Raw genomic sequence first — 68,251 nt, 5'->3', positions numbered from 1 at the left:
AGGAGGAGCTCGTCGTTGGCATGTATGTGGATGACTTGATTATCACCGACGCACATGCGGAGGACATCGACAGCTTCAAGTGCGAGATGGTGGCTTTTTTTTGAAAGAGAGATCTCAGCATGCTCTCCTACTACCTTGGCATCGAGGTGAGACAGGGAAGGAGGTGCTCATGCTCGGTCAGAGCGCGTATGCCTCAAAGCTGTTGGAGCGTAGCGGCATGGCTGAGTGCAAGCTATGCGTGACTCCGATGGAGGAGCGGCTAAAGTTAACGAAGGCTAGTACCACGGTGAAGGTAGATGCAACACTACCAAAGCATTGTCGATGGTCGGTGCTACCTGGTCCACACGAGGCCAGACATTGCATTCGCCGTGGGCTATGTCAGCTGCTTCATGGAGGATCCTCGAGAAGATCACTGGGCCGCAGTGAAGCAGCTGCTGCGCTACATCAAGGGAATGGTGGATCAGGGGATCGTCTTCCCCAAGACTGGCGGAAGTGGGCTACAACTCACTATGTTCAGCGATGTAGACATGACGAGGACATCGATGGACGATGGAGCACCTCTGGCGTGCTCGTCTTACTCGGGTCAGCTCCAATCTCATGGCAGTCACTGAAACAAAAGATGGTGGCGCTATCCACGTGCGAGGCAGAGTATGTGGTGATGGCTATAGCGGTGTGCCAAGCTGTGTGGCTAGGCCAGCTACTAGGCGAGCTGACCAGTGTGGAAGCTCACCCACCAGCACTAATGGTAGACAACCAGCCCGCCATCGCCCTCACGAAGAATCCAGTTCTCCACGACCAGAGCAAGCACATCGACATCAAGTTCTACTTCCTCAGGGACTGTGTTGATAGAGGGCAAATTGTCACCGAGTTCGTCGAAACTAGTCAGCAACTCACGGATGTTCTAACCAAGCCTCTCGGCCGTCTTCGGTTCACGGAGCCAAAGAAGATGATCGGTATGGTGGAGATTCTAGGATAACAGTAGGATTATGGGAAGAATTATAAAGTAATCTGCTGCTTTCCTGTATGCGTGGCAGGGGCAGACGTTGAAAGGGCTCTCCTACTGCTGCACTATAGCCATGGTAGGGGCAGGCACCGAAAGGCTCCCCTGCCACACTATAGCCAATGGAGGGGCAGACATCAAAGTCAGCCCTACTATCATATCTAGTCACTGTAGCAGCATGGCAGCCTGGTATGTCTGTGTTCTGAGATTAGATGGGTAGAGTTGTATATATAGCTTCCCACTGCGACTTAGTAAAGTTGAGCGAGTTTAGTTTTGTCATCTCCTCTGTAGAGCTTCGACCAATGCTGGTGCTTGTGCTATGTGTGCGCGCTCTGTTCTCCTTCCCTTCTTCTACCTCTATCCACAGTGAGCGAGAACACCGGTGATCGATCAGCTCACCCGGTGACCGGTCGACTCAACCGTGCGGAAGATGTTGGGACCAACAGGAGCATCTGCCACGAGCTCCAAGGCCAGGACCTTCTTTCTTTGATTCTACGCACCCATCCATTGGATTGTTAACTTCCTAACACCTGCGAAAGTGTAGCGCATGCACTCTCGCCGGTGGCCTGCCTCGGGCTCTCTCTACACCCCTTGCAAGATGGCGGCGAGGTCCACGATGATGGGGGCAGTGGACTTCCAATCCCAGGCCGATGTGCTCTTCAGGAAAAACCTCATGATCCATGTATATATCCTATCATCTTGCTCCATTCCATATATCCATCCTTCAATTATCTTCTTCCATTCTTTCTGATCGATGATGGATCCATTATCTTTTCCACCTCCTCCTTTTTTGACAAAATTCGTTCTTCCTCGGCATCATTCTGGATTACTCCAACAATTACCATTGCCTGTCAACAATAACCGCCTGCCGCATGCAGAGGCGTGCTTACTAGGCCAACTGGCCCAATTTTTTTACTATTTGGCTCTTTTTTGAAGAAAATTTACATTTGGCCCTCTGGAGACTTAAAAACATCTTTGGACCCTGGGGTTGGTGCTATAAGTCCTGGCGTCGAGGTAACACGTCTCGGCGCCACAGATCTTGACGCCGAGGTGCCTAGACGTGCACTGTAGAAAATCCTAGGTGGCATTGACATGACCGATACCTCGACGTCAAAACACATGGCGCCAAGGTCGGCGCCACAGATCTTGACACCGACCTCGGATGTACAGCGACCGATGCATTATCAAATCGAAGCCGGGGAAGCCAAGGCCGAGCCCTGCCCGGACTGCCTGCCCCTGTTGGTTGTTGCTTGACTGCGCACTTTGTGTTGGGAAAGAAATAAAGAAAGGAGGGAATCGACTAGGATGACGGAAGAAAATCCAGCAGTTATAATTTGAATTATAACTGCTGGATTTTTTCATTCATTTTACTATTCGGTTAGGACATTATACTAAATAACATAAATATCATTTTCCATTCATTTTTTCACTATTCGAATGACTAGCAGTTATAATTTGAATTATACAAGAAAATTCAATTAAATAAAATAAATTAAAGAAATATAGAAAAAGTCTAAGAAATGTGCCACATTGGAACATGGAGTACCAGGTATTGTCTGAGGACTGCAGAAAAAGTTTGGAGGTCAAAAGTAAAAAAAATGGTTTGTCGAGTGTTAAAAATAGCACTCGGCAAAGGGGCCTCTTTGCTGAGTGTCAGGACAAGACACTCGGCAAAGGAGCCTCTTTGCTGAGTGTCAGGACCTATGACACTCGGCAAAGATTTAAAAAAATAAAAAAACCCCCTCTTTGTCGAGTGCCTAGCCAGGTGGAACTCGGCAAAGAATTAAAAAAATAAAATTTTTTGCCAAGTGCCAGATCGGGGGCGCTCGACAAAGAAGGCATTTAACCTCCTGGCCTAGCCGGCCCACACACTGCACGCACACACACACGCAAGCCCGTGCCAGCGCCGCGCCGCCGCCGCCCTGGCCCGCTCCCGCGCCGTCGTGCCAGCCCCGCCGCCGCCCCCACCCGCGCCGCCACGCTAGCCCCGGCCTGTGCCGGCGTCGCCGTCGCCGCCTATGCCAGCGCCGCTGCCGCCCTAGCTCGTGCCAGCCCCACCGCCTCTACCGTCCCCGCCCATGCCCCTAGAGGAGGAGGAGGAGAGGAGGAAGGAGGAAGAGAAGGAGGAGGAGGAGGAGGAGGAGGAGGAAGGAGAAAGAGGAAGAAGAAGGAGGCGCCAGCCCCCTCGCCGCCGCCGCCCGCGCCCGCGCCATCCCCGGTGCTTCCCGAGCCATCGCCTTGTCCACCGGCGCCCTGGCCCCTTCACCACCGCCGCCCTATGATGCCCACTAGGTATGCCCTACCATCGTCGTCATCGTAGTATTACTAGTAGTTACGGTAGTAGTAGTGGTAGAGTAGCAGCGTTTGTGACATTATTATATATATGTGATTGGATATAATCTTGTGCATGTCGGCCATCGTGCCATTCATATATATGTGCATGTCGGCCATCGTGCCATTAGTTTTCTTGCAGGTTTTGGAAACCTCACCGTGTAGGGGAGGTGCTGCCAAAAATTTGTATTAACAGTTTTATGTTTCTTTTTTTGTAGAGAAGAGCCCGTCGGTGCGGAGCCGGAGTACCTCGGCGACCCTGATCGCCTTCCTCGCCGCTGTGGGTCTGCCTGCACTACGTCGCCTCGCCACTGCATTGACCCACCATAGCCCCGCTAGCCTAACTCCACTGCCATCCTAGGTATAACCCCTCTTTCCGTATCATGGTCGTAGATCACGTAACCTAGTTAGGCGTCTCCCATTCAAAAGAGATACGGTTGGAAATATGCAGATATTTCCATATCTAAAACCATATCTATTTCGAATTGTCCATGTTTTTTAGACAGCCCGTGGATGCGTAGGTGGGGTTAGTTTCCATGGTCTGCTCCGATCCAAGATAGAGTTTCAGCATCATCTCCCTGTTGTTCTTCGAATACACACTCTCCCTGGTAGGACATGTATTTGGAGAACAGCAGGGAGGTGCTACCGAAATTCTGTCTCGAATAGGTGTAGAGCATGGAAACTAACCCCACCTATGCATCCTCACGTGGGATTAGGACCTATCCTCGCCTATTAGATAGTAGGAACGTCGTGTAGATGCAATTGATGTTTGTATTACTTGTCACTATATATGTTAGAGGATGGAGGACCGTGAGTGGATGTACACGGGCCATGCAAGTCAGGGTTAGGTCACCAATGGATGGATAGACAAGACCGATGCTTTCTTGGAATGGGCATTTAGCGTGGCTGCTAAAGGAGCGAGTAAAATTTGTTGTCCCTATAGCAAATGTGCAAATAGGAAAAGACAAACAAAGAAGGTCATGGGGGAACATCTTTGGAAGAATGGATTTATGGCAGACTATACCCGGTGGGTCTACCATGGTGAAGCCGATCGTATGAGAGAGGAGGTGGTGAGACCATGTGTCGAGGATTATGATGCTGATGTCGAGGTAGCAGACATGTTAAATGACTATCACGAGGCACAGTTTGCTGAAGGACGTATGGAGGAGGAGCCAGAGGCAACCGCAAAGGCATTCTACGACATGTTTGCCACGGCACAGAAACCCCTTCACGGCTAGACAAAGGTTTCTCAACTGGATGCCATTGGACACATAATGGTGTTAAAGTTCTAGTATAGCCTGAGTCGAGACGCCTTCGATGGTATATTGACAGTTATTGGCAGCCTGCTTCCGGAGGGTCACCTTCTGCCAAAGAGCATGCATGAGTCATAGAAACTCCTTTGTGCACTTAAGATGCCGTATGAGCAGATACATGCTTGCCCGAAGGGGTGCATCCTATTTAGGAAAGAATACGTGGAAGCAAAGTACTATCCAAAGTGTAAATCCTCTAGGTTCCTGGAGGTAGATTCTGGTGATGGCCAGAAGAGGCAGCTTGACATTCCTGTGACAATCCTACGACACCTTTTGTTCATATCGAGGATCCAATGGCTATACATGACCAAGGAATCCATGAAACAGATGACATGGCACAAAAATGTCAAACGATACAATCCTGACAGGATGGTGCATGCATCCGATGGTGAAGCATGGACCCACTTTGATGGCATTCATCATGAGAAAGCTAAAGAGGCTTGTAATGTACATGTTGCACTGGCAACAGATGGGTTCAATCCTTATAGAATGATGGCTGCCCCATACACATGTTGGCCCGTGTTCATTATCCCCCTCAATCTCCCCCCGGCGTATGCTTTCAACGACAGAACGTATTCTTATCGTTGATAATTCCTAGACACCCAGGGAATAATATGGGTGTGTCCATGGAGCATATGATTAATGAATTGGTCCGTACTTGGGAGGAAGGGGTATGGACATACGACTGAGCTACAAAGAAAAACTTTAAAATGCATGTTTGGTACCATTACTCCCTGCATGACTTCCTGGCGTATGGGATATTCTGTGCCTGGTGTGTTCACAGGAAGTTTCCATGTCTAGTATGCAAGGAAGGTTTGAGGTTCATTTGGTTGCAGAAGGGTGGTAAGTATTCATCGTTCAACAAACATTGGCAATTCCTCCCTCTTGACCATGCATTCAGACGAGACATTAAGAACTTTACGAAAGGTGTCGTAGTGACAGACCCTGCACCACCGATAATGACTAGTGTCACGGTTCATGAACAGATAGATGGTCTCATGGTCAATCCAGAAGGTGGTTTTGTGGGATATGGAGAGCAACATATGTGGACTCATAAGTCGGGCTTGACTCGACTCCCCTATTTTGATGACCTTCTCCTTCCACACAACATTGATGTAATGCACACTAAAAAGAATGTCGACGAGGCACTTTGGGCAACAATGATGGACATTCCTGACAAGTCAAAGGACAACGTTAAGGCTAGAGTGGATCTAGCAACATTATGTGATAGACCAAACCAACATATGAAGAATCCTAGTCGTGGCAAGACATGGAGAAGGCCTAAGGCCAATTTTGTCTTGAGCAAGCCCCAAAGGAGGGAAGTACTAGAATGGATGCAAACGTTAATGTTCCCTGATGGGTATGTAGCTAATCTGAGGAGGGGAGTGAACTTATCTACTATGTGAGTCTTAGGGATGAAGAGTCATGATTACCACATATGGATTGAGCGGCTTCTTCCGACGATGGTTCGAGGCTATGTCCCTAAGCATGTCTGGCTAGTGCTGGTAGAGTTGATCTATTTCTTTCGCTAGCTTTGTGCCAAGGAGTTATCTCAGACTGTGATTGCTGACTTAGAAAGAATGGCACCTGTGTTGCTCTGTAAGTTGGAGAAGATCTTTCCACCCATCTTCTTCAATCCGATGTAGCATTTGATTTTGCACCTCCCGTATGAGGCACGAATGGGGGGGGCATGCAGGGCTGTTGGTGCTATCCAATCGAGAGATGTCTAAAGGTTCTTCAAAAGAAATGTAGAAATAAATACAAAATCGAGGTTTCCATTGCAGAGGCATATATTCTGGAGGAGGTGGCGAACTTCACAACAACATACTATGGTGACAACCTCCCTAGCGTGCATAATCCACCCCCTCGTTACAATACTGGCAAAAATGAATCGAACCTCAGCCTTTTCTGAGGGCAACTCGGAAGCGCAAGTGCATCGACCCCCAAGACCTTGAATCATGAAGAGTGGCACCATATCATGCTATACGTGTTGACCAACCTTGATGAAGTGGCGCCGTACATGCAGTAAGTTCTCAACGAACTTGTTAAATACGCCATCACTATTCTACATCCAACCCCCTTGTTTCTCATTGGTACAGGGAATTTCTTCATGAATTTTGGCATCAATCAAGGGATCCTACCCCGCAGCAGGTAGATACCCTTCTTAGATAGGGTGCAGGAAATGTAATGTCCAATTTCATTTCTTGGTTCAAACGGAAGGTACCGTCCAATTTAGCTCATACTTAGTTTGACATTCCAAGTTAATCGTACGTGTGAATAATATAACGATGTATCCTACTTGAGCTTGCAGGGCTAGAGGGATGTGTCTATGCATGCCGAGTTGAGATAGGTTGTCGATGGCTTTGCCTATAGGGTCAGGTCATTTTCTGGTTATGACGTGAATGGATATCGCTTTCGCACAACAAGCTACGAGCAGAGTCGGCCCAATCGAAGAACCACAAGTTCCAGAGTTTTTACACCCAACGTTGATGAGGTCGTGTATTATGGAAGAATTGAAGAAATATATGAACTCAAGTTTCATGGTTCCAAACCTTTTAATCCTATCATATTCAAATGCCATTGGTTTGATCCTGAAGTAACGAGATGGACATATTCTAATCTTGGGCTAGTCGAAATTCGACATGATTCTGTCTTACCAGGAGACGACGTCTATATTGTGGCCCAATAGGCCACGCAAGTTTATTATCTCCCATATACGTGTCAAACCATAAGTCATCTTAAGGGTTGGGATATTGTGTACAGGGTATCGCCACATGGTAAAGTGTCTGTTCCAAACGATGAAGATTACAACTTAGACCCAAACACATATGATGGAGAGTTCTTTCAAGAAGAGGGACTAGAAGGGAGGTTTGAGATAGACTTAATCGAAACGATCAGAATGGAAGTAGACAATGAAATGGTTATTGAAGAGGACGTTGGAGATGAGGTTCAAAATGTGAAGGACTTACAAATGCTTGAGCGATTACATTTAGACAATGACAATGACAACATTGCTCATTCGGGTAGTGTAGATTATTCCGACATGATTGATAGTGATGATGAGACTTATGATTCAGCTAATCCCGATCATGAAGATTATTTCTAATACATGTAATACTATGTTATTTTGTAATTATGTTTTGTTTATTTTGCATTTATTTCTAAGTACTTCTTGTTTATCTGTGCTTATTGGTTTACTCTTTTTAATTGTAGGTGATTGAACAAAGATGGTGGGCGGTGGGATGAGGAAGCTAACGTCCTTGTACCAAAGGACAAGGACTGCTGCACTGGGGGACAGTAGGAGGAGGAGCAGTCGTAGGAGGGAGTCGTCGCCTGCCGCCTCGTCACGTGAGGAGGAGGAGGAGGAGGAGGAGCAGGTGCCCTAGGAGGACACCAAGGAGGCACAGGAGGACGATGAGGAGGTGTAGGAGGACACACAGGAGGACGACAAGGATGAGGCGATAGCGGGAGGTTCCGCTTCCTCTAGTTCGTCGAGCGTCTACTTGCGAGGTCCCACGAGCCTCCCTCAGCGACCGATACCTCATGAGAGACGCCCGCTGATTCGACCTGAGGGGGAAAAGTAAGTAACTTTAGATGTTATCACTACTTTATATGATATGTTGAAAATCAAAATAGAAATTAATATTTTTTCTTAATCACTTGGGCATGAACTGGATGATTGTGGCGAGTGGAGGTGGTCACACATGCCAAGTCAATGGCATCCTTAATCTTCTGTGCAAGGAGCACTTCCCTGGCCTGGTTGAGTACGCCGGAGTAACGGGGCCAGCCTACTCATTTGACCACTACGCCGCCGCCTCTGATGCTGTAGATCGGGCCCATAGGGTATTCAACAACAAGGCAGAGCGGGTGAAGCAAGAGCTGTGGGTAAGTCTTCCTCGCACTACATTGCTCAATACATTCTTGAAATAACGAATGGATACATCGTGTTTGTATGTAGGATTTCTTTAGATGCTAGGGCAGACATGAGGCCAGGACGGATGCGGTGGCTACCAAATGCTGCAAAAAAAAACTCATCGTGGACATGCATTACAAGGCGCATATCCAGGCCATCGTAACTTACCATGGGACCGTCCTTAGAATGAAGGTCACCAAAAGGGACGCAAGATCCATGACACTGACCTGGGACCAGTACCTGTAGGTAAATATAGAACATTAACACTGATTCCTTTTGAGATTAAGTAGGCTTAATTTCATCTTCTGATATGTCATGTACTTGATGGCCTATAGATGATTCCTTATTGGTGCGCCGTACATCCCCAGTGCTGGGAACAGATGGTGGATAGGTGGTGCTCATGCGAGTGGGAGGAGACACACAACTTATGCCGGGAGCGGCATTTGATGATGCTAGGTGTAGCACACCATCAAGGCAGCCGTAGCCTTAGCGGATACGCAGAAACATGGGTACGCAAATTCATTTATTTATTCTAACGCTCAATTCTGCATGATTTCTAATCATCTTGCATTTTTTCTCATAGTCGGCGTTACATGGTGGCCAGCCTTGCTCCATCTTCAAGGTATTTTCTATGGCCCACAAGGGCAAGGTGACGTCCGACGTCAACTACAACCCAGAGGATGGGCCCGAGGCATACAGCAATGCGACCGTCCACAACCGCCTCAGTGAGTACACATCGATGGCAAGGGAGGTCCACGGGTTAGAGTACGATCCAAGCACCGAGGACCATTATGGAGAAGTCGTCATGAGGGTGGGCTGAGGCAAGAAGCATGGGCGGTACTGGATTGGCGATGGCGCAATCGACTCGGCCGCTACTCCCAGTCTCTCCCAGATTTGAGCAAGCAGCACGAGCAGGAGCCCGGCCATACGACCTCAGCAGGACACTTCACACCACCGGGCGGAGGCACTTGAGGTTATTCCTGGTTTATTCGTCGTTCATTGGTTTTTTTCATACCTTTCCTTTGCATTATTGTAACATTAGGGTGAATATATTGTAGGCCCAGCTGGAACAAGAGAGGAGGATACGGGAGCAGATGTAGGCGAAGATTGAGAGGGTGGAGGCCGAGCAGCGGAGGATGGCAGATATTCTTCAGTACATGCAAAGTCTTGGTGCCACTATGGGTGTAGCTCCACCACCTTCGCTATTCGCTCCACCACCATCTCCACCTCCCCACTATTCTACTCCTGTGAGTATAAATGTTTTAGTTTGTATGTTCATGCTTATGGTCAATCCTAGTGGAGTATGAAAGTTTTATTCATGTATGGTATATATTTATCTTGTTTCACACATGCAATCTCTTCTTCTTTGTGCAGAATCAATCGACGACATCGAACGATCCTCATGCTTCAGCGAATCCTTCACCAAATCAGTGATGATACTTGTGGTTGTTAATGATACTTCTATTTGCAATTGTGGTTGAAGATGATGGAGCACTTGGATTGCTTGTGAAATTATTTGTGATATATTGTGAGACATGTAACGTTTGTGATATATATGTGGTGTTGGTGATATATATGTGATGTTGATGATATATATGTGATGTTGGTGATGTTTGTTATATATATCTTCTGTTTGTTTGGATGGGATGTAAAAAACAAATAAAAAAGACTGTTTTAAGTCACTTTGCCGAGTGCAATGGCCATGACACTCGGCAAAGTGACCATCTGGGAACTACCTGGAAACATTCTTTGCCGAGTGCAATGGCCATTGCACTCGACAAACATCACATGTTTGCCGAGTGCCACTGGCCAGGCACTCAGCATAGGTTGCCACTTTGTCGAGTGTCTTGTCAGCGACACTCGGCAAAGTGGCCACCTTTGCCGAGTGTCTTGTCGGCGACACTCGGCAAAGTGGCCACCTTTGCCGAGTGTCTAAGTCAACGGCGCTCGGCAAATCGGGTACCTTTGCCGAGTGCTTGACCTTGACACTCGGCAAAGCCGCCGTCACGGTGGCACTCGCCATCATGGCTAGTTTTCTTTGCCGAGTGTCGGATTGGCACTCGGCAAAGCCTTTGCCGAGTGCCCGATAAAATGCACTCGTCAAAGAGGTCTTTGCCGATAAACTGTTTACCGAGCGCCCTTTGCTGAGTGTAACACTCGGCAAAGGCTTTGCCGAGTGTATATCGGCCTTTGCCGAGTGCCTCAGGCACTCGGCAAAGAAGTTGAATCTGGTAGTGTGTACTCAAGCATTGTTTGAATGGCGAGAGAATTCAGTAGTCATGAACAATAAATTGTATTAAAGCTTCAGGAAAAGCAAGACCACGGAAAGGATAGAGAACAATAATGACATTCTTTCAGGTTTTACCATCCCACTATCTATTCCTTTTCTGCTTGTAATTGATATCTCTAGACTCTAATTAATTGGTACATAACATATATTCTTTTGTTTACAGCATATGATCTCACAAGCTCAGACCTCAAGCACTACAACATGATTGTCTAATACAATCCTGAAAAATCAAACATGCTTCGGGTTGCGTGCTTAATAAATCTGGTAATGTTCATTTCTTAAATTGAAAGAGAATACCGGGTTATACATCTCTTACTACAAAATAATACTACCGTTTCCCCAACCCTTTAGTAGGTCATTTGTACATGCCTTCAGAAATAATCCAAAGTCCAAACATCAGTTAGTGCATTGCCTTTTTTGTTTATCATTCTGTTGTCTTACAGAGTTTCTAGCTATTGTACAGGCCTCAAATGCGTACCTTCAGTTGAGGGGTAATGATACTAAGATGCGATTTGGGTTTGTTGAAGACATGCCTAGAGATGGTTATCCTATTAAGGCTCCAGATATGTCTTTTATAGTTGGGAAGCTGTTTTTTATACAGATTATAATGCTCCTTTTCCCGGTATGATCTTTTTTTATTATAAACTAATGAAAGTTGAAACCCTTTTCTTTTGTAACATATAAAGTAACTATAATTACTTGGAGAAATATGCTACTATCCCAAAATAATCCATTCCAAATTGTAAGTTATTTTAGCTTTGCCCAACATCAAATTTCTCTAACTTTAACCAAATTTATAGAGAAATGCACATACATCTACAACATTAAACAAGATTCATTAGAACACCATGAAATGTATTTTGATAGTGTATTTATTTGAAATTGTATATGTGAATATAAACTTAGTCAAAGTTACAAAAAGTTTGACTTATGAAAAAACTAAAATGACTTACAAATTGAAATGGACAAAGACACGAAGTATGTGAAATAAGGCCATTGTAGCCCCCTCTATCAGCAGGCCAACACAACAAAACTATGACTCAATTTACTCTCCCTCAATAGTCCATGTCCACACCGCCATAAATAATCCTACAACTGGTTTCTAAACCCTATTCTACTGACATGGTCTGATTTTTGACTAGATCAGACTTGTATCACCTGCCAAGTCACCGGCGCGACCCCCTTCGGGCAGTGCCTGGCACGGCCCGGCTCGTTGCCCATATATACGTGTAAAGCAAGCCAAGCCAACCTATGCCCCACATCCTACAGGCCAAGCCCAGCTATTTCCATCTCCACTTCTCACATCTCCCCTCCCACACTAGTGTAATTGGCGCCGTTCTTCTTGTTGCATGTGCTACCTCTGCTATCGTAGCCTAGGCAATTGGCGCTCCCATGCCCCTTCCAACTAGATACAGATCTAATCTAATGTAGAGCATAACTGGTAAAAAGAGATCGATGCCAGCTAGGCACAACTTGGTGAACACCCAATAGTTGCGTAATGGGTATTCAGGAGGATAAGGATTGGCAGCGGTGGAGTAGACAAGTCAGCTTGGATGAGCATTGCGCACCAATGATGTGCTCAGAGAACGAAGATGTGGTGGGCTAGTGGCGGATCGCATGAAGTGCATGTGGTGGAAAGAGGATTGACTAAAGGAGATGAACTCTAGTTCGTTTTACTCTAATTTTTTGTTGTAAAATAGCACTTGAGTATTCATGAGAACTCCACTCGGAATACATATAAAGATATAAGTAAGTATACGTTGAATATGAACAAAGTCCCTTACACAATGGGGGAATACAAAAAGAGGAACACTAACAAACCAATATATTTCTTTAAAAATGACATACTAACATTGCAGGTCATCCTGAGCAGTTTAGTTTATGAGAAACAACAGAAGCTAAGGGCTATGATGAAAATGGACGGTTTAGGTGATATGGCATATTGGACTATATCCTATTGCTACTTCCTTCTTATATCATTACTTTATATCTTCTTACTGGTTACATTTGGTGCCATTGTTGGTAAGATGATACAACTCACAGTTTTATGAGAAAGGCTCCTTATAGCACAATAAATAAAATTAGCATGACTTTTAAGGTGTTGTGGTTGCACAAAATTGAAAAACAGATTACACTGACTTAATTTTCCTTTTATTTCTCTCGTTAATAATGACTACTTTATTATTTCTACAAATTTTAATTAGTGTACCTTCCAAAGCCCACATCAGGAACCTTATGTGCACTTTTAATCATGTAAATCATTTTTCTTGCAGGTATAAAGTTATTTGCAATGAATAGCTACATGCTACAATTCCTAATCTTTTTATCTACATGAATTTGCAAATTTCATTTGCTTTCCTTATGACAACATACTTTTCTACTACCACAACTGCTAATGGTATGTTTCTACTTGAGTATTCATATTTTTTGTTCAGAAGATGGTTGCAGGAGCATTGTATCTACTCTTGTTAGTTATTACATGGATATGTTTTGTGCAGTAACAGGACATATTTATGTTATTGGGTCTGGCTTTATAGGAGAATATTTGTTCAGGCCTTTTGTCGAAGACACCTCTGTCTCAAGTCTGTGCCCAACTTTCGTCTTGTATATATTCTTATTATTGCTAAGTTTCAGAAACTTCTATTTCTTCTTATGCTTCAGGATGCTTGATTACGTCCATGGAGTTGTTCCCACCTATTTCTTTGTACCGCATAATCTATGAGCTCTCTCCACCTCCATCAGAGGGATTTTTTTCAGGCTTCTCCGGTGTACACTTGGGAGACTTGAGTAATCCAAAAAAATGGAATTTTAGTCCTCCTAATCGTAATGGTACTTGAGTGGCCTATATTTCTTTTCTTGACATTATATTTGGATGAATTTTGTTGCCTCCGAAATGGAATTAGAAAGTTGTTGACAGCTTCTCGCCCCGACGGGAGCTATCAGACCCTTTAGAAGCCATCCACACAACCTCAATAATTTGAAGCTTCAATTGAAATTGACAGGACAGATATTTTGAGAGAGGTGCAACCCAAATATTTCTAGCTATATGTGTTATGTTTTGTTGACCATAGGGCTTAAAAGAGGGACTGCATATACTGTTAAGTGTTAACCACGTCCATAACAGATGCAGCTGTGTGCCCGTAAGTCATCTAGGTATTAGATTTTGGAAGTTTTTGCCTCTTTCGTCATATGGTATTTTTTAGGGTATAATTAATCCATTTCATTATTTGCATTGGTGTCAAGTAATTCCTTATATATAAAGAAATACAATCTATCAATAAAACACTAGCAAGAGCATGAATGGTTATTTTAATCCCTCTAGTAGTCATAGACACATAAAAATATGAATTTTGTGTTATGCTTAACTTGATCTTTTAACATTGACTCCCCCTCCCCAACATATACACACAACCAAACTTGGATGCTGTACATAGTGTGATATTATTTAAACTAAATTTAGGTACCGATGGTATTGTCTGAAATTAATTCTGCATGAATGTCTTTTCTTCACTAAATTTGTTACATTATGATGCAGCTTTCCCACTTTCTTTTCAGAGAGAGATAGTTGATAGATTCTTGCAACAACCAGATACCAGTTATTCAGTCATAATCGATAACATTAGGAAAGTGTACCCTCCAAAAGATGGAAATGCAGAGGTAGTTGCTGTCAAAGGCTTCTCACTTTCTATCCAACGCGGACAAGGTTTTGGACTTGGTTCAAATGGTACTGGAAAAACCTCCCTCATTAGCATGGTATGTATTTCTTTTGCCTTTTATTGACCTTGGGAAGTAGCTTGTTAAATAGAAGTGATTTTTTATTGCTACTTCACACATTACCAACTTTTGTTAACCTAACAACAGCTGACTGGATTTACTAAACCTACATCTGGCACGACTTATATTGATGGAATGGACATACGAACGGACATGAGCGAGATTTATACAAGAATAGGTGTTTGTCCACAATTCAAGTAATTGCAGCTCTTCACACACTATTCTCCTATTTTTCCCCAAAATGTTAGAAAATCCCTTACAAGATTCAAAACTATATATTGCCTTACGGTAATATGGTCTAGTGTGGAATGTTTTTGACTTGTGATCACTGATCACTACTTCTTTTATATTCTCCATGTAGCTTACTATGGGAAACACCGACTGGCCGTGAGCATTTGATGTTCTATGGCAGACTAAAGAGATTGAACGGTGCTGCATTAATTGAGGTACTACCTGTATACAGGGTACCCTCTACTATTTTATTTTGGTATTGTTTCCATGAGTCAAATATACTTCCATTTCCAAGAGTCAGATATACTCTATTTCCAAGCTGAAGCACCATGCAAATAGTTTACATGCATTATCAACTTTATTTGAATATGTATGCTATTTTTATATTTTTTAGAACGTGCTATGCACGTGTTTCATTAAGAGGAGGAGATATGACCCATAGAAGTACAATACAAAATAGATATGATACAGACCAGCATCCTAAGTGCCTAGGAAGACAAAACAAAGAGAAAGAGAAAGAGAGAGAGAGAGAGAAAGAAAAACAGACCCAAACCACACAAGGGCTCAAGCTACACTTGAAACTACCTCTCCTAAAACTGCTATACAACAGACAAACAGATTAACGTGGCTTGCAACCAGCAACCTGCATCCTGACCTCTTTAATATCTTTGTCCAATTGCACTGACTAAAGCAATTGTCCTCTAAACACCTGAGCATTGCGTTTCTTCCCGATCCTCCAAGAGATTAGGATTACTAAGGAATCATTGAGAGTTTAGAAACCATCACTGATAACTTTATCATAGAGGGTTTTGAAAACATCGATGTAATCATCTTAAAAATTAATAAATTTCTTCCTTTATCAAAAAAGGGTTACCATAGAGACAAATTATAGTTTCTTCAAAAGCCGCCGGTAATGCAGCCTAAGAATATCTTGTGTGATGACCCTATTAATGAGTCAGTGATCTGTTTTGAGCTGACCCACAATTTGAAAACTCCAAATTCAAAATGCAAGGTGTTGCTGTCATACATCTGCATATTTGTAACTTCATCATATATCCATAGTTTATAAATGGAAGTTCAAATTGCTCTCTCTTTATCTGAATGAAAAGAGATAGAAGAAGTTCTCATATTCTGGATGGAAACCAAACTAATTGTCCTGGCGTGTATGTAAGTAGGTACTCCCTCCATTATATTCTAGATTATAGAATGCCTTAGCTTTTCTACATACACGGCTGTTGCTATGTACGTAGGTATACATTGTGCCTAGATACACAATAAAAACAATGTATCTAGAAAACCAAAATGTTTTATAATTTGAAACGCAGGGAGTAACAACTAGGAAGTAGTCAATGGCTCAAAGCTTTCTATTTCTTTCTCCAGGCTGCAGAACAATCTCTAAAAGCACTACAGATATTTGATGGTGGTGCTGCTGATATTCTGGTTTCACAATACAGCGGTGGCATGAAACGTCGTCTCAGCGTTGCTATATCCCTAATCGGCGACCCTAAGGTTAAACTTGTTCTGTGCAGCAGTTATCCATGATCAGTGAAATAGACAGTATTTCTTTAGGAGACAGAACAGTATGTATTTTACTCATTTGGTTAAAGGTTATTATAGGTATATTATTTGGAGCATGCATTTTGTAGGTGGTTTACTTGGACGAACCAAGTACAGGATTGGATCCAGCATCAAGGAGTGCCTTATGGAACGCTCTGAAGTTTGCCAAAAAGGACAAAGCCATAATCCTCTCAAGTAAGATTAATTTTCCACACTTGTATTTTCAGACACTAACACACTTCCATATCTGCTACTAATCACAACAGTTTAACTGAGCTTGAAATCATGCATGGAATGTCTTCTTCAACCTTTCAGCGCATTCGTGGAAGAGGCCGAGGCTCTATGCGACCGGATAGGAATAGCCGCGTATGGACGTCTCCGGTGCACCGGAACCTCCAAAGAGGTACACATCACTTGCGCCTCCCAGCTGACTCTGTTTTCGCTTTTCAGAACCAACATTGTAATTGCATATTTGCATGTATGTTCGTTTCTCGCAATTGAAGGCGAAGTACGGAGGCACGTTCGTGTTCACGGTGACGGCGGCGGCGGGCGAAGACGAGGCGGTGGAGCGGCTGGTCCGGTCCATCTCCCCCGCCGCCAAGCGGACGTACCACATCGCCGGGACGCAGAAGTTCGAGCTGCCCAAGCAGGGGGTGAGGATCGCCGAGGTCTTCCGCGCCGTGGAGCAGGCCAAGCGCTCGCTCAACATCGCCGCCTGGGGCCTGGTCGACAGCACGCTGGAGGACGTCTTCATCAAGGTCGATTGCTGAGGAGATCGAGTGCATGAGAAGTGCATGCGCTGCGCGGAGCCGGCCGGGATCGCTCTGAGATCCATTCAGGATTTGGGTTGGACTTGGTCGGCGCCGTGGTGATGCAACGCTTGCGCCGGCCACCCAACTGTGCTTGGGCACATTCGGTTGCTCGATCTGTTCGTTGGTGCAGAGAGAGGAGGCAACGACGCAAGCGGCGTAGGGTACAGCGACAGCGTTCCTGCCATGGGATCGCCACCAGAAGCGTGCAGCGGCTTGCGGATACGCTTCTGCAACCCAACTGAAGACTGCTTTTCCTTTTTTTTAACGCAAAATTGTTTTTCCTTCCATCTGTATGATATATATATATACTAACAACTTTAGAATTGATAATAATAATGTATCCCTGATATATTAGGTCAGTTTGATCTCCTGTGATTAAGGATTTCTTAGTTTTTTGGGCTTCCGGCAATTAAGGATGGACAAGTTTTTGTTTTCTCTATCTACGCCACTGAAGCTGGGATGCATGTATATTGTTTTTTTTAATTAGGAACGCAAGTATACTTGTGTGTGTGTGTGTCTGTGTTAGTTTTTAAGTTCGGTTTAACTCATTTTTGCTAGAACAATTAGTTAGAGTTGAACTTAATTTTAGTCAATCTATTACTATTACTAGGAGTGTAGGACTAAAGTTTAGATGACTAGCGATTAGTCCAGTGCATCAAATATAGGTTACGAGAACAACCCACCTAAAAGGTGCACATTTTACAAAATGGCAAGGGGCCATGTCCATCGCAAACTCAATTGTTAATACCCATTTCAGTAAATACCATATCTTTTTTTTGGATAGGATTTCCAAACATTGATGTTGAGTAGAGCACCCTACTATTAATTCTGACCATGCACAATAGCAAAATCCACCCACCCCTATAGAATTAATGCCACCGCATCCTTGCTGGGCAGTGTGATATCCTGCTGCGGTTTCCCGAAATTGACCTTTCTTCGGAGCAAAGGAAGGAGGCTCTGATCCGCTATCGCTAGGGGCAAAACCATCTTTTGCACGTGGAAGGCCACACAGCTTTTGCAGTCCTGCACTGCTGGTGCCTTGGCACGCCTGCTCCAGTCCAATTGGAAGTGCTACTGCTACACTTGCAAGCGTAGCAGCAGAGTCTTCTCTTCACTTCTCGAGCTCTGCTCTTCACCTCTCCGAGGGGAGGAGCCGAGCGGCGAGGCGATGGGTGCCAACTGCCTCGCGCAGACCAATGCACTCTTCAGGAAGAATCTCGTGATCCAGGTGATGCGTCCTCATCTCCTGATCAGTCAAATCTCTCTTCGTATTACTGGAATCTCGACTCTTTTTCGTAGGAAAAATTTTCTTTGCGGTTTGCCTCTGAAAAGGTTCATAGTTTCATACTAGTGCATGCTCGATCCTGTGGATTCCAAGGAACTGAAGAATGCAGCTCCTGTGTTCTAGTCCCAAGATTCGATCTTCTTCTTGCCGGAGCGCATACGAAAACCCCCAAATTAATTCTCTTCTCGCCGGGGTGCAATCAATCCTATTGCTTTTCGCTGATGAACTCTGACATGTTCTACCTACACTGTGAATCTGCAGAGGCGCAACCACAGGTCGAATTGCTGCCTCATCTGCTTCCCGCTGCTCATCTGCTTGCTACTCGGAGGGGTGCACATGATCGTGGCGATAGCTTATTACGCCAGTTCAGCGGCGCACAGGCCACGGATCGACTGCGGCTACTGCACCGCTAGCACCAACAGCTCCAGCACGGACACGGTAGGAGGCCTCGTTTGCCCAACCGAATGCCCCCTGCCGATCGCGCCGAAATGGCCGCCGGTGCTGCAGCTGCCGCCGGCACCGGACGACATGGACAGCGGTTCCTCGGCGTCGACCAATCTCAGGGGCGCTTCGATCAGAAGGTCGAACCCCCCCCGCGGCGACGTTCCTTGTCACTGGTACCAACCAGTCATTTGCAGAAAGTATGCACATCTTTAGTTTTGCGGTAAATGTTGGAGTTTCCTACTTGCAAAATGCTGTTATAGGTTTGGAATTCATGATTTCTGGTTCTTGCAGGTGTCATGAGTAACATGTTACCCAAGCATGGGGAGTTGAATTCTGCAGCCGACATCTCCAATATTGCTGATTTCGCACTGGTTGGTTCCCTAAATTGAGCTTTGTGTGATGCTCTGCTGCTCGCTTGTTGAATTGAGCCATTGATCTAACTCCCTGCGAAACATTTTCAGGGTACAGATGCAATGCGCTTTATCTCTAATGGCGCTGAGGAACTCGGTTCTGATTTTGACCACCGCAACCACCTCTTTTTCCTTCAGAGAAGCTGCACTCGGAACGCGACACTTTCTTTTCTAGTCCAAGAAGGTAGCAGCAATTTTACCAAAGGTGAGATTCTTAACGGCTGCCCAGGAGCTATGTAGAGAAATCAAACGATAATTTAATTTTTACAGAGTTGGCTTAACACAAATCTAGTGGGTACAATATGCAATTCTTTTATGATTTTTTAAGGAAAATAAAACTAATTCGCAAAAAGGAAAGGAAAAGGAAAAGGAAAACAGGTGGCTAATAGTAACATTTAGTGCATTATTACTACTATTTTTAGAATGGAATTTACCAGATATTTTTTTTCTACAAATATTCGACGAATTGGTTGAGACATTGATCAGATAGAGTACCTTTTCTGAAATATGACTAGACTAAGTCATTGTGAAATAAGATGAACCCTAACAGCTATTCTTATCTGAAAAACTGGCCTGGATCAGATGCGGACTGTATTGAAGGATTATTTCTCTGGCGAGAGGACTCATCAGTCATTAACAGTGAATCATATAGAGTTTATTACAAAGAGGATACGCAAGCCAATCAAATTGCTTCAGGTTTTACCATTCTTCTCCTTGATCATATCTTTTTCCCCCTAGCCCTAATTGACAACTCTAATCAACTTATATTATTCTGTTTACAGCATATGACCTCACAAGCTCAAACCTCAACAAGTTTAACTTGATTGTCTCATACAACTCAACATACAAGGGTGATACTCAATTGTCAATGTCGTTACCTTCACTTTCATTTTCACCAATATTGCTTCGAGTTCCACGGTTATTGAATCTGGTAATTGTTTCTTTTGACTGAAAAAAATATAATTTTCCAGGTGAAACATACTTGCCACAACATACTATTTTCCCCCAACACTCAGCTCACCATTATATAAATGTCATAAGGAACTAAGATGTAATGGTTTAAACTTCCTTGCTTTCTATATGATAGCTTCTGCTATCTGTCACCACACTCCTTTTTTTAAAAAAAAGTATTACACTTTTGAATGTTCTTTGAAAGTCAAAATCTTGTGTTACTAAATGCTTTCGTGTAGAAAAAATTATTCAAATGTTTATGCATTGTTTTACTTATTTTATGGTGCTCCTATGCAGGTCTCAAATGCATACCTTCAATTGAGGGGCAGTGATACTAAGATACAGTTTGAGTTTATTAAAGACATGCCTAGAGTTGCTCAACAAGAATTGCCTATTGATATATCTTTCTTAGTGGGGAAATTGGTTTTCGTATGGATGATAATGCTTCTTTTCCCTGTATGGTCTCCTTTACCGTAGACTGAACAGCATGTAGTAGATGGGAACTTCTTTTCTTTCCTGATATAGACATTAGTTAACTTGCATAATCAGATGTAAACTTGCTGCTATTGCAGGTCATCCTGAGCAATTTAGTCTATGACAAGGAACAGAAGCTAAGAACTATAATGAAGATGCATGGCCTAGGAGATATGGCATACGGGATTATATCATACTGTTATTTTCTTCTTCTATCGCTACTGTATATGCTCTTCTTGGTGTTTTTTGGCTCTCTTTTGGTAAGACGATTCATTTCACAATTTGACAAGATGCGCTGCGTTAATATTCCAAATAAAAGGGTACATTTTAGAAGTGTTAAGGTTGTACAAATGGTTAATAGTACACTAGTTTTAGTTTTTTTTTTTGTTTTCTTCTGATAATAGCTGCTTTCGATATGGTGAAAAATTATTTATAATATGTTGAAAGCATACATTAGGGACCACTTGTGCATTTCAAATCATGTGAATTACTTTGCTTTGGAAATAATACTTGTCTTTCTGTTGCCAGGCATAAAGTTATTTATATTGAGTGACTACAGGGTACAATTTGTGGTTTACTTCGCCTACATAAACTTGCAAATTTCGTTTGCTTTTCTTATAGCAACATACTTTTCAAAAGTCAGAACTGCTAGTGGTATGCTTCTACTCGAGTGTTTGCATTTCTGTTTGTTCAGATTCAGATGGTTCTAGCAAATTATTGACTATCATTATATGTAATTGTTTCATGCAGTGACTGGATATCTCTTCACAATTGGGTCTGCCTATTTAGGAGAATATTTATTCAGGCCTATTTTTGAAGATATGTCCATGTCAAGTCTGTGCCCAAACTACTTCCTACATTATGGCTAAGTCTGTTGTGATATATCTTATACCCCCCTACTATTACTTCTAAGAAAAAATATCATATTTTTCTGTGCTTCAGGAAGCTGGACAACACTTATGGAGTTCTTCCCACCATTTTCTTTGTACCGCATAATCTACGAGTTCTCTCCACCTCCATCACCTTTGTATCGTACAGACTTTTCTGGAATACACTGGGAAGACTTGAGTGATCACAAGAATGGAATGATAGACATTCTCATCATAATGGCAATCGAGTGGGCCACATTCCTTTTGTTAACATTCTTTTTGGATGAATTTGGCACCCTCCAAAACGGAATTAGAAAAATAGTATCAGCTTGTCACTCAAGCACAGATTGGAGCTCTCACACTTGTCAGATGCAGACTATTCAGCTTCAAGAATTCCTATCCTCAGTTGAAACAGACATGACTGATGTATTGAGAGAGGTGCACTTCCATATTATCTATCACCATTACCCTTGTGCATATACAATTCTATTTTTGTACGCTTTTATGTTCTGCTTGATTAAATCTGAATAATAGAATAAAGTAGACCGTGTGCTAACTTGATATTCTGAACACTATATCGACCAAACCACAAACCATCCCACCAAACTTGGATATTGCAGATAGTGTGACAAAGCAAGTTGAGATAAAATATTATTTGGAATTACTCTAGTACTCCTGCATGAATGTTGTTTTACCAAATTCTTGGCACAATAATATTGCTTTCCCCTTTTTCTGTTTTCAGAGAGAAATAGTTGAACAACTCTTACAAGAATCGGATAGCAGTTATTCAGTAATATGCGACAATCTTAAGAAAGTGTACCATGGAAAAGATGGAAATGCAGAGAAAATTGCTGTCACAGGGTTATCACTTTCTATGCAACGTGGGCAGTGTTTTGGAATTCTTGGTCCAAATGGTGCTGGAAAAACCTCTCTCATTAGCATGGTAAATACAAACAGTCTTAGATGCATAAATCAGTAATGTATACAGGATGTTTCACACTGCAGTTTCTCTTTCCCGGGAAATGTCACCAATTTAGGAGAGTTGCTATACCCATTTGTTTAAATCAGGAAACATCATGTTTAGAAGTTCCTGATTTCCTCTTTGTTCCAGAAGACTAGCTATTGTTCAATAGTTCATCGATTAGCTTATATAATTTATTTCTCATTGCTACATTACACTATCGACTTTGATTAACTCTTAACCTGACAACAGCTGACAGGATTTACTAAACTTACATCTGGCACGGCTTATATTGATGGAATGGACATACGATTGGACATGAACAAAATCTATACAAGAATTGGTGTTTGTCCACAATTTGAGTAATGTTAACTTCCTGTCTCTCACTAAGCTTGTGTTACAAAAAAGCAACTCGTATAATTCTGAACTAATTTTCTCTCAAAATTTAAGGCGGGAGATTTGTTAATTTGTGATCGCTACCCCTTTACGTTGATCATCTCCATGCAGCTTGCTATGGGAAACACTGACGGGTCGAGAGCATTTGATGTTTTATGGCAGACTTAAGAATTTGAGGGGTGGAGCATTAGATGTGGTAATGTCTGGCCACAGGTTAATCTGTACCTGTTTATTTTTGGGATTTATTCCATGAAATTGATTAGTTCCATTTGCCACCTTAAACTGAGACACCATCTAATTATTTCCATGCACTATCTGGTTCAAAGTCGTGTACTTGTATGTGACCCACATGTGGATATATCTTAATTCTGATTTTATTTCTCATTAATTTAGAAAAGGGAAAAATTGCGGCTTTAGCAACCACCTACAACAATTCTTAGTCACCGAGTTTTCAGCTCAATTGCTGACTATCAAATGAAGGGAAAGAGGACACATTAAATGGGAAACTATAAACAAAGTCTATTATTGCTTTTTTCATCCATTGCTCATGAAGATAAACAGAGCGACAACCTCCAAAGGTTTGGATGCCTTCATGTCATCTCCCTAGTGTCCTCATGTTGCATCGACGTCCAAAAACATTGCTAACATATTCCCTTGAAAGTAGTCTAAAAAAGGAAGTATATGTTTAAAAAAAACAAAATTATTCCGTGAACACCAAATTATTCAAATAAGAGCCACGACCCCTACAAAAATAGAGTTCTCTCCTCCTTCCCTATGCCCATTAGCAAATTCCCTAGCATATGATATGGGTTTTGGTGGGGATAACCTAGTTAGATATATGAACCATAGTCATAGAAAATGGGGGGTCAAAGGCATCAACCCTGAACGTCGACCCCAACCCGAATATGCAGGGTCATTTTCAATCCCTGCCATGTAAAAACCTCTCACAAGTAGCATACCATGTTCGTCGACCCTGTTCTCTGATCCTGTTGACCCAGAAGTTTTGTGACTATGATATGAACAATGTTTCAAATTGTTTTATCATGCCGACAATAAAAATATAGGTGTTTAATTGTTTATGCAATTACAGAAACACCACTTGTGACTACCAGTCTAGTTTCTTTTGGCTAAGTTATCCTTTGTTAAAATTTCATCTCATTGAAAGTACTAAAAGAATATCTTATCTTAAGAGGGATTCCAATTTTCAAATGAATTTGTTGGTAAAAGGGGTGTTTGTTCTGACTTTTCAGAAATTGGTACATTGACGTACTAAAAATTGACCATGATTATGTAGGTGGTTCCAGTTAAAAACATCCCTCTTGTCAGGAAGTTCTATTGGCTACTGATTATGCCAGGCAATCAATTTGTCACAAATTAAAGCTCTTTAAAAGAGATATTAACATGCATTTGATTCAAGACATTCTCAACACTAGCAAGTGGGTAATAAACAATATTATATAGCCTAGAAAAATTCTCATTCAGGGGTGTTTAGCCTATCTAAGTATCTTCCTAGAACCTAGTTTGTAAGCTACCCCCTCCATTACAAATTGTAAGTCATTCTGGCTTTTGTAGGTACATAGCTTTTGTTACGCATCTAGATATACATTATGTCTAGATATACAGTCAAAAATATGTATATAGAAAAGCGAGAATTCATGTTGTAAGTATCTCATATTTTAAAACTCCCACATCGCAGAAATTCATCCTGGATATTTTAAAAGACCTTTTTTTTTTCCAAAACTGAGTCACCTATCCTATTTTCTATTCATGTTGCAATAACATCGATCACACATTTACAATTATGTGTTGTGTATCAATCAAATCAAAGTACTGTTTCTTTCCTCCAGGCTGTGGAACATTCTCTGAAAAGTGTAAGGCTATTTGATGACGGTGTTGCTGATAAGCGTGTGGCAAAATACAGTGGTGGCATGAAGCGTCGTCTCAGTGTTGCTATATCTCTGATTGGTGATCCTAAGGTACATGTATTTACATACCTGACCATAATTCAGGAAACAGAGTGCATTTCTTGTACAGTTAGAAAGAGTGGTATTTGCGGCAAAGCAATGTGGAATGCTGTATTTCTTGTACAGTTTGCCCATGTAAAAGGTTGTGTGTTTGGAGCATTTTGTAGGTTGTTTACATGGACGAACCAAGCTCCGGACTGGACCCAGCGTCAAGGAGAGCACTGTGGAATGCTGTGATGTCTGCCAAAGAGAACAGGGCCATAATTCTCACAAGTACAGTATTCCATCTATATATGTTTTCAGACACCGCTCCATTCTCTCAGTTTCCCTAACGACAGTACTTTTCTGTCAGCTGCCATCTTGAACTTGACAACATAATTGTGCCTTCCAACTTTCAGCGCATTCGATGGAAGAGGCTGAAGCTCTATGCGACAGGATAGGAATCATGGTAAACGGGAGTCTTCAGTGCATTGGAAACTCCAAAGAGGTAGGCTTATCCATGTGATAAGTCTGTAGTTCTGTACTGATCTACACATACTTGCTAAAAGATGTCCGACGTTTTTCCAGCTGAAAGCCAAGTATGGAGGCACATATGTGCTCACCATAACAACTGCTGCGGGCGAAGAGGAGGTGGTAGAGCAGCTCGTCCGGTCCCTCTGCCCTGCAGCGAACAGAGTGTACCGCATCTCGGGGACGCAGAAGTTTGAGATGCCGAAGCAGGGGCTGAGAATTAGTGAGGTGTTTCAGGCCATGGAGCATGCCAAGAGCTGGCTGAACATCGCTGCCTGGGGCCTATCTGATGCAACGCTGGAAGATACCTTCATAAAAGTTGCCAGCGAGAGTGACGTATCCTCCGTGTAGGCTGTAGATAGAGGTGGTATTTGGACTTCTTTAGATTGGCAACATTCGATCGACTATGTATCCTGTGATAATAATTAACCGTATCTTGTACTGTTCCTTCTATTCTAAATTGTAAGTTATTTTAGCTTTTCTAGATCGATATGGCTAGCATCCGTACATCTAGACGGACGCGTGCGTTTGGATGCCCGCGTAGCCTGCCCCGTCCGCTAATTCGCCCCCCCTCGGTTGTTGCGCCCACGCGTCTAGACGACTTGCCTCGCATGCGCAGTCCTGCCTGTCTCGATTTGACCCACCCCGTCCGCCTGGCCGTTAGCCCCGCCCCGCACGCGCACCTTGCCCCGTCGCGCCCCGACCGCCGGCCCCAAGCGCGCCGCGCGCCACGTCGGCCGGGCTTGGCTCACCGCGTCCCATTCCCCGGCGCTCTTGCCATGCCACCATCACTCGCTGCACCACCTGACTGAAACATATTAAATATTTGGAACATACTGTTGCAACATATCTGTGAAACATATGCAACATCCAGATCAAAACGCTTATAACCTACGTCTTGAACAGATAAAACATTTTTGAACAAATGCTTGCAACATGCCTTAGAACACTTGCAACATCCCTGATCTACCTTTTCAATATCCATATGAAACAATTGCAACATACCTCTCAAACTTCTGAAACATTTGAAACATACATTTGCAACATAGGGGAGGAGAGGCTTGGGGCGATCCGTCAGGGCGGGAGGCGGCGGTGAGCGACGGCTCGTGAGCGCCACTAGCATCCCGTTACGCTCGTTGGTACCCTTGGCTCGGCTGGGATGACCCGAGGTGCCTCGGGACGTGTGCCCAGCGGGCATCAGCAGGGGTGGCTACGCGCGAGGCATCCCAATGGCGTTGGGTTAGGAAAGAGGCTAGGGAGGCGCTCTGCTGTCAGCGGACGCGAGATAGAGAGCGAGAGATGGGGGAGAGCAGAGACAATGCATGTAGGATGAGGGCACGGCGAGGGATGGCCGCGGCGGTCGGGCCGCGCGATTCGTGAGTCGAATCTACACGGGTCGGGTGCGTGACAAGCAGGGCGAGCGATGGGAGGGAGCAAGTGTCGCAGGCGAGGCACGCGTCGCAAGCGGGAGCGAGCAGCGTGGGTGGAAGCGGCGAGGCGGAGTGTGGCGCGCGGCGTCTGGATGGATGGACGCCAACGTGAAAGCATTATCGTTTCTTTTTTTTGAGCCTAAGGCATTATCGTTTCTAGATACATAGTAAAACCGTGTATCTAGAAAAGTCATAATGACTTACAAGTTACAATTTGGAACAAAGGGACTAACATATATGCGATGTTGTTCAAATTTACCTAATATTTAGCTGATTTTTTATCAGAATTTGATGAATAGACACAAGAAGAACGGAATGAATTATATTTTTTTATACAAGGATTAACTTATGGGTTTATTTGAAGTCTAGACTTGACTAGCCTAAAAATTTGAATTGGGCCGAAATTTTTGATCGTTATGATGTTGTTTCAGGTCTTACTGAAACAGATGAATTTCACCAAAATTCATTTATTTTAGACCAAATCCCAAAACGCTACTTCACACAACATGTCATAAGGGAAGTCTCATTGAAAGTACAATTCGCAAGACAATCCGAGGGCTAATGAGATCTCAACCCCAACGTGTCCAAATTCCAAAAGGACCACATTAGTGCTGTAAAATTGCTTACGATCCATCTCACGTAGACATAGGATGACATACACATAGCATCTCTCATTCTCTCTTACCCTTTTCTTGTTTTCTCGTGTAAAATGGTTAACTTAAAAGTACTATGTTGAAATGACATGGATTATAACTTGGCATGAAACTATTTAAACAACCCAAATGAGGTTAATTCTACAAAAACACGACACATGGGCCACGACGGGTTGAAACCAGAACACTAACGGATCAGGATATTACATTGTCTTTTGCTTTAGGGCTAACACCCTCTTTCAAAGTTGGCGCCCTTGTTGGTGAGAATATTGGTTCTAAATATTGACTCCACGGGGTGCCGAGGTATTACACGTGCAATAGCAATTGACTGCCCTAGGTTAATTTGCTGGCGCCCCTAGGACCTTGTGGTTGGCCTACTCGTGCCATGGCCTGATTGTCCGAGTCCGTGTGCGTCACAACATATGGCTCGTCTTTCACCTTTTTTTAACCTTATAACATATGCACATAACAGTTACATATTTAAGGTGAGCTATTGTCCAGCTAATTGTTCATACACGATTAATCCTTATTAGCACCTTGCACTCATTAGACTCGCTCCGATCTAGTTTATAAGGTGCGTATGCATATCATGATTCAAGCTTTACGATCTTTGACCAATAATTAGGATAACATTTTTAACTATTATAATACAAATTTGATATTTTTTAGATTTATAATCAAATTCATTATTCAATAACTATAAGTTGATAATTATAAATAATATAATACAACAGGAATAAATAATTAAAGTGAAATTTGAGAGAACTACGTCTTATAAACTGGATCCAAGGTACATATGTAGTTTTTAGATAATGACACAACAAGTTATATATTTGCTAGTTTTAAACTATTGTTCCACTCTTGCCTCCGCCTAGGCTCTAGGGCTTCTCTCCTTCTTCTGCTCCGGTGATTTGCTGGTGGTAAGGAGGGAGACCCATCTCTCTTTTTTTGTAGTTTTCATATCTAGTTTGCTTAGGGCTTAGTACAAATTAATTTATCGACGAAATCAGATGATTTTCGATCGGGATCTTGTTATCGCGATGACTTCGGTGGTTGTCATGACGAGATTACCATTGCAGGCGTTGATTTCATCAGCAGGCGGCCAATTTGTGGCCATTATAAGCAAGGAGAGGGGTGTTCCTGGGCACTCTCAACGTTGACAATTACTCCGGGCCATTGATCTCATCATCGATGGTCGCGGGGAGGAAATCAAAGTTTGAAGGTAATGAATCTGCATCCTATGTTGTACCTAACAATGCAACTGCCAATGTTCTTTCATCGATTCAGATACGTTTTGAACTGGTCCCAAAACGTTGGATCATGTGGCATGTCAATGTTTTGGGGTTGATCATTGGATTCGTCTTCACTCTGGCTTCGGTGTTCAACAAGGCTGTGCTCATCAAAAAACAACTATGGAAGAAGACTATGGACGAATCTGGATAGAACCTATTGTACCCTTTTAATTTCAGATTTTTCCGTATGTAATATGTGGATGTAATGTGCCAAGTTTTAATATAATTGCCCCTTCACTTCAGAAAAAAATAATGTTCCACCAGTAGCCTACTCTCCCCGTGGGGAGGATAAATATAAAATCAAGAAGAAGAATAAATAATAAAGAAAGAGAAAAAAAAGTAAGAAATAAGAAAAAAAGAGAGGAAATTGTAACAGAAATGAGCGACGAACGGCCCAGAAGGCCCGTGCGGGAGCGCTCCCTTGGGCCGAACAAGTCCGAACTGGGCTACAGCCGCCCGCCGCATCCTTTCACTTCACGACGCGTGCGCGCTCTCTCCCTTCTCTCTCGCCGCCACCCGCCGCCGCCGCCGCCCTACGCCAGTTGCCGAGGTCCTTCGTAGGTCTCTTTGCCGGCGTCGAGCACCAGGTATTCCCACTCCTTCTCTTCCTTTCCGCGAAACTCTCCCAAACCCTAAGGTGTTCCCACTCCTTCTCTTCCTTTCCGCGAAACTCTCCCAAACCCTAACTTAATTTGTGGTTCCGCCCCTGGTACGTTTGATTAGTACCATACGGGCGAATTAATTAGAAATAGATGAGTTTATTAAGCGAAATCCGCCCCGCTCCATTGCCTCCACGGGCAGATACACGGCTGTCAGCTGCGAAAGATGCCTCAGTGCACAAAAAAAAAAGAGGCCACCGAGCCCAGCCGTTGACCCTTGCACCACAACGAAAATATGTGTGTGCTTGGGCACGGACGAACAATATGCAGTGAAAAGATCTTCTCCGAGAGTGAGATGCACAGCCGTAAAAAAAATAAAAATAGATAAAAAAAGCGCGCTTTTGTACTTTGTGTTTAATGCCAGACAAAATTCAATATGATATTTAAAATCCAAGAGTCAGTTGCACCTAGAACTGCCTCTATTACCCACAGACCACATAAAAGGTTGTTGCCACATGATCTGAATTTTTGCCATAATGTTTCCCGTTCCCCAATAAATTTATTCTTACGGATTTGTAGTTCTGTACATTTAGCTTTCTGTATGTTCATAGGTCTTTTTCAAAATCAATTACAGTTGATAACAATGAAAAATACCACTTCAGTCAGCTGCACCCATATCATTGCATTGCATTGCTGATTGTCTTGTCTGCAAAAGGTTCCAGCCAGCTTTGGCAGTGCAGGGGCTGCCAAACTAGTCACTAAAGTCGTTGCAGTACTGGACATATTATAGTAGCTGTCCGCTATCCTTCCCTTTTCATTAAGGAAAAACAAGATCGTTGATTCATTTGTGTTCTCTGTTTTTTTCCGGAAGAGCTGGTAATGTGGCTTCCAGGGAAAACAGAATTTTAGTGAAGGGTAAATGTGGAAGAACAAAAAAAAACATCTATCTTTCACTTTATTTACCTCGTATGAATCATACTTTCATGTCCAGATCCATCTTTTTGATGAGAATATGAGATAGATTATGGAACAATCAGTTTACCACAACATTTGAATTAGTTTGAGTATTATTGTGTTTTACTAACTAATTTGCATGCGGTATGTGCTGCAAGGGACTTTTATGTTTTATTAAAGATGACTATTGCAGATATGCCTTTCCAACAATACTAGAAACACAGACACACCGGCATATCATGTCGGAATGGTATATGGGTAGGGAGCTATCTAGTCATGGGTGTGCAGGAGGCTGACATCCTTTCCCATTGGTGTTGTGCAGTCCCCTAGACTCGAGATATATACTGATGCCCTAGTATGTAGCCTGTTTATGGACGACTATATGTACATATGCATGTGAGCGCAGATCATCTCAGCAGAAGTAAATCATCTCATAGGACCACCCACTGAAGATTGGCTGAAGGAATGGTAGAGATGCATCTTTAGCTATTAAGCTATATAAAGAAGAGCACTGGTAGCTCCAAGCTGCTGGTGATGGGTTGAACTGTGTCTACTGCATTGCCGTGGCTAGAGTCAGTTGTAGTGCTCATCTGAGGAGCTATGATCCTTTATTTGCTTTCTGGGAGAGATAAATATGAACTTTTGTTGGGTGAAGAACATGTAGTGACTATAATGCTGAACTGTAAACTGCTTTAAACCCCTCAGACTCTGGGGATGTTTATTCCATAGAACACTAAGGAAAAAAGATAATTCATGGGATAATATCTTGGTCTGTTGATTGTGCAGGAGCTCTCAGTTTTAGTTTACTGTAGAGCTGCTGATCAACCAACCTGCATATTAGTATGTATGACCAATATATATAGCAGAAGTTAGTTCGTGTAGACAGTTGTTTCCGTCCAATAGCGTGAATTGCAGATTAAGTTAATATCAATCTTTTGTGGTATACATAACATAATGGTCTATAAATAAAGAAAATGTATTGCAATAATGGGGACATGTACATCCTTGTCTTGCGTAAGTTGTACTGTTGGACTTTGATGTTAATAACATTTTGCAGATCCCGCAAGTCAGGTAGCACCATGCCCTGTTCTCAGCGGCTGCAATGATTTTCTCTGTGACCAAATAGAATTTAGATTGTAAGAGCGGACAAGGCTATTCTATTTATAACCTCATGGGCAAAAAAATACATGTTCTGAACAAGATATCTAAATCATTTATATACCTCACTGCTTATTTCTCTATAGTCTGAAGTGGATCATTGTTCTCTCTCTCAAGCTCAGGGAGAAGGGGAGCAGCAAGGAGGTATTGTAAATTTGAGCTCCTAAACATGGATAGATTCTGGAATAAATTATCAAACACCCTTGACGTTCAAGACTTGCCAATGCAAATCATGTTATAGCCTTATAGGTGGTGTAAATTATGAGCCTTTATAAACCTGCTGTAGATAAATGCATATATAGAATGCTGTAACAAATGTTTGTGGGACTGGACTTTTTTTAGCTTAAAAATTCCGTCAAGCTATTACTGAATTGGGCAACGAAATTAGTGAATTAATCTTGCATTGTGCGAGAACTTTCTGAGTATTCTATTAACGTAAACGTTACCTTTTTTTAAAACTGCTTGGCGTATAATGTTCCACTGTAGGGATGCAGAAGAAGCAAAAGCTAGAGCGTGCTTGGAGGGAGTCCATTTGGCAAATAGATGGCCTGATATCCCGATGATCCTTGAGTCTGATTGTCAATCGGTGGTAACCCAGCTCCAAGCCAAAATCCATGATTGCTCTGTGTTGTGGTAAGTCGTAGAGGAGGCGCGTGATGTCGGTGGACAGTTGAGAAGGATGGACATGGTCAAGATAAGTAGAGATCAAAATAAACTGGCGCATGAGCTGGTGCAGTTTGCCATTAGGTTTAGGAAGTGTCAGTCCTTTTTTTTTGCTTGCTTTCCAGAGTGGGTTAAGTCACTCTCTTGTAAGTATGCTACTTAAGTGTTAATTTTTTTCCACAAAAAGAAAAAAATAGAAGAGAGTTTACACACCCCTTAAAGGGAAGGAAGCTGAGAGAAGATATTTTGGATGGTTTAGAATTCGCCCTCCAGCGAACCAAGCTCCTCCTCCCTCTCTGCTTGAGCTCCAACCCGCCATGGCTCCTCCTCCCTCTTTGCTCGAGCTGCGCCCAACTCTGACCCTCCATGGCTCCTCCTCCCTCTTTGCTTGAGCTGTGCCCAGCTACAACCTGCCATGGTTGCCATTGTGGGGCCCAGCTCTTCCCTGCCATGGACACCACCAAGGGGACCAGATCCGCACCTCCATGGCAGCCGTAGGGCTCCTCCCCGCCATGGCTGCCCCAAGGGAACTGCAGATCGACGGCGTAGCTGTTCGCCTGCACCTTGCCTCCCGAGGCAGTAGTGAGGGTCCCAACTCCGCGTCGAGGAAACCGCACTCACGGCAGAGGTACGCCGAGGTTCCGGGATCCCCACCGGCGGCGGTCTGCATGCCTCAGCTACATACATCACTACACTTCCACTTGACACCTATTTAAATGGTTTGTCTCGCCGCTACCTTATCCTATTTCCATACTTCTGTCGCTCCATCCCCGTACGGGTGGAGAACCCGTTGCTGTCTCGGCTGTGCTACCGGAGGCTCTAGGGAAGTCGGAGGAGAGAGCACTCATCTTGGAGTGGGCTTACTACTTATATGCTTTCAGCAGTTATCCTCTCCATACTTGGCTACCCAGCGTTTACCGTAGGCACGATAACTGGTACACCAGAGGAGCGTCCTTCCCAGCCCTCTCGTACTAGGGAATCCTCTTCTTCCTCAAGTCCAGCCACATCCTCGTCTCCTTCCTCAACTCCGGTGACCTCGTCAACGTCGCTCCTAGACAAGAAGTCGCCAGCTCACCACCGTCATGTCGTCAGGGTGGGGGAAGAAGACGAGTCAATTCAATTTGTCGAGATCTACATCCAAACATTTATTTTGTATTTGCCATGTCCCTAGATTCCAAATAGCAATTCTTCTGCATCCAAACATCTGATTTGGTATTATATCCCATTTCCTATACTCGTTTGATTTGGCATTGGTACCCGATTCAATGCCAGCCATCCAATATCTACATCCAAACAAACCCTAAGGGATATTGTTGAGGCTTCTCAATGCCTAAAGACTGGCATTTCTTTTCTTCTAAATTTCCTAAGAGATGAGGAGAGTGAGATTTGATCGATTTTTTATGCGTAAACATTACCTTTTAGATGAAGTAGAAAATGAGGCTTAAATTTACATGCACATCATGGTATTATTATCAAAATTCAGACCAGATCACACAGTTGCACCTAGTTCTACAAAGATCAATAGAAAGTATGGCTAAAATGTGCATGCATAGGGCATGCATAGGTTCTACAAAGACCAGGTCTCTCTCTGAATTCTCGCATAGAACCAGTCCACAAGCTTGACCACCGATCTGGCGAGTGCTAAATAGTCAGCACCAGCGTACCATATCTCCCACAACTAAAAAGACTAAAGACGTTTTGGTGCGACAAAAACTTCGCCTCACCTTCCTGCCGCCCGTGCGAAAAAAATTCACGTTGCCGCTCTGCCTTTGTCGTGCGATCCCGCGACTCCGCGATGCCGATTGTTTCATCGCCGACAGGTGGGCCTCCCTTCCCGCGCGCCATGAGCACCTGTGATACCGCGACACCAAGTGGGCCTCCCTCCCTGCGATCACGTTGATCGCGCACCACGTTCCCTTCCTCATGCGATCCCGGTCATAGAAAGCACGACGACGTCGACCAAAGAGTCCCTGCTCAAGTACGTGCTCAATGCCCAGATGGACCATCCAGTGTTGTGGATTAGAGTGGTGTACTTAACTGAGACATACAAATTTGCATTAAATAAGTTTACATGAAGTTGGGTTCCATGATATGATTTTTCATTATAAATTTGTTTCAATATTATATACACTATTATTGTCCAAAAGCAGCAGATGGAGCGATGATCCTAGAGATTGTATGGTCAAATTGAGTCGTGCTTCAACTAATCCTTTTTTTTGATCGCGTGCTTCAACTAATCCTGATATCAGACAAATGGTATGCCTTGATCTATGCCACATTGGTTGTATAGTATTACTGGATTTCCCATATTTGTGATGTGTGGCTTTTTTCTATTTCTTGCAGTTTGATTATTGGTACGTATATATATATATATATATGCAATGAGTGGGTTTGTAGTGGTTTCTTATAAGAGTTGCAGTAATAGTTGTGGTCATGACTCCAATTTGGGTATGCATGTTTGAGGATATATATCTGGTGATGTTGGCGTACCAATTTCTTTCTGAAGGTCTTGGTTCAGCAATCGTTATTTTTTGGTCCAAGGAGCTGTTGCATGTTGGCCTTGCTTTCAGCAATCGTTATTTTTTTCTGTGGATTTGCATCTGATTGCCCTGCATATTTGCATGAGTAGGCTACAGAAAGTGCAACGATTGCTGGAGCGTCAAGGATAATTGGTGTTGACCTGAACCCCAACAGACTCGAAGAAGGTGTCCCTTTGAATCAAATGACTGAATCCTCATTTTGTCATGTTGTTTTGATAATTCAGTAACCTCATCTATTTATCTATTTTCAGCTAAGAAGTTTGGTTGCACCGAATATGTGAACCCAAAAGACCACAAGTGCATGTCTGTTTCTTTACCTGAGCTAACCTGTGACAGTTTATGCAAAACTTGACCATAGTATCCAATTTCCTGACGCTTTAGGTACTTGTTGAGATTACAAATGGAGGGGTTGACCGTAGTGTGGAGTGCATTGGTACCATCAACGCCATGATCCAGGAATTTGAATATTTCATGATGTAAGGCCTGAATAAACACATCATTGTTGCTATTATTTGCAGTCTGTTCTATTTAGATTAAATTTTATTCAATATCTCTACTCGATCTAAATCCAGGGCTGAGGTGTTGCTGTGCTGGTGGCCTGGTGGGTGTGCCACACAAGGATGCTGAATTCAAGACTCACCCAATGAACTTGCTGAACGAGAGGGCCCTGAAGGGAACCTTCTTCGACAACTACAAACCACACACAGACTTGTGCAATGTCATTGAGCTGTACATGAAAAAGGTAAATGCAAAGTGCTATTTCTTCGGGAGCCTGGTTACTTGAGCTTTGCTGAAATTAATAGGCTCCCAAACATCAGCTTGCTCTTGCTACAACTCTGCTTGTTTGTGCGCATGAGTTAGAGGTGGAGATGTAGATGTCAATGCATCTGGATCATTTTTGTGCAACCTTGTTATATGTTAACTGCTACTATTTTCAGTGAACAGATTTCTCCCAAATCTTGTATTGATATTGCTTCTCTGAGTTTTTGTGACTGGCTAGATTCTATCATTAGCAAGCAACTTATGTGCCTTATTATCACGTACAGAAGGAAGACCCGCAAGGTGGGGGTGAGTAGGCGAGGCTGGGTTGTTGCTGTAGCGGTCAAGCTATTGTCGGTTGATTAGTTGTAAGCGTGAGCTGTCATGTGGGCCTGATGGGCCAGTAGTGTATAAAAGGTCGTTGCCTGTAACTGAATGAACCATCGAATGAATGAATCCTGAACTCTAAAATATCTTGTTCTTCCAGAATACTCTGTTCCTGCCTAAACCCCCCCTGTTCTTGCTCCTTATCCTGAATCCTATCCAGTTCCAGTTCACGCCGGGATCTTGATCCTTTTGCTGTCGTCGAGTCGTCCTGGCGTCGAAGCGGCAGCCTTCGAAGATACAGCAAGAGATGGCACAATCCCTTGAAGAACTCACCACGAAGTTTCACAAGTTATCCACTCAATTCGAAGGATTCCAGGAGATGATGCTGGAATCCCTCGACATGTGGAGCGGGATGGAGGCCTGGAGATTTACTGCGGATGAGTCATTTGGAGTTTTGCTCGAGAAGACGACGAGCGTGATGGAGCGGATCGATTCTGCGACGACACGAATCATGCGATTGGAGCAGCATCTGTCGCCCCCCTCTGCTACCGCTACCGCACCCGCACGCACCTCATCCGACGGGGTTCGACTTGAACTCGGCGCCCCACCCGTCAGCGCGCCTGTCCGCGGTGGACGACAATCTGCCCAGCGGGCACCACCAGCCTCAAGATCACCGGGTGCTTGGCGGTGGGATCCTCGGACCCCCGCCACGCCTGGTCAATTTGCTTGGAGAAAAAAAAGATAATAGAGCAATAAAAATGGAAAAGTTGGATATATAACAAGAGCATGGGCAAGAATAGCCTAGAGGAAAGAGATATATTGCATCATGTGTTGCCATCATGGCTTGAAATTGTAGGTGGAGCACGGTAGCTTTGAACGAGCCATATCTCTCTTTCTAACTGACATGTTGCCATCCATATCATTTGTTGCCATCATGGATTGATGTGTTTTTTATCCTAAATTATGGAGTGATTTCTTTTTAACTGTGCTTGCGTATGGCTGGACTATTTTTCCATTTTCTAGGGTCTGCACTAATGTATGTAGCTTTAATTTCTATGTCTTTTCAGTCCAACAAACACGGAATTTACTAGATGAGAGGAAAAGGAATACCAAAGATCAAACTGCAACAAGAAGATCAAAGTGCTCGTGGTGGTTGTTTTGTTCCATGTCTTCCTTGATGTAAAACATTATTCAAAAGAAATTTATCTTTGCGCAAGCAAGAAATGAGTTATGTGTTGTACTTGTACATGACAAACATCTTAGTTGTGTACTTAAGTGATCTAGCTTGGTTGTGAGTATTTTGTGTAAAACATTGTACAAGTACAAATGTTGATCAGGTTGAGAGGAAATTGTAAGTATGGTCTAGCCGGATTCAAATGAGCATTGACCCTGAGTGGTCGAGGTGGAACCGATTGCACGTTGCCGTTCACCTCAGGACATGCAAAATGTAGGCTCCATGACGTGATGATGGCTGGAGGGGTATATGGTGGTTGCCATTATTTTAGTCTTTCAAGAAACTACAGATCAATTTAGTCAAAAATAATTTTAGAGGTTAGTATATATATTTTCAAATATATATGTGGTTGTATGATAATTAGTGGACTTACAATGTAATTAGACAGTACCAGTTTGTGATATCTTTTGGTGCTTTTAAATTACATCCTAAATATTGCTGATATAAAAAATTATCTTAGCCGCATTACGGAAATGTCGATACAGTAGAGTTTATAAGCCTGTGACGCCGCGCTCTCCGTGATTGTTAATATCATAAACTTTGTTTTTTGGATTAAATGTCACTTTAACGTTGGTATTTATTTTCACAATATTGTTATCTTATCGTGCGATCTTTATCTGTCCCGTAGCAACGAACGGGCACGCTACCTAGTCTACCTATATATTTTTGTTTTCTTATATTGTTGTCACGTTTCTTGAAATTAGAGAGTATAGAATTACAAAGGCCAGAAAAACAAGTTGACTATCTTCAACAGAAGGACTCCGAATATATGTCATTTCTGATCCATGGATTATTCCCTATCACACCAACACACGACTAGTTATAGTAGTATCGAAGTTATGTTCTAAAACTATTCTGTCGCCCATACTATTGTTGAGCGCCAAAGATCTTTTCTTTTTTGCATTTTGACTATCATATAAAACATCTTCAACACAATATCCAAAACAAGTTCCGAAAACCTCATTTTGGAGATGAATAAGAAAACTCACGCTCCAACACACGCTGGTTCCCAAATTTCTCGTGCGTCTAATCCAAATTTACTGCTCCCGGCCTCCGGTGTCTAGTCACCTCGTTCACGCCATCTGTCGTCCTCCCTCCACAGTGTTCACACCCCATCCATATCCGGCGACAACACGCACCCTGCCTTGGCTCCCATGACGGAGCCAGAATTTTGGAGGAAGATATTCCACGTACAAAATCTTTTTAATATAAATATGTATTGTATTGAATCATAAGTTCATAACATAATAACCATAACAAATTTATAGTAATAACCGAAGTATAGTGACTGCCGAGGGAGGGGGGTGATGGGGGGGGACTCTTTGTCCAAAACTCCGGGGACTCTTTGTCCAAAACTACAGATGCTTCTCATGCTTGGAACGAGTGAAATGGGTTGAAAAGAAGGCGATTTGTGCATGGAGCTCGCTGGCGATGTTTGGCAGGGTATGCAGTTCTGGTTCAAGCGCTAGGTGTTGGGTTCGATTTGGGCTAGGCTTGCACGAACGTGGGCCTTTGTCACACTCTGGGGCCTTTATCGGAGACAAGTCAGTCAGCTATTTGAGTAATTGAGTCAATTCCTCAAAAAAAAGAGTGTAATTGAGTCAAAGCCAACCTGAACGATTTTTTGCACCCCCCCCCCCCCCCCCCCCCCCCGCAGAATGGTGTTTCCCTGTATGATGATTTACTAGAATATATAGGACGGATCAACACCTTCAATGTTGGCATGGAGTCATGCAGGCTCGATCACCGGCCTGGATGGCTAGCTATCAGGCCCTGCTGTTGCATGCTAGGTCCGGGACAGGGTTGCCCTTCAATCATGAGTACGTACTCCTACGTACGTATAGGTTGCAAGTCCCTCCAAATTTTTTAGTTGTATCTGTATTGCAATTCACTGGCTGCCGCACGCCTAACCGCCGGTCCACTATGGAGAACCTGGTGCCGCCGTCAAAGGCCATGGACCCTTGGTGCTCTACTGCTCTTCAATGGGCTGATGCTGTAAGTCCCGCACAGGTTAGGGCATGTTTGGATTCTGGTGGATTATAGGAGCTAGCTTCTAGAATCTACAAAGAGTTCTAAACAGCCATAGCTTTTATCCATCTTTTATAATCTAGAGCACCCTTGATTCCATAATCTAGGAAGCTGAGCAAACCTAGCTTTTTTCAACTTCTAGACATCAAAAGACAATTCTACCCCTCACTATTTCTCTCTCCATTATGTTAGAAAACAAGGACCAAGGGCATTATGGTAATTTTGCTCTATAAAGTAGCTTATCTCAGATTTTACAAGCTATGGATCCAAACAACATACCAATTCCACTTTTATTATAATCCACCTTGTAGCAATCTACCTTTTAAATGTCAGCTTTCATAGTTCATGATGTATCCAAACCGTCTTGTGGGACTTGCAGTAGGCGCATGCTCTACACTCCCCGCTGAAGATGGGGACCACATGGTCGCCGGGGGCCGGGTCCTCCACCTTGTCCCCATGCTCTTCACCACTTTGGATCCATTGGATTCTTGTTGTTACTAGAGGCGAAGCTGCCTTTATACACGGGGTGCACATGCACCCCAAAAAATTACAAAAATAGTGAGTTTGGTTAGAATTCCACCATATACACACCTCTTATGAGACACGTCTATGCACCCATAAGGCAAATGCACCTCTCTCTAATTTGCTCTTGCTTCGCTACTGGTTGTTACTTAGCTGTGAATGTGATGTGATTATGGATGGTTTGGGCGGCCCCCATACCGCCAACGGGCTGCCTCCTCCATCCTTTGTCTCCACCACTCTGGATCCTTTCTCTTTATCCCTTTATTACTTTGCTCCATAGTATTTATCTTTCCAATGAAGCTCTCGACCTTACACTGATCAGGGCCAGACAATGGAAAAGGCCGCCACCTAAAGCTTCTTCCCTAGAATAGCAATGGCGAGATGATATCAACATGCACCTCATGAGTAGGAGCTTTCCCCTTCAACCCAACCCTCTCATCTCACAAAAAAGAGCACTCGCACTACCATGGGAAACTATGTTGTTAGGATGGTAGCTGGCGTACTCGGCTTGAGCCTAGCTGGCACCTGGATGCTCGGTGGGCTTTCTCAACCTCCAATCAGCTTCAGCCTCTCCTCAAGGTGCATCCATGGCAAAAAATTCTAGGGGGGACTGTAGGATCTATGGTTGGCCTAGAGGGGGGTGAATAGGCTTGTCAAAACAAACACACAAACTTTTATCAAATTCACCATTCGGCACTACCACTCTGGAGGGCGACACTGCCGGACTGTGGCACTACCGGGTCAGAACAGCGGCACTGCCGCACTTGCAGACAACTTCGAATCATAGTTCAAAATCCATGAATGAAAACTTAGATCAGAGAAATTTCCTAGCTTACTGTAGGTATGACAATCATAGATCAAGAGCTAGAGGTGGTAGGAACACCACACACAAGTAGATCGACTAGAAACCCTTAAAATCACCTCAACCACAATATGCCATGCAAGTAATGTAAATCAAGCACAAGTGACACAATGATTTATCCTATGGTTTGGCTCACCACCAAAGCTTGCCTACCTCCATGTTATTGAGGTTAGCCACTAAGGCTTAGGGCTTTCCAACCCTTTCTCATTCTCAAATCAAGAGACTTAACTCTTGAGATGAGGGGTGAGTATACTAACTTCAAGAGATGGTTACAAATGTCCAGGGCTACCACACAAGTTAGCAAGCTCCACGAGCGACGCTCTAGCCGACTAGGAGCCAAGCTCCAAGAGTAACAAACACAACCACCAACCAAAACATGAACCAAATGCTCTTTAGAGTTGGAGAATCAATGGAGCTGCTCTCTAATCGAGTTTTGGACCCTTTCCCTCAAGGATTGATGGGAAAATCAATGGATTTGCTTGGGGGCTTGAGGTCAACAATGGAAGGAGAGAGAGAGCTCTTGCTCTGTTTTGGGCGTGCTGAAGTGAGGAAGAAAAGATAGAGAGCCATTGGGGAGAAAGGGGAAAGGTATATATACCCCCCAGCCCCCAACGGTCACTGCACCCAAGGGGTCAGGCGAGACAGAGCCCGCGGCCTCGAGGTCAGGCGAGATGGAGCCTGCAACCTTGAGGTCGAGTGAGATGGAGCCCGCGACTTTGGGTGAGACGAAACCTACGTCCTTAGGGTTAGGCGAGATGGAACCTGTGTCCTTGGGGTCGGGCGAGACGGAGTCCGCGACCTCAAGATCGAGCGAGATGGAGCCCACGGCCTTGAGGTTGAGCGAGATAGAGCCCATGACCTTGGGGTCAGGCGAGACCTTTTAAAACATCTCAAGCCATCCGGCGAAGTCAACGTGGGCGCTAACTTCCTTGTGCCGCAACTCAAGTGCGGCAGTGCCATACCACGTAAGACAGCAAGGGTAATAGTAAAGTGTAGACTATCTTAGCTGTGAATCTGAGGTTGCATGTGGTTGTTTGAGCACTTGGTAGCACATATTAGCTTAAGCATTGTGTCTCCCTTTATAGTACGGCTTTTCCTATACTCAAATTCAAAATATAAAAGAATTTAAACCTCCTTTGAGTTTGAAGCCATCTACATTTGTAATTGGGGGCTCCTCCGTTTCATGTAGCATCCTCGAATATAAATTCCCTACTTGCCATCTCGATAAATCTCATTAGCTCTCTAATTGCATGGTCATTATCACCAAAACCACAATTAGGGCTTGATTGCACTTTTAGGGACTCCATGGGTCCAACGACCTTATGGGGGCATGAGCTCCCCCCACTGTTGGATCTGTCCCTAATCAACGTAGTACTAGGCACGTCTTGGCTGGTGAGGGCTCAGGATGACGCCCGCATAGAGGAAGTTGATAAGGCGAGGTACAAGAAATCCCATGAGGTGGTGGCTCACGAGCGAAGGTGCTCACTTCGCTAGTATCACCATCAAGTTTAGCTGCCTTGTCAAGTTATACGTTCAACAACCTATATCAACATTTATCTGAATCTGAAGAAGGAAAAAACATCTATAAATTAGGCTAGTACCAGTTCAGCACTGAATGAAGGTTGCCTCTTAAGCAGAAATACAATTCAAACCATGAGCATTATGTCAGGAACCCTTCACTTTCTCACTGTCCTCTTCATCTCTATGGCATTTCTGATGGCCATGGGCTCTTCATCTCTATGGCATTTCCCCGCGCCTCCCTCTCCCCCCATTCCCTCCCTCTCTCTCTGTCTCAGTGTCTCCCCACCGCTCTAGGGAGCCATGCCCATCGTCAGCGCGACGGCCCCTTCCCCACCACTGGCCGGCCTCTCTCCCCCATTGTCTCCTTCACCTACGCCCCCTCTGTTCCTCCCCTGGCTAGCCGATAGTGTGCCACACCCCTCTACATATCTCTCTTGCTCCTAGAAGAAGCCCGCTAGCGGCGGCCATTGTCGGTGGCAGCCACCTCGTCGCCATTGGTGGATTTGGTTAAGCCCCAATGTGTGGCAGAACCGCCTAATCTAATACCTCCTAGGAGTGCTCATCTTCCATTAGACACTAAGCACCCAAGGGAGCACACCAAATTACTCGCCTTCATCGGGCACACCCCAAGGGAGAACCCAAAAATCCACATTTTTGCCATCAGGATCATAAATGAGAGAATAAAGCTTACATCATTCTTAACCATTTCTTACATCACTTTACATGTACACCAGAGTATAACATTTATTATTATAACAGCAGAATGTAATCATATTATCAGAGTTATGAATAATTTAATGTAGAGCGGAATATAACATGTGATCAGAATTACAACGGAAATAAACATCTATTAATGACATGATGGAGTATTGATATATAAACTACTACAACAGGTTATGAACTTTCATTTATAAAAACATTTGGTGAGAGTTATAAATAACAACTACGATCGCAGTGTAAAGGAATCCTCGCTGAGCCCACCAGGAGGTATCCACACACAAAGGTTAGCTCTAGCATCCACCTATTACCTGCAATAGGGGGAATAAAACCTTGAGTACTCAATTGTACTCAGCAAGACTTACCTGTCAGGAGAAAAGACAAGACTCCAAGGATATGCAAGGCTATCTGGCTTGTGGGTTTATTGCATTTGCGAGAAGCATTACTAAGCGTGCGTCCTTATATTTGATTTTTATTAATAGCCACATTGGTTCATTAACTAACCGTTCTATGTAAGCACCTGTGCTACTTTTAAGAAGGTGGTAAGCAATTAGATTTCCCTCTTCCATCTTTTATCTTTCAATTCTTACTATGATGCTAAACTGTAGACAAGCTGGATCGGATTGCCTGGCGATTCGCGAATCAATGCCCCCAGCTGGGTACCCCGAAAACACACGCCCCGCTTGTACCCTAGGCACAAGCAGGACCAACCCATCACTCTCCTATCTTGGGTGTCCAGGTCCCCGCCCAAACTGGGACTCCAAGCCCTCGCCCCTGAGTCCCGGACTCAGTGTGGTGCAAGGACCCCCTCCACCAAAATAAAACCCTAACAGTCGGTCCGAAAAGAGCCAGATCCGCGATAAGAGAGCAACAAGTCTTTCAAGCGCCCATACACAAGTATGTGCTCGTGATAATAAGTCTGTGACCTGCCTAGAGTCTTATGCAACAAACGGTCCTTAACCGACCAGACAAGGAAAGCAGTGTAACCAAGCTATGACCCGCATTCACGGCGACACAACCTCTTACACCCACCAATACCCAAACCATATCCCTACCCGGTCACCATTTTCCTTTCCACCATTTATATCTTTCCAAGTGATAATAATACAGTAATACATTTCCTATCTCTCGCGAGTGACAGGCAATCACTCGACTTCTATCGGAGTCCTGTAACATAGCATTCTACACGATCCTGTTATACTAATAAGACTCATAGGATAAAGATATATATGCAAGTGGGTTTCATTCAACTCCTTAAAACTTAATGCACAAATATAATTTAAACTGCATAAAGTAGGGGTTATGCACCGGGGCTTGCCTGGGTAAGATATATTAAAAAGTTAGTATCTGCATCTTCAGATCATCCACCATCAACTGGATAGAAAGCCCATTGCATCATTTCCTAGAGAGAATACCATTACACCATCTTCGGCTTCCCAATCATCCTTCGATCGATCCGTTGATCCATCATCGTACCTATATGATATGCATGCGATGCAATGCAAAGATGTAATTAATTGGCTGCAATCATGACTCGTAAAATACGACGTACGCCTCTCGAGTTAACAGGCTAGTTCTAACGACGACCGTACTTAGGCTACATATACACATTGTCGGATAAGGTGTTATTTCCCAACAATAATTTTAGTTATATAAACCCAATATGTTCCTTTATTGCATTCTATCGATTTAATCCTTATTCGAAATAGAGCATCATTAGCTACCTAGCAAACTGATTATTCTAGAGCTACAAAAATTATAGTGAGTAGTTAATATTGCTAAGAGCCTACTGTACAAATTTTAGATTCAACAATATTTACTCATTTATCACAACGATTCCTACAAGTTTATATCTTTACAAAATTAAGTACCTTAAATTAATTATATAACTTCCAAGAATATTATCACACTATATGGACAAACTATACTAACAGGTAAATCATAATTTTAGGAGACCAATAAAACTGGTTTTACCATTTTGGGACAACTACATAATTTTATATTGATTTCACAAGTCCATTCTTGAAACTAAATTAGCTAATCGTTTTAGAAAACTGAAGAAACCAGCAGCCCAAAACGGCCCAGTGGAGATCGGTAGTACCAGGCCAGCCCAGCGGCGAGGCAGCCCGGCGGCGAGCGTGCGTAGGCACGGGCGGCCCATGAGCGGTGCAGGCGCGGCCCAGGCGTGACGGTAGGCCGGCCCAGCACGGCGTGGCCCAGCCACGGCGCGTGCTTTTTGCAGAAAAGGCCCCCGATTTTTAGCTAATCCATCTACGATCTAGTTCACTATTCAAACGAGTCAAGTATTTGGCAAAAGGGGCCCTGTATAAAACTGCGTCTTGGATTTATACCCTTTTCTTCATCCTCCACAGCAGAGCAAGCAGCATCGGCCGGCAGCCAGGCAGCGCGGGACACGGCACAGCGGCGCCGGCGAGGTCATCAGCGCGGCTCCGGTGCTATACACGGCGGGGCGATAGCGGTCCAGAGCCGGACCGAGGACGCGCGCGCGGTGGCCGGGCGACGAGAGCGCGGCCACGGAGACTCGGTGAGGAGGAGGAGCGCTCGCAAGAGGGCTGATGGCGACGGCGCAGCCATGACAGCCGCGGTCTAGCGTTGGTGGAGACGCGCATGGAACTCAGGAATGCTTGCGCATGTGACGGCCGGACAAGAGCGGCTACGGTGAACGAGCTCTGCTCGACTGCGGCTGCGAGGAAGGCTCTCGGGAAGACGGCACTGCAGAGACGGGGGCAGTGACTTCGGCGCGGGCAGCAGGGAACCGGGAGGCGGGGTGCTATGGAAGGAGTAGCGCTGTCTGCACGAGCAAGGCGTGCACTGTGAAGATGAAAAAGGCTGAAATCGAGACAAGTAAGGACGGAGGCAGGCAAGACACGACCGCAGATGCAGAAATAGAACAGGAGGAAAACAAGAGGTTTGGCCGAGCACGTGGTCTGGCAGGGCGTGCCGGGCCATATCCGTGCAGTTCTTCAGGCGCTGAGCCGTGGTCTGCACCTGGCCTGGCCTGGCCCATCACTGTCACTCCACCGCAAGCTATAGTAGACAAATTTGCTTCCCATTCTCTCTCTTCACAGAGATCCAGAGGCTTTTGCTTTAGTCCGTCAGCTTTGCTAGTTCAAAAGTGGCTCTAGGAATCTGCTTTTACCCCACAGTGCACGGCGGCACTGCGCCATTGACCAGGGACTGCGCACGCGCTTCTTGCTAGCCTGCTTGATGGTGCTTGCCCGACGAGACGATCGAGCACGGCCAAAACGCGGCTTGGCCAATGCAGGACGTAGTCAGAAGCAAGGAAGAACGGGCGCAGCTACGATGGCTCCGTTGCTGGTGCTCCCATTAAAATATTTGGACAAAACCACTCTGGTACTGCATTTGCTGTTTCCCCTTCACAGACAACCGACTGACCATGAGCTATCGATCGATCAACCTGTACTATTGGTTATATATATATATATATATATATATATGTATATTGTTGTCTTATCTGTCATCACGCTTTGTTGACTTTACTGCTCCCGCAACTAACTTGTTCAATCCAATCTAATCGCGCGCTCGTCGTTACGTGCCGCGATGCCTAATTAAGCAAGCCACAGGGTACTTTTATTAGGACATTAACAGCCAAACGTCGGGTCTGTTTCACGGACGCTAGCTAGCCAGTGTGTCTGATGAGAGCAGAGGAGGAGGAGATAGTTGGCATATATATAATGTCAATGCATATTTACGATAATTGGGTTACTATAACATATGGGGATATTTATCATAACACTATAGTAAACCACTTAGTAAAGAGTTACTATAATCTTGTAAATCAACATAGTAATTATCGTAACTCAAAGTGGCTATAGAATAAGTTATTTTATAGCATATATATATATATATATAATGGTTTACAGTTTACACAAATTGTAACGTCTAGACACTGGAAAATTTTCAGCAAAGCTCAATTTAAATTTGATTCAAACGCTATATATATATATGTATATCATTCTATTTATTAATGTATTTTATTTTATTTATAAAAGTTGTTTTTCCTACTCAATCTAACCGAATGAACCGTTTTCTATTTATTTGCTAGGATTATCGTTCCACATTCTTAAATATTTCTACGCCCGGCGTGATTTAACTTGAGCTTTTACTTGAGTCCGCGAAACTAAGTCACAGGATTCGCGTATCGCGTCGAATACGTTTTAAATAAAAAAAATCTGAGAAACTCATTTTAAAATTTTGACTTAGGCCTAAATCGTGGTGCTAAATATGCTTGTAACACCAGGGGAGTTACAACCAACCCCCCTTAAAAAGAATCTCGTCCCGAGATTCAAAGCAAGAACCAGAAGAGGAGAAACACGATTACATTCCGTAGATCAGGGATTACACGAAAGATTACACAACTTCGAATATTAAACCACACGGGGATATAGGGATACATGGTTAAGAGCAACCTGGTACAACCAAGACCTACTCCAGAAGTCAAGATATATGAGGACAATAGAGAAATAACAAGAAGATGATTATCCAAAACATGGCGTAGCACCAACAGATCCAGAAACAGTCGACTGAGAAGTAAAACATCGTGAATCCTAAGTGTCGGTGTTTCAGACCGGGGGGTCCTCAACCAACCAATGAATTTGAGCTGTGTGCTCCCGGTTCCGGATGGTGATGCAAAGAGACACAAGGTTTATACTGGTTCGGGCAATCGGTGCCCTACGTCCAGTCTGAGAGATCGATCTTGTATTCCTTGCACCGAGGTGCTTGTAGTAGGGGGTTACAAGCTAGGTGAGAGAGGGAGCTAGCCCCAGGTCTCGGCAGGGTGTCATATGGGCCGCTTGAGGTGTTGCTCTCAGACGGCTGTGATGTGTGCGTGTGTTACAATGTGTTCCTCTCCTCTCCTAAGTGGCCCAAGTCCTCTCCTTTTATAGTTGAAGGGAGGACAAGGATAGTACATGTGTTCAACTATGCAGCATCGTGCCAACAGGGGCGGCATGTCCGAGCCCTGTGGCCCATTCCTATGGCGGCGTGGTCGTCGGAGTGGTCCGTCCTTGGAGCACTGGGGCGGCATGCCAGTCCCATCCGATCCTGTGCGTCATGAGAGCCCTAGGACTGCCCTGGAGTGGGTGCGGCGATGGACGTGCAAGCCGCTGTGGAAGGACTATGCGCGAGGCCGAGGCTTGGTCGGTGCCGAGGCTGCACCGCAGTGGGGGGTCTCGGCGGGCACAAACCCCGAGATAGCTGAGACCTTGGTGCATAGTGCCGAGGCCCCGAGTGGGCGGCTGACCTGGTGCGCCGGCTTGGAGGCGGTGATAACCTGGGCCAAGTTGTCCATGTCGCGTTGTTTTCAAGGCAGGGATCACGGAGCACAGTGCAGTGTGGGCGCTGATCGTGGGCACAGCGTTAGAACACAGTGGCCGGTAATCCCCGCCATGCCCTGTCCTAGCCGGTATGGCGTTGATGCGACCTCAGGTCCCGTCGGCCATTCTGTGGCATCGAGCCATCGTCCGGCTGAGATTGCGGGAGTGGTTGAAGTATTAATGAGACATGACGTGCTGTCGGGAAGATCGGCCGAGGCGGGGGCAACGGACTATGGATAAGCTGGTCTCATGCGATACGGAGAATGAGGCCTCGTGTGAGACAGAGAGCGGAGCCTCGCGTGGGACGGAGATTGGACTCCTTGCTAAGGCCTTTCGTGAGAAGCCTCGCGCGATACGGAGAAGGCACCCCCTGTCGAGGCCTTCCTTGGAGAGCCTCGCATGAAGCAGAGATCGTGTTCCCTGCTGAGGCCTTCCGTGGAGAGCCTCGCGCGAGGCGAAGATTGCGTTAGGACACCGGGACCTCCTGCGCGAGGCTCGAGGCGAGGCGTAGGGCCTGGTGGGCTTGGACATGGCAGGTGAGGGGCCCACGGCTTACCTTCCAGCTTTGTTTTTTGATGGGACTTAAGTGACCCCTTTGATTGTTCGCTCGGGGTACCCCGTTCTAAGGTACCCGATAGTAGCCCCCGAGCCTCTGGGGGAGTGCGTGCACTCTCCCAGAGGGTTTGCTGAGGCTTGGTTTATACCCGCCCCGTAGGAGTTGGGTTTTGTTTCTTGAGGTTCCAGTGGCTGCGCGCGAGCGCACCCGCTAGGTGTAGCCCCCGAGGCCCTAGAGGAGTGGAGTTACTCCTCTAGGGGCTTTTTTCACTTTCGTGTTTAAGCGAGTAGCTTTTTTATCGCATTTGCCGAGCCCATAAGCGCAAGTTTGGGTTGCGGGGGTCTTGGTGAGGCTGTAGGAAGAGCCCTCTAGCCTCCGCACAGAGCGAGAGGTTCGTTAGGGGTCCCCCTGACTTTGGGTACGACCCTCACGCTTCCTTTTGCTCGGAAGGAGGGGTGGAATGTGCCAGGCTACCCTCGATGGGCACGAGCGTGGACACTTCCGGTGAGCTATTATCGGGTGAGTCCGAGTGGAGGCCTGTACCCCATTCACTAGGGGACAGCTAGTGGTCCAGAGACGCACTCCAAGAGTACCAGAGGGTTTCTCTAGTGGGTGCCGAGGCCATTCGCTGGGCCTCGGTGGCTCGGTGCCTCCCTACGGTGGGATCCCATTTAGATACTTCCCTGCCGGTCTCGGACACGACTTAGGATGCCCTGAGCGACTGTTTGCTCAGGCCTGGGCCATTCGTAGGCTCGCCCCGAAGTCATCCCTGACTCTGTTGCCCTGGGGCGACTGTCGAAACCTCTTGGAGGCCCAGCCTTCGAACCCCTGGACCATAACGGGCTTGGTGCCCTTTATCGTGTTTTGTAATTAAACCTCTAGCGTGGGCTAGGACCGTTTGTCTTGGTCTTGGGTGCAAGAAGAGCCCTCGAGCCTCCGCCTGGAGCAAGAGGGCGATCGGAGGTCCCCTGACTTTTTCATCCGACCCTCACATATCCTTTTCGTTCGGACAGAGGGTTTGTTTGCTGAGCCCATTCTGGTCTCGGCAAGGTTGCAGGAAGAGCCCCTAGCCTCTGCGTGGAGCAAGAGGGTTGTCGGGAGTTCCCCTGGCTTTTTATACGCCCCTCGCGTGTGAGGGTTTGTTTGCCGAGGCCCCTTTTGGGTGCGAGCCCAGGTTATGGGGTCTCGGCGTATTTGTAGGAAGAGCCCCCTAGCCTCTGCACAGGGTGAGAGGGCCGCCAGGAGCTCCCCTGTCTTTTTGTATGACCCTCACGCTTCCTGTAACAGAACCGACCAAATCATAAGAACGTAAGTACAAAAACAATCACCGAAGCGATCAAATTCCTGTACTTAAGCTCCCATAATCCCGGTAGTCCGGAAATCACGAAGGATTTCAACCAACTCTCGACATACAAACCAAGATCGTAGTGATTCAACACAACACATCATCCGTTACAACATTTCACAAGTAGCATTCGGATTACATCCATCAGAGTGGAAATAGAATATTACAATCCAAGTTTGAGTGTGCGGAAGCAACATAGTTTAGTACAAAACATCATGATTTTCAAATACATTGCCAAGGCTGAGTCATGTCCCACAAAAGCATTATCAGGTACGAGAACTAGTAGAGACCGTGCCCAACGGTCTAGTCTTCATCCCCAGCTGGGAGAAGGCAGTACTTGCAGCAACCAAAGTAGAACTGGTCATCTGCAACAGGTGGGAGATAAACACTGAGTACGAGAAGGTACTCAGCTAGACTTACCCGACAAAATCAGAAATCAAGGACACCAAGGATCATGCAAGGCTTTTCAGGTGGGCTAGCTAAACACAGTTGCATAAAAGAGCTTAAGATTATAGTAACCAAATTAAACTTAGCATCAAGCTTATCATTATTTACCTGTCCACTAGATTAGCACCTGTACTAGAGCACTCACTTATTAGGAGCAAACAATATTAACCATAGTAGGTATAATAAGGCTGTCATCATCATATCATCATTTTCGAACCATTATGTTATTAAGTGTATCTACATTGGAGATAAGCCCGTCAAGTTCTCACTAACCGGGAGAGACGGCGATTCGAATCGAATTACAACTCAGCTGAGGGGGTATTCCTAACTCTCACCCTGGCATACTTAGCAAGAGTAGCCGTGGGTTACCTTTGGTACAACTCAGGAACCAAATTCGTGGGTTCGATCAGCGCCAGCGCTCTCAGAGATTACCCTTCTGCCAGGACGATCAGGACTTTTAAATCACCTGCCCTTGGACTCACGCCTACGGCTCCCTTCTGAGGCGTACTTTATACTTATCGACTCCTGGCCTGAGTTGAGCTACTCGGCTTCGCGGTCGGTCTCCAGACCCGGCCAACTAAGAGAGAGGCATGCGTTCAACATGAACAGGAAAGGCTCCAAGAATCAGTCCTTAAGCGACGCAGACGGAGTCACTGCAAACCGGTAAGCCTCCGTCCGGTCTTCATTTCAAATTAAGACTGGTTCTTTTCCACGATAGCAAATATAGCCAACCGTGCCACATGTATATTTCTATATCTCGCAGGTGACAGGAAATCACCCAACTTCTACCGCGTTTAAGCAGGGCTAAGCACTACTCGAGCCTGAGCTACATAGGATTCAGAGTAACAATATCTGGACAAGGAATTGGGTAACCAATGCAGCAATTGTTTGCATCCAGCACCTAAACTTAATGCAACAATATATATATGTAACGATAATACTGTAACTGCATTTCAGAAATTAGGAGGCTTAATATGCTCCGGGGCTTGCCTTTCACAAAGTTGCAAGGACGGTGATCCGGGCACTCAATGGTGACCTCGTCTGGCACTTCTCCTAAAGGCTGCTCCTCCTAAACCTCCGGCGTCGACTGCTGCTGCTCTCTCGGTTCCTCGAATTCTAGCAGGGTTACTCCTTCCGGTACACCTATTGCATGCCGATGCAAAAGATAAATATCATGGATGCATAAGGAATGACATGATGTTCATGATGAATGGATCACAGTGAGTGTTTACGAAAGTATCACTGGACACTCGTTTACCGAGTAATTAGCTCTATTCAAATCACTTTAAGCATGTATCTACTTAACTTAAAGACAAGATCAACTTACCTAACTTGCATAACCTAAGGTAAAGATGCTCATCTTCAGTTAAAGGCCTAACACCTAGGAACATTACCACAACTTAGAAATAATAAAGGTATACATAATTTAACATTTAAGTTTCATATGCATACAAGTAGTCCCTTAATTAAATGACACCTAAAGTTCTACAATTCCAATTGACTTGCATGAGGACATGCTGGAAAGCTTATGAAATTCTCTACAATTCATTTGTAAACATCACAGCATGATTCTTACGTGAATCAAACTGAATTCCAGTAAATCTAGAATCTGTCCAGAAATGACAGGGTTACTAACTTAATTATTTAATGATGATGCAAAAGCCTAATTTGACCAAACCAAGTTTACCAACTTGTTGCACACCCTAGAGGAACACTAGAAAGTATAGTGCCAACTTCTAAATAAATTATTTAATACCATTTTCTAATTTATTTAGTTAATTAGGTGATTAAAGCAATATATAGTAAAACTATTCAGAAAAATCTACAAAAATTACAGTAGCTATCTCATGCTGCACATAGACTACCATAAAAATTTCAAAGCCATTGAGTAAGTATAACAGTCTACACAAAAATGATAAGGCATACTGGCTTAAAATGGCATAATTAAGACATCCTAATGAAAAGTGTCAAGTAACAGATTTCACATTTTTTTAGCATCATTCTAGCATAAGAATAGTACCCACCAAATTTTACCTTTACTGGATCTATAGAAAAATTATGAAAATTCACACAAGATCCACCCATTAATAAAAGGAAATTCTATAACTTAAAAACTACACATGCACTGGCTCTGAAATTTTAACCAGAGACTCTACTAAACCAAAATAGAGGACCCACAAAATTTCATAATTTTTAGACCACAGAAACTCAAGATAAAATTCAAACAAGTTTGCATGCGTCTAAAAACACATTTCAAACTCCTATTTAATTCATCCAATTTTTCTAAAACATGTGCTCATATACTATTTTTGTTAAATACTAGACAATACTAAGAACTCAACAAAATTAGAACCATGGCATTTGGATCTATATACTAAGAAATATAGATTTTTGAATATCAATACAAATCTATGAAATAATAAAACAAAATAAATAAGGAAACAAAACTCAGCCACAGTTGGGCCGGCCCGAAGGAACAGCGGCCCGCGAAGCGCACTGGCGCGGCCCAAGCCGATGGCGCGGCCCCAGCTAGGCTCCCGCCTGAGCCTCAGCGGCTGACAAGGCGGACCCGCTCGTCAGTGAGCGAAACAGGGGAGGAGCGACGGCCGGTGGCGTAGCTCACCGCCGGTGGCTTCTCCGGCGAAGGTAAGGGTTTCTACGTGCTCGCCTCATCCTAGCGGACCTAGGGGAACCCTCATTCATAGCTATTGACGTGACAAGGAGGGGTGGCGATGGCCACGGCGGCGCTCGGCCATGGCACGGCCGGCTCCAGCGACGATACGGCGTCGCAGCCCTAATGGTTGGCGCTACGGGCTTCGGTGGTGCTCACCGGACCTAGCTACAGGCAAAGGAGGGGTGGAAAGGTTGCGCGGACAGCTGGCCGCATGGAGCGCCAACTCCGGCGAGGTCTCGCCATGGCTGCGGTGGGGGAAAACGGCGAATACGCCCTTACCGAGGCTCAATCGACTCGATTGAACGGTGGAGGTGATGGAGGGGAACACGGCGAGGCTCTGGGCGAACGGAGCAATGCGTTTTTGCAAAGGTGAGCAAACGAGGCAAAGGCGAAGGTGCGGCTGGCAGTGGGAGGCGAGAATGTGAAATGGGACGGCGAGTGCGTCGGGCAGGCGCTGGGGTGGCTTCAAGACGCGGCTGCAACGCCAGGACGTCCGTGGCGCATGGCCTGCGCGACAGAAGGCCGGCGATGAGTGGCAGACACGCGGCGTCAAGCCTCTGAGCCGGTCGGCCACGGCGACTGACCGTTTTCTAAAAACAAACGCGATTCAGTGTTTATCGGCGATGACTGACTGCACGTATTCGACGATCATCAACTCCTAATCCGTGGTGATCTAGGCCATGCCATAGTTAACAAAGTTGCTCATCTACACGTGAACTACAACTCTTTCCACAGGAGCTCAAGCTGGTTTGGCTCAGTTAGGGAGATACATGGCTCCAAACATGTGTACACGAAACTGTACTACACTTTAGGACTTAGAAAAATTTGCTAAATATGAAATCAGCATGTACTTCTGACTTGTGGGCCATGTTTGAGCATGTTCTAGCCATTTTCATGAGTTGGTCATAAAACAACTTTTGTTCCTTGCTAAATTAGCTACATCTTTTGTAAAGAGTGTACAGCCATGCAAAGCTTCCAAGTTGGACTTTTTAAACAGTCAAACTATGACACTCCTAGGGTCAATTCAAGTCAAACATGCAATTAAGGGCATTTTGGTCATTTTGATCTACATGAACAATGTCCAAACAAGTAACCTAAGTGTAGTTAAGGTGTAATAGACCATGATCAACCATTTTACAAAATTGTTATACCACTTCTAATGATCACATGTAATAAAGAAAGTAAAACAAGCAATTCACCCAATGTTGCAATGAAATGTTTTGCATGTTTCATGACCTTGTTGTTATCCTAGACTTGTCACATTACTACCATGTTGCCATGTTTCAAGGTATGAGAGTTTCATGTTGCATTCCCATGTTGCACTACTACCACTCTAAGCAATCCAGCATGAAACACATAAAATTTAAAATGTTGCATACGTATGTTTCAATGATAATGGCATGATGACATGGATAATGCACATGTTTATGAAATGACATGCAATTTAGTGGAAGCCTAAACACCTAGGGTGTTATAGCCCTCCCCCCTTAGAAAAATCTCATCCCGAGATTTGGAAAGCGTACCATTTAGTATAGAAAGTTGGATGATTTTCCTTTAGATAATCTTCCCGCTCCCAGGTTGCATCCCGTTCACTATGATTACTCCAAACTACCTTGTATAATTTAACTACTCATGTACGAGTCACTCTTTCTTGAGTATCCAGGACTTGCACGGGCTTTTCTTCATAAGAAAGATCAGATTTCAAGTTGACTTTCCTTGTTGCTATTCTCTCCTCAGGAATACGAAGACACTTCTTAAGCTGGGACACATGGAATACCGGGAATGTAGCCCCCATCTCCCGTGGTAGATCGAGCTTATAGGCTACTCTTCCACTTTTCTTGATAATGCGGTAGGGTCCAACATATCGAGGCTCAAGTTTTCTTTTAATTCCAAAACGCTTGACTCCTTTCATAGGGGATACCTTCAAATAAACATGATCACCTACTTCAAACTCAATAGGTTTTCTTCTCTTGTCAGCATAGCTCTTTTGTCTAGCCTGTGCGGTAGTTATATTCTTCTGTATAGTTTGGACTTGCTCTTCGGCTTCTTTTACAAAATCAATTCCATAGAATCTTCTTTCTCTGGGTTCCACCCAGTTCAAAGGAGTTCTACACTTGCGGCCATAAAGAGCTTCAAAAGGAGCCATTTTGATACTCTCTTGATAACTGTTGTTATAAGAGAATTCCGCGAGAGGTAACTAGCCTTCCCAAGAGCCTTTGCAAGAGATAAGACAAGCTCTAAGCATGTCTTCAAGAATTTGATTCACACGCTCAGTCTGTCCTGATGTTTGCGGATGATAGGCAGAACTGTGGATTAGATGAGTGCCAAGATTCCAATGTAAGCACTCCCAAAAGCGAGCCGTGAATTGCGGCCCTCGATCAGAAACAATGGATTTGGGTACACCATGGAGACGCACCACTTGTTGAAAATAAATCTCAGCATAATTGTGAGGATGATAGGTAGACTTGACTGGAATAAAGTGAGCAGATTTAGTTAGACGATCTACGATAACCCAGATGGAATCACAACCCCTTTTGGTAGTGGGTAATCCAACAATAAAATCCATGCTAATTTCTTCCCACTTCCAGCCAGGAATAGAGAGTGGCTGTAATAGTCCAGGCCTTATGTGAATAGCCTTGACTCTGCAACAGTTATCACACCTTGCCACGTAAGCTGCGATTTCTTTCTTCATCTTGGTCCACCAATAATACAGCTTGAGATCTTGATACATTTTACTGCTACCAGGATGGATGGACAATTTTGAAGAATGGGCTTCATCCATAATTTGATTTCTAAGTTCTTTATCTTTGGGTACCACAAGCCTATCATTAAACCAGAGAATTCCCTTGTCATCGACTTTAAAGTGCTTGGTCTCTTTCTCTTTCATTTTCCGCTTGATGTGAAATACACCCACATCCGTCTTCTAGAGCTCGATAATTCAACTTCTAAGAGAGCAATCCACAGTGATACTGTGGAGTACTACAGGATGAAGGAGGTGTGCCAGATGAAAGTATTCACTAACTAAGGAATTGCAATGGGCCTTTCTGCTTAGGGCATCAGCAACCACATTTGCCTTACCAGGGTGGTAGTGCACTTGAAGGTTGTAGTCTTTGATCAATTCTAACCATCGTCATTGATGCATGTTCAACTCAGGTTGAGTAAAGATGTACTTGAGGCTTTTATGGTCAGTATAGATGTTGCACACATTACCCAGCAAGTAATGTCTCCAAATCTTCAGGGCATGAACAACTGTGGCTAGCTCTAAGTCATGGGTAGGATAGTTGACTTCATGCTTTCAGAGCTGGCGCGAAGCATAAGCAATTACTCGACCCTCCTACATAAGAACACACCCCAAACCGGTGCCACATGCGTCACAGTAGACATCAAAAGGCTTCTCGATGTCAGGTTGTGCCAATACAGGAGCAGAGGTTAGTAAGGTCCACAAAGTGTGGAAAGCCTCTTCACACTTCGGAGTCCACACAAACTTCTCATCCTTTTGCAGTAGCCGAGTCATGGGCTTGGCGACCTTTGAGAAATCCGGGATAAAGCGACGATAATAGCTAGCCAGACCCAGAAAACTTCGGACTTCTGTGACCGTAGTAGGTGCCTTCCACTCCAGGACTTCTTGCACCTTAGTAGGGTCAACCGAAATTCCATCACCAGATAATACATGACCAAGAAAAGGTATCTTGTTCAACCAGAACTCGCACTTGCTGAACTTGGCATAAAGCTAGTTATCACGTAACCGAGTTAAAACAATTCTCAGGTGTCCAGCATGCTCTTCTTCATTCTAAGAATATACCAGGATATCATCAATGAACACGACGACAAATTTGTCCAATTCCGGCATGAATACAGAATTCATCAGGTACATAAAGTGTGCCGGAGCATTTGTCAACCCAAATGACATGACGAGGTATTCGAACAAACCATAACGATTAGAGAAAGCTGTCTTAGGTATATCTTTAGGATGAATTTTGATCTGATGGTAGCCAGACCTTAAATCGATCTTGGAGAATACCTTAGCCTTGGAGAGCTGATCAAATAGAATATCGATGCGAGGAAGAGGGTATTTGTTCTTGATAGTAACAGCGTTTAGGGGACGATAATCCACGCACATGCATAGAGACTCGTCCTTCTTCTTCACAAATATAGTTGGACAACCCCAAGGAGAAGAACTAGGCCGAATCAACCCTTTCTTCAATAGCTCATTCAACTGACTCTTCAGCTCAGCCAACTCATTGGGTGGCATCCTATAGGGCCTTTGAGAAATAGGAGCCGTACCCGGAATGAGTTCTATCTTGAATTCTACATCACGGTCCGGAGGTAATCCAGGCAAGTCATTAGGAAAGACATCTGGAAACTCACAGACAACCGATAGATCCTTAATGGCTTTGGCTAGGGTAGCATTGGCGGTATTGTGGATAGAAATATCACGAGGTAACTGCACTAGAAAACCCTTCTTATCCATAGGGTCCCTCAACATAACCACATGGGTTGATGTATCGATCAACACTCCATTCCCGCTCATCCACTTCATTCCTAGGATTACATCGATTCCTACCCCCGGTAGAACTACAAGATCCACAAGGAACTCTCAATCCCCGATCTCAATCTTTACATCTTTAACTACTTGGTTAGTCATGATATTATTCCTAGCAGCACTAATACAATAACCCCCCTTGACAATTGTAATCACATTCATCTGATGCTTAGATGCAAAAGTAGAACTCACAAAGGAATGTGAAGCACCAGAATCAAAGAGCACAACTGCAGGGTGATCATTAACAAGGAACTTACCAGCGGTGACCACTTCACCAGCAGGAATTTCCTCCACTGTAGTATAGTGAACACGCCCCTGACGGACGTTTCCTTGAGCATTCTTGGGAGGATGGGGACATCTATTTACCTAATGACCAGGCTAGTTATAGTTCCAGCATGGCCTGTTTGCTGGTGGAACATTGGAGCTACTCTGCCCAGATGTATTCTTCGGCAAGGAAATCGTATACCCCTTGTGGAAACCGGTTTTAGCTTGGTTCTTCTTCTGAGGTGGGTGGTACCGGACATTAGCATTGGGTGGATGGTACGGGGCCTTAGATACCATTGGAGCCTTGGACTGGGAAGCACTAGCCTCAAAGTTCCTTTTACGGTTCTTGGAAGCAGCATATATCTTGTCATTGTTCTCCTGAGTCAGAGTGTCACTGATAAACTCATTGAAGGTGACACACTTGCAGTTGCCCATTGACTTCATCAGTTTTGGGGAAAGTCCCCTCTTGAAGCTAGCTATTCTCTTGGCGTCAGTATCGACGAACTCAGGAGCATATCTTGCCAGGTTGTTGAATGCCTGGAGGTACTCATTGAGACTCTTATTGCCTTGGGTGAGCTTCATAAACTCAGTATGCTTAATGGCCATGAGACCAGGAGGGATAAAGTGTCCCCAGAAGGCTGCCTGGAATTGGTTCCAAACGATCTCAACGTTAGCAGGGAAGGTGGTCCTGTGATGGGTCCACCAGATGCCTACAGGGCCTTAGAGCTGGTGTCCTGCATACGTAGCCTTCATGCCTTCAGTCAAACGGAGCAATCCAAATCTTTGCTCTATCGTGCTCAACCATTCATCCGCTTGTAAGGGTTCTTCTGCCTCATGAAAGATAGGAGGCTTTGTGTCCATGAAGTCCTTAAAGCTACTGTACTGGTTCGGCTTGGGTCCCTGGCGGACATGCCGATCCTCACGGTTAGCCATCTGGCGCATAGCCTCAGCTAGCATGCGCTGACTTTCCACAACTATCTGCATTAGCTCAGCTGGTGTGGGCGGTGGCGGAGGTGGTTGTTCCTCATTTCCCATGCCACGACCGCGACGAAGGTTATGAGCCATCTGCAAAAGGTATAGCCAATGAGCACTGACGATGTGGAAATTTTTGTAGATGAACTGTATAATTATGCCAAACTGAGTCCATTGGAGGGAATGCATTTAATAATCAACAGAGGCACAATCATTCATCACAATCACCCAACTCATCAAGCACATCAATTGACATATAAATGCGATGAACTTAACCAACAACGAGATCCATAGACCGCAAAGGCAAAATTCATCAAAAGCTCACATACGTGGAGCATAATACGTTCGATAGGTTACATCCAAGCCATAGTGGTTCCAACTTACATCAAGGGTAACATAGGGTTCGATATTACACCCCAACGATTAACTTGCTACAAAGCTACTCGTTCATGCATGAGGATCAACAAAAGACTAGATCTAACGCATTAGCTTAGTAGTAAGCTAAACTACGCATCGTCCTCGGAGTCAGTGTCGAAGATCTCTCCTCCATCTTCATCACTAGGAGGCTCTAACTCCTCATCTTCCTCCTCATCAGGTGGAGCGTCCTCAGGTCCATTGACCTCCATGTCATCATCACCTTCAGCCATGATGACACCAGAACCCATCTCATCCTCATCATCAGGTGGCAGGAGAGGGTGAAGTTGATTGTGTAACAGGTGGACCTCCTCATGGAGATTGTCATTGTACTCTTCAGCAACTGCCACTTGCTGCTCTAGCTCCATCTGTCGCGCTCTCAACACATTCTCTTTGTGCCAGGCTTCATTCCGTTGGTTCATCACATGAATCAACATGCGTTCACAGTTGCGGTGAGCAACTGTCAACCTTTGAACCTCAAGGGTCTCTTGGTCCCTTTCCTGTGTTACTTGCTCCAAACGGTGCTGCGCTGTAGTCCTTTCAGCAGTCACCTGGGCCAACTCCACCCTCAGCCTTTCCACCTCAGTAGGCTCAGGACGGGGCTCACGAGGCGCCCTGCCTCCAGCGGACTTGCGAGCGGTGAGTTTCGTGCGTGCCATCTGTAGCAAAAAGTTACAACATAAGGGGAGAATCATTTAAGGGATACGAAATTTAATTTGTCGGGACAATCAAATTTTTAAGGGAAGGAATAATGCAAGAAATGTCATGCATGCTTGAATCATGATGCATGCACGATCCGTACGTCCTCACAAACTAAAAAAAAATTTAAAGGCTAGCGAAATATACAGTGTCATACATACGTTCTCTCATACACGGTAGCTAGTCGATCTACAACGATACGTTGTTAGTGTACCTGCAGAAAAAATTTATTTCAGCCCAATAATTTCCCAAAAAGCATAGAAAACAAGTAGTAAACTAAATACCTTCATACATACATCCCCTGATGCATATACTCTAGTATCACAGCTACCCGTCAGAGATACCCATAATTAAGTACTCTCATAGATACATGATCAAACATGTAAGTATGCGAGCAACCACAACTACTCTCCCCTAGACCGACGGTTGGACGGTCATGCTCTCACAACTCCCACTTACCAGAGCGTAGAGGTATTTCGATCCATACATTACCACCCAAGCGGATGGCATCCATACAATAGCATGCCATATGGATGACGAAACAGAAACAAGCAGGAACCCCCAAATTAGTACTTTAATAAGCCACCTAAGAGTCCTTATTTGGGCATAAGGGATATGACCACTGGCAATACTTAGTATTTAATTTAGGATTTTCACAATTACTTGCGTTTTAAATACACAAATGTCGTGTTTAGTGTCAAATCTTGCTCTGATGCCAGCTGTAACAGAACCGACCAAATCATAAGAACGTAAGTACAAAAACAATCACCGAAGCGATCAAATTCCTGTACTTAAGCTCCCATAATCCCGGTAGTCCGGAAATCATGAAGGATTTCAACCAACTCTCGACATACAAACCAAGATTGTAGTGATTCAACACAACACATCATCCGTTACAACATTTCACAAGTAGCATTCGGATTACATCCATCAGAGTGGAAATAGAATATTACAATCCAAGTTTGAGTGTGTGGAAGCAACATAGTTTAGTACAAAACATCATGATTTTCAAATACATTGCCAAGGCTGAGTCATGTCCCACAAAAGCATTATCAGGTACGAGAACTAGTAGAGACCGTGCCCAACGGTCTAGTCTTCATCCCCAGCTGGGAGAAGGCAGTACTTGCAGCAACCAAAGTAGAACTGGTCATCTGCAACAGGTGGGAGATAAACCCTGAGTACGAGAAGGTACTCAGCTAGACTTACCCGACAAAATCAGAAATCAAGGACACCAAGGATCATGCAAGGCTTTTCAGGTGGGCTAGCTAAACACAGTTGCATAAAAGAGCTTAAGATTATAGTAACCAAATTAAACTTAGCATCAAGCTTATCATTATTTACCTGTCCACTAGATTAGCACCTGTACTAGAGCACTCACTTATTAGGAGCAAACAATATTAACCATAGCAGGTATAATAAGGCTGTCATCATCATATCATCATTTCCGAACCATTATGTTATTAAGTGTATCTACATTAGAGATAAGCCCATCAAGTTCTCACTAACTGGGAGAGACAGCGATTCGAATTGAATTACAACTCAGCTGAGGGGGTATTCCTAACTCTCACCCTGGCATACGTAGCAAGAGTAGCCATGGGTTACCTTTGGTACAACTCAGGAACCAAATTCGCGGGTTCGATTAGCGCCAGCGCTCTTAGGGATTACCCTTCTGCCTGGACGATCAGGACTTTTAAATCACCTGCCCTTGGACTCACGCCTACGGCTCCCTTCCGAGGCGTACTTTATACTTATCGACTCCCGGCCTGAGTTGAGCTACTCGGCTTCGCGGTCGGTCTCCAGACCCGGCCAACTAAGTGAGAGGTATGCGTTCAACATGAACAGGAAAGGCTCCAAGAATCAGTCCTTAAGCGACGCAGATGGAGTCACTGCAAACCGGCAAGCCTCCGTCCGGTCTTCATTTCAAATTAAGACTGGTTCTTTTCCACGATAGCAAATATAGCCAACCGTGCCACATGTATATTCCTATATCTCGCAGGTGACAGGAAATCACCCGACTTCTACCGCGTTTAAGCAGGGCTAAGCACTACTCGAGCCTGAGCTACATAGGATTCAGAGTAACAATATCTGGACAAGGAATTGGGTAACCAATGCAGCAATTGTTTGCATCTAGCACCTAAACTTAATGCAACAATATATATATGTAACGATAATACTGTAACTGCATTTCAGAAATTAGGAGGCTTAATATGCTCCGGGGCTTGCCTTTCACAAAGTTGCAAGGACGGTGATCCGGGCACTCAACGGCGACCTCGTCTGGCACTTCTCCTGAAGGCTGCTCCTCCTGAACCTCCGGCGTCGACTGCTGCTGCTCGCTCGGTTCCTCGAATTCTAGCAGGGTTACTCCTTCCGGTACACCTATTGTATGACGATGCAAAAGATAAATATCATGGATGCATAAGGAATGACATGATGCTCATGATGAATGGATCATAGTGAGTGTTTACGAAAGTATCACTGGACACTCGTTTACCGAGTAATTAGCTCTATTCAAACCACTTTAAGCATGTATCTACTTAACTTAAAGACAAGATCAACTTACCTAACTTGCATAACCTAAGGTAAAGATGCTCATCTTCAGTTAAAGGCCTAACACCTAGGAACATTACCACAACTTAGAAATAATAAAGGTATACATAATTTAACATTTAAGTTTCATATGCATACAAGTAGTCCCTTAATTAAATGACAACTAAAGTTCTACAATTCCAATTGACTTGTATGAGGACATGCTGGAAAGCTTATGAAATTCTCTACAATTCATTTGTAAACATCACAGCATGATTCTTACGTGAATCAAACTGAATTCCAGTAAATCTAGAATCTGTCCAGAAATGACAGGGTTACTAACTTAATTATTTAATGATGATGCAAAAGCCTAATTTGACCAAACCAAGTTTACCAACTTGTTGCACACCCTAGAGGAACACTAGAAAGTATAGTGCCAACTTCTAAATAAATTATTTAATACCATTTTCTAATTTATTTAGTTAATTAGGTGATTAAAGCAATATATAGTAAAACTATTCAGAAAAATCTACAAAAATTACAGTAGCTATCTCATGCTGCACATAGACTACCATAAAAATTTCAAAGCCATTGAGTAAGTATAACAGTCTACACAAAAATGATAAGGCATACTGGCTTAAAATGGCATAATTAAGAAATCCTAATGAAAAGTGTCAAGCAACAGATTTCACATTTTTTTAGCATTATTCTAGCATAAGAATAGTACTCACCAAATTTTACCTTTACTGGATCTATAGAAAAATTATGAAAATTCACACAAGATCCACCCATTAATAAAAGGAAATTCTATAACTTAAAAACTACACATGCACTGGCTCTGAAATTTTAACCAGAGACTCTACTAAACCAAAATAGAGGACCCACAAAATTTCATAATTTTTGGACCACAGAAACTCAAGATAAAATTCAAACAAGTTTGCATGCTTCTAAAAACACATTTCAAACTCCTATTTAATTCATCCATTTTTTCTAAAACATGTGCTCATATACTATTTTTGTTAAATACTAGACAATACTAAGAACTCAACAAAATTAGAACCATGGCATTTGGATCTATATAGTAAGAAATACAGATTTTTGAATATCAATACAAATCTGTGAAATAATAAAACAAAATAAATAAGGAAACAAAACTCAGCCACAGTTGGGCCGGCCCGAGGGAACAGCGGCTCGCAAAGCGCACTAGCATGGCCCAAGCCGACGGTGCGGCCCCAGCTGGGCTCCCGCCTGAGCCTCAGCGGCTGACAAGGCGGACCCGCTCGTCAGTGAGCGAAACAGGGGAGGAGCGACGGCCGGTGGCGTAGCTCACCGCCGGTGGCTTCTCCGGCGAAGGTAAGGGTTTCTATGTGCTCACCTCATCCTAGCGGACCTAGGGGAACCCTCATTCGTAGCTATTGACGCGACAAGGAGGGGTGGCGATGGCCACGGCGGCGCTCGGCCACGGCACGGCCGGCTCCGGCGACGATACGGCGTCGTAGCCCTAATGGTTGGCGCTACGGGCTTTGGTGGTGCTCACCGGACCTAGCTACAGGCAGAGGAGGGGTGGAAAGGTCGCGCGGACAGCTGGCCGCGTGGAGCGCCAACTCCGGCGAGGTCCCGCCATGGTTGCGGTGGGGGAAAACGGCGAATACGCCCTTACCGAGGCTCAATCGACTCGATTGAATAGTGGAGGTGATGGAGGGGAACACGGCGAGGCTCTGGGCGAACGGAGCAACGCGTTTTTGCAAAGGTGAGCAAGCGAGGCGAAGGCAAAGGTGCGGCTGGCAATGGCGGACGGCTGCGGTGGGAGGCGAGAATGCGAAATGGGACGGCAAGTGCGTCGGGCAGGCGCTGGGGTGGCTTCAAGACGCGGCTGCAACGCCAGGACGTCCGTGGCGCGTGGCCTGCGCGACAGAAGGCCGGCGACGAGTGGCGGACACGCGGCGTCAAGCCTCTGAGCCGGTCGGCCACGGCGACTGACCGTTTTCTGAAAACAAACGCGATTCAGTGTTTATCGACGATGACTGACAGCACGTATTCAACGATCATCAACTCCTAATCCATGGTGATCTAGGCCATGCCATAGTTAACAAAGTTGCTCATCTACACATGAACTACAACTCTTTCCATAGGAGCTCAAGCTGGTTTGGCTCGGTTAGGGAGATACATGGCTCCAAACATGTGTACACGAAACTGTACTACACTTTAGGACTTAGAAAAATTTGCTAAATATGAAATCAGCATGTACTTCTGACTTGTGGGCCATGTTTGAGCATGTTCTAGCCATTTTCATGAGTTGGTCATAAAACAACTTTTGTTCCTTGCTAAATTAGCTACAACTTTTGTAAAGAGTGTATAGCCATGCAAAGCTTCCAAGTTGGACTTTTTAAACAGTCAAACTATGACACTCCTAGGGTCAATTCAAGTCAAACATGCAATTAAGGGCATTTTGGTCATTTTGATCTACATGAACAATGTCCAAACAAGTAACCTAAGTGTAGTTAAGGTGTAATAGACCATGATCAACCATTTTACAAAATTGTTATACCACTTCTAATGATCACATGTAATAAAGAAAGTAAAACAAGCAATTCACCCAATGTTGCAATGAAATGTTTTGCATGTTTCATGACCTTGTTGTTATCCTAGACTTGTCACAGTACTACCATGTTGCCATGTTTCAAGGTATGAGAGTTTCATGTTGCATTCCCATGTTGCACTACTACCACTCTAAGCAATCCAGCATGAAACACATAAAATTTAAAATGTTGCATACGTATGTTTCAATGATAATGGCATGATGACATGGATAATGCACATGTTTATGAAATGACATGCAATTTAGTGGAAGCCTAAACACCTAGGGTGTTATACTTCCTTTTCGCTCAGAAGGAGGGTTTGTTTTGCCGAGCCCCTTTGAGTGCGAGCCGGGGTCACTGGGTCTCAGCAAGGTTGCAGGAAGAGCCCCCTAGCCTCTACATAGAACGAGAAGGCCGTTGGGGGTTCCCCTGACTTTTTGTGCGACCCTCACGCTTCCTTTTTCGCTCGGAAGGAGGGGTGGAATGTGCCTCGCTACCCTTGATGGGCACGAGCGGTGGCACTTCCGGTGAGCTGTTATCGGGTAGTCCGAGTGGAGGCCCGTACCCCATTCGCTAGGGGACAGCTAGCGGTCTAGAGACACACTCCAAGAGTACCAGAGGATTTCTCTAGTGGGTGCCGAGGCCGTTCACTGGGCCTCGGTGGCTCAGTGCCTCCCTACGGTGGTATCCCATTCGGAGACTTTCCTCCGGTCTCGGACATGACTTTGGGTGTCCCAAGCGTTTCGCTTGCTTGGGCCTCGGCCCCGTATAGGCTCGCCCACGGTCGTCCCTGACTCTGTTATCCTGGGGCGGCTGTCGAAACCCTTTGGGGCCTAGCCTTCAAACCCCTGGATTGTAATAGGCTCAGAGCCTGGTTCCTTCATACGAAAGGAATAGGCCACGGGGAATATCTTCCCCATTGGCTCAGCAACGGGTGGCGCACCTTTTGAGGTGGTTTCATGGGGAGATGAAACGACGCCTGCTGCCGTAGTGGCCGAGCGTGACATGGTGGATGGGACATAACTGTCCTCGCATTTAATGTGGGAAACGTGGGCGCGTGGGCCAGCGAAATTGGCTCGTGGTTAACTACGCCGGATCGGGGGAAAAATCTCCCTGATTTCGTCGCCCGTTCATTTCACCTCCTCCCTGCATAAATACCTGAAGAGTCTCACCCCTCCTCGTCTTACCTTGCCTACATTAGCACTGCCTCTGTCGAGCCATTGCTAGAGCAGCGGGTGTCGGGAAGAAGAGGAGAGAAGAGCGAGCCTAGGGAGAAAGCGAGAAAAAAGCGAGAGCATGGGAGAGAGAGAAAAAACTCACCGCCGCACCTGATTCCTCCATCGCACCCATGGCCGGTGACATCGTCGTTGTCGAGGCGGACCCCTAGGACCCATCAGACGTCACCGAGGAGATGCTTCAATCGCTTGTCAACAGTGGACTCCTTCGCCCGGTGATAGACCCCACCAGGCCATAGTGGATTGCTTCGTACGGCGAGCCAGAGCCGAGGCCTCGCGACAGCTATGTCGTGAGCTTCGTCTCCTTCCACAAGCGCGGCCTCAGCGTCTCGGCGGACCGGTTCATGCGGGCGCTCCCGCACTACTACGGTGTGGAGCTCCACAACTTCAATCCCAACTCCATCGCTCAGGCGGCTATCTTTGTTGCCGTCTGCGAGGGGTATTTGGGGATTGCTCCCCATTGGGAGTTGTGGCTCCACCTATTCTGGGCGGGGCATACTACCAAGCCGACGGGCACGTCGGGTAAGAGGAAGGCGACAAGGGCTAGCGGCTACACTCTCAGGTGCGCCAGGACCGCCTGCACCTCTACATCCTGGCCCAACTAGCGTCCTCCAATCGCTGGTGGTACACGAGTTGGTTCTACCTCCGCAACGACGATGGAGGACTTCCCCCTTACACTAGGCGGATTGTGGAGAGTTGCCCAGAGAGATGGAAGTACGGCATCCCAAAGGATGACCAGCCCAAGCTGCAGCCGCTTCTAGAGGGGCTGGCGAGGCTGTGGGGCCACGGTCTCACCGTGGCTATGGTCATGGCCGCCTTCCACCACCGGAGGGTGCTGCCGCTGATGGCTCGGCGGCGGCGGCTGTTTGAGATGAAGCCGGGTGAGCCCATTGAGGGCACCCGGATGTCCTCCTCTGCCCTTTCCAACGAGGAGATTCTTCGTCGGGTGGGGGAGACGGTCGAGGCGAAGTTGAGGGGCGGCAACTTGACCCCTATCGCGATGCGGCCGTCGCAGGGGTTCCTTTCGCTGGTAAGTCGCATGCCGCTGTAGCCTCCGAGCCTCCTCAATCTCCCCTTACCCCTTGTTTCCTTATGCGCGTCTGTCGTTCCTGCAGGGGATGAGGGACGTGCGCTCCTCTCCTCCGCCCGTTCCCGAGGACACGAGGTGGCGGGCGATCAACCGTGCGCACGTCGACGCACAGAAAAAGCGGAAAGACGCCAAGGCAGTGAAGCGCACGAAGCAACTCCTCGCGCGCGAGGAGCTGGATAAGCACCACCGTCAACAAAGGAAGGAGGGTCTCCCACTGGAGGAATCCCCGTCGATGTCGCTGTCGACGGAGGCCTCGGACGGGGATGGCGGGGGTGAGGTGGGGCGAGGTCCCTTGGACCACCTTCCTGACGTAGTGAAGGTGGTGCTCGGGGCATTGGCAAGCAGCCCGGCACTCCCAGGAGGAGGAGGAGAAGCAGACCCGGGGTTAGCGGTTGCCAGCTCTAGGGCCGAGGCCGACATGCCCGCGGCACGGGTGTTGGGCAAACGTGCCATCAGCCCGCTAGGCTCGGTGGCCGTGGTGGAACAAGCGGTGGTGGAGGCGACGCCACCGCCCCTGCAGAGGACCGAAGGGGCGCCGGGGTCCATTGAGGACTGACCGGTGCCGATGGATGCGGAGACGACGCATCTACCGCCGCCTCCGCCGTTATGGACGAGGTTTGCCGTGGCGAAGCGGTTGCCGCCCCGTTCAAGGTAAGTGTATTTTTGGCAGGGTCATAGTGTATTCCGTTCGATTTTTTGGTCTCACGCTGACCTTATAGGTTATTTTCTCTTAGTCAGAAGCAGACTACGGATGAGCTCCCCTTAGCGCCCCTTAAGGCGCTTAAGGCGAGCCCCGGCTCCTCCACCCA

At 45.0% G+C, this 68,251-nt stretch overlaps 3 long non-coding RNA genes and 2 pseudogenes across 4 annotated transcripts; all 5 read left to right on the top strand.

Annotated features, from left to right (window-relative positions):
- The first annotated feature begins 8,089 nt into the window (after nt 1-8,089).
- On the top strand, nt 8,090-10,097 carry LOC136466828 (uncharacterized). The gene is made up of 6 exons (XR_010761468.1): nt 8,090-8,526; nt 8,600-8,800; nt 8,890-9,063; nt 9,138-9,527; nt 9,613-9,801; nt 9,929-10,097. It is a non-coding gene; the product is annotated as an uncharacterized lncRNA (long non-coding RNA).
- Nucleotides 10,098-11,078: 981 nt separating this feature from the next.
- On the top strand, nt 11,079-17,494 carry LOC136465309 (ABC transporter A family member 7-like; annotated as a pseudogene).
- Nucleotides 17,495-18,279: 785 nt separating this feature from the next.
- On the top strand, nt 18,280-25,935 carry LOC136466823 (ABC transporter A family member 8-like; annotated as a pseudogene).
- A 3,372-nt stretch (nt 25,936-29,307) lies between these two features.
- On the top strand, nt 29,308-32,443 carry LOC136466825 (uncharacterized). Its single transcript, XR_010761464.1, has 2 exons — nt 29,308-29,444; nt 32,055-32,443. It is a non-coding gene; the product is annotated as an uncharacterized lncRNA (long non-coding RNA).
- Nucleotides 32,444-32,471: 28 nt separating this feature from the next.
- LOC136466827 (uncharacterized) lies at nt 32,472-37,346 on the top strand. Of its 2 annotated transcripts, none has more exons than XR_010761466.1 (5): nt 32,472-34,936; nt 35,023-35,074; nt 35,153-35,247; nt 35,344-35,513; nt 36,925-37,346. It is a non-coding gene; the product is annotated as an uncharacterized lncRNA (long non-coding RNA). The 2 variants fall into 2 exon arrangements; XR_010761467.1 differs by lacking the exon at nt 36,925-37,346 and adding an exon at nt 35,818-35,906.
- Nucleotides 37,347-68,251: the final 30,905 nt, after the last annotated feature.

The sequence above is a fragment of the Miscanthus floridulus genome, chromosome 7 (assembly GCF_019320115.1).
Source record: "Miscanthus floridulus cultivar M001 chromosome 7, ASM1932011v1, whole genome shotgun sequence".
In the NCBI taxonomy this organism is placed as follows: domain Eukaryota; kingdom Viridiplantae; phylum Streptophyta; class Magnoliopsida; order Poales; family Poaceae; genus Miscanthus; species Miscanthus floridulus.
The sequence above is the reverse complement of the archived record's forward strand: the minus strand, read 5'-3'. Positions and strand labels throughout refer to the sequence as shown.